This window comes from Carettochelys insculpta, chromosome 1 (assembly GCF_033958435.1).
Source record: "Carettochelys insculpta isolate YL-2023 chromosome 1, ASM3395843v1, whole genome shotgun sequence".
NCBI classification, from domain to species: domain Eukaryota; kingdom Metazoa; phylum Chordata; order Testudines; family Carettochelyidae; genus Carettochelys; species Carettochelys insculpta.
The window spans coordinates 337,748,790-337,820,878 of record NC_134137.1 but is presented as its reverse complement, the minus strand read 5'-3'; the positions used below and the strand labels follow the sequence as shown (position 1 = coordinate 337,820,878).

The window sequence follows — 72,089 nt, the reverse complement described above, 5'->3', positions numbered from 1 at the left end:
TGGATTTTAAATAAAAGCTGAGATTGACTTTGATGTCTGCAGTCTCCAAATGAGAAGGATGAGAGTCTGCAAGCAAGGGCTTCATAGATCTCACCTGCCATCTGAACAGCTAGTTACTGCCTTTGGTCACAATTGGCTTCCGACAGAGTAGAACTAGTTAGAAATAGAATACCTTGGCTATGTCTACACTAGAAGCGTGTGTGTTCAGAAGTTACTGCCGGAAGAGACATTCTGACAAAACTTCTGTCAACAGATCATGTCTACGCATAAAAGCAGATCAATCTTTTGACCCTCTCTGTCAGCAAAAGGGCCCCTGGAGCATCCACATATCTTTTCTGTTGACAGTTTCTGTCAACAAAACTCATTTTGTGTGTAGATGCTCCATGCATTTTGTTAACAAAACCCCAGTTTTGTCTACAAAACTCTCTAGCATAGACACAGCCTGTATGTTTTGTTACCAGTTGCTTGATCCAAGATGTTATTTCATGTTTTAATGGTTTTGGAAGAGCAATTTCAGCCTTTTCATATTCTCTAGTTGAAAAGATTTGATTAACATTTTATTTTTGCCTGACTCTTCTCTCCTGATTTTTGTTGCAACTGGCAATGGAAGAGGCAGATATTTCACAATAACAATACTACTAATACGTATTATATGATTGCTGGCCAAGGGGTCAAGTCATGACAGAGCTGGGAATAGAATCCAGTCCTATTCATTAACCCTCACTGCCTTCATCTTATAAGATTTCCTGCCATTTTACTAAACCAGATTAAGACCTTAGGACAATTTGCTATTTATTAATTAGCAGGAGAAAACAGAAAACATTCTTTGTTCCCTAGATGGAGTCTCTCCAGCTCTTAAATATTCCTGAATTACTAGTTGTGTATTTTCCATTTCAGAACAATGTTGTATCTTCTCTCCCAAAGCCAGAAACTGATCATACTTTGGCACAAATTGTCAAGTTAGGGTGAAATCCAACTGATTTAAGAATTGGTGGGAGTTTTGCCATTGACTTCAGCAAAGCCAGTGTAGGGAATGTGGCAGAAGGAATGCAGTGCTGCTGAAGGCTGGGAGGAATGAGTCTCCCAGAGGTCATCTGCATAAGAATGCAAAAGGTGCGCATGTGTGATACCTTTTCAGGCAAAGCCTAATGGGTATCAAGTAAGTCATGAGATTTGGTCTATTGTAAACATGTAGTTGTAAAATCACAATTTAAGCTGACACTTAATGCGGGAGTTGTGAGATTTCACCAATGCTCTGGGTTGTTGTGGGGGACAGGGCAGTCGCCTTAGCTGTGTAAGACATTGATTACACAGGGCTCCCTGGTTTAAAGCATTGTGAGAGACAGGGGAGGGGTACTGGTTGAGCCAGCTTGCTGAGTGCCTTGGCCCTGCCTATGCCTTGGCCATATAGCTATAAGCCTGGCTTGACTAACCCTCCCCACCTGTTAAAAGGTAGAGCTGGATACTAGGGTGTTTGTGAAACCCCCACACTAGAGATACCAAGAGCTGAAATCACAGAGTGGCAGCTGAGGCCACACAGAGCTGAAATCACTGGGTTCTGCCTTAGGGCAGTCCCAAGCAGTGGGGTTAGGACCGGCGGACAACAGCAGGACCAGTGGGCAGCCGGTAGGAGCGGCGGTAGACGACGGCGGGTGGCGAGTAGGAGCGGCGGCGGCGGTGGAGCGGCGGCGGCGGTAGACGACGGCGGCCAGCGGGCGGCTGGTGACAGCAAGGGGAGGCTACAGACAAGTGGACAGCTAGTATTGCCCTGGTGATGTATCTGTGGACTTTGAGTTTGGGACTGCACCACAGAGGGTACACCCTGTAACTGTGTGTGTGTGGAAAAGGGCCAAGAGCCCCAGCAAGAGACTGGGTTCTACTGCATATGGGGATGGTATCTGGGTAAAAGGGGTTTTGTCTCTTCTGTGCTGAGATATACTGCATCTGTCGCTGTAACCTTGGGGTAGGCTACGGTCATTAAACAAGCCATTTCTATCTCAGACTCTGTGCTTGCGAGGGGCGGGGGAGAACCGCCTTACAGGCACCCAGCACGGGGGTGAAATTGTCCCAGGCCACTGGGTGGGGGCTCGAGCCGGTTGGTTGTATCCTTGATAGGAAAACCCCACAAGAGTTGAACCCGGCCCTTCTGGCAGGCATCTGGCGTTAACAGAAGGGTTACACCAGGATTTCACCTTGTCTAAAAGGTCAGCAGCAGTTACAAAGATTGATTTTCCTCAGCAACAATAAATCTGTTGACGCATTCCAAAAATGAAATCTTTGGACTAGGCAGTAACATATGAGGCAAAGTTCCCTGTAATAGGTGTAGAACATGTTTAGAGCTATACAGAGCTTTGGGGGAATTACACCATGTGTCATTATCTTGTGGAACTCATTGCCACAAGGCTTCAAGAGCTTGGCAGGATTAAAAAGAAAAACTGGACACTGGATAGCAAGATTAAAGAGAGAAAACCTTTTGGAAAGTTATAAACCCTCAAGGGTCAGAGCATAAACTTGCATCTAACTAACGCCAATTTAAAAAGGAACTGTCCTTGGATAGGTTATCCTGTAATTGCCCACTGCTGGCTTTTATTGCACCTTCCCCCAAAAAGGTGTTTCTCAACTTATGGGTCATGACACCTGGGGGACTCAGGAAAGGCAATCAGAAGGATCACAAGATATTGAAAATTTGATTACATTGTGAAGCAACCAAAATCTGCCTGCTTCACAGACTCTTACCCTTCAAGGTCACTTATGCTCAGATAACCTCTCAAAACACAAAAACAAATAGATAACACAGGCTTATTGTCATTGATGAGCTACTTTTCTACTCTTAGAAATAGAGTGGAATTTTTTTGTTGTTGTTTTACTTTCAGTCTGTAAAGGTTGAGACACATTGCTCTAATGCATCTGGAACTTGTCATTGTGAATTACAAACTACAGGATTAGCTGAGTCAGTGCTCTGAGCCACTGTGGTAATTCCTGTGGATCTGAGTTAACATGTCTCCTCCAGAATAGGCGCACTAAACACTGGGGAATTGGGGGTTGGGGGAGAGTGAGAACTTGGAGGCCATTAGCACAGCTCACTGTCCTCTGTTTCTCTAATAAAAGGGCCTTACCTCAGGAGAATTTTAAGAGCAGAGACTGGGGTAGGCTCCTGAGACAGGACGACTTTCAAATGGCTGACTGAGTACAAGTTGTCTGTATTATTTCAATTTATTATTTGTATTACAGGGGCTCCTCATTATAAGTCACTTCGCTGTAAGTCATTTCGTATACGTCATTAATTAATTCAGGAAAGCAGATTCATTATAAATTGCACTGAGCCTCACTCATGTCATTTAGGGGCCAAGGGACCAAAAGCCAGGAACACAGCAGAGCTTTGTGGTGGTGGGGCAGCAGGCATGGTAGTACAGGGGCCTGGAAGTCAGCCCTGAAGTCATGGGGGACTGGCGGGGAGCTGCAAGGAGTCAGGGAGGAGATGGCAAGTAGCCGGGGAAGCTGCAGAAAGCCAGCTGGGACTAGTGGGGTACTTCAGGGAGCTGATGGGGAGCTGTGAGGAGCTGGGAGGAGTCAGTGGGGAGCTGGCAGGTTGCTGGGGGAGCCAGTGAGGAGCTAGCGGAGACAGAGTGGGAGTCAGCAAGTTGTGGGGAGTTGGTGGGGAGTGAGAGTGCTGTAAGGAGTTGGTGAGGAGCCCGCAGGGGGCAGGGAACGGCAGAGAACCAGCAGGGAGCTGGCAGAGAGCTGTCAGGGACAGGTAGGGAGCTGCAGGGACAGGCGGAGAGCTGGCGGGGAGCCAGCAAGCTGTGGGAATCTGGCAGGGAGCTGGTGGGAATTGGCAGGGAGCTGGCTTATCCTTTTCTATTTATTGATATATCTTATTATTTATTGGTATTACTTATTTATTATTATTAATCTATTTATTTATTCTATGTATTTATTTCTATTCAATTTATTGTTTTTGTGGGTTGTATGTATCACAGGTGTGTGATGTTATATGTACCAAAGACGTGTGAATGGTACATGTTGAGAGCATATCTTATGTTAATTACACTATTCCTTATGGATATTAATTCACCTTTGTAAGTCGTTTCACTACAAGTTGCATTATTTAGGAACATAACCTGGACTTACAACAAAGACCCCCTGTGCAGTAGCAGCTATACACTTAGGCCAGGGATTAGACTCCACTGTGCCAGGCCTTGTACAGCCAAATGACAAAGGCAGTCTTTGCCCTAGGGAGTTTACAGTCTGGGTTTCAGATAGTACACTACAGGTGGTCAAACACAGCCAAATGGGGAGAAGGTGGGTGGGACACAGAAATGAGAAAATTAACAGTTCAGCAGAAAAATGAAGCCTTTTCTCAGTTGTTGCCTAGCCAACCTTAGACAAAAGCTTGTTAATTTTAGTGCCTTTTAGCTGGGCATAATATTCACTAGTACTTGGCAAGAGGGAAAATACCCAAGAGCCATTATGTGTATGTAGCTGAAATGTGCTGTACAGTGTTTCAGTAAAAGACCATTCCGGACAGGGATTTCTTCTACTTTGAACTGGTGTAATGTGTTGGTCTCTCAACACCTCTGGCCTCTTGCATTTTCTTATGTCTAAAGAATCTGACTCATCAGTCCGATATCCATTCTGTGAAGTGTTTCTGGAATTAATAAAAGCCTAAACCAAATGTTAGCATATCACTGTCCCACTACAAACAAAGTCAATTGTTATTAGAGTAACTGAATCTCTCTTCACTTGCAAACTTCAGCCCTATCACCTTCCGATGTTCAGGAAAACACTGTTACTTTATGGAGCGCAACAGGGCTGCCAATCAGCATGGGTTTCGGGGCAAGTTGGAGGACATGTGGGAGGGGTGCCTGGCTCTGCACAACTGGAAGAGGGAGGGCCAAGGGTAAAAGGGGTGGGGCCTAGGGCAGTAAACTCATAGCCCTGTTCAAATCACGGTACTGGGCTCCCACCCTCCCCTCAGAGCTGTACAGGGAGGGCCAGCAGTGTTGCTGTGGCACTTCAAAGGGGCCTGAGTTCTGGGCCCCTTTGTAATGCTGGGCCCTGGGGCAACTGCCCCTTGCCCCCATCTCCCACAGCCATTGGTGGGCCTGACAGAGAACACTAAAAAGGTCTCTACTAAGAGTTGTTAAATTCAGTGACTGAGAAATAATCCTTCCCATTTTATTTGGGAGCTGAATGATGTGATGTTAAATGTCCCTAGTTAGGACAAGGTATTCACAAGGAATTCAGTTAGATTTACATGTAATTTCAATAGACGTTAGAAGCCTAAATACCTGTGAGGATCTGGGCCTGAGTTCTAACAGTAGCTATGGAAACTAATTTATAGTCCCCAAAAGAACAGTGAGTAGAAAATAAGGCCTTTTACCTTCATTATATTGATCAAATCATTATTAAGCAGGGAACAGGGCTGCCACTAGCTGAACACAGGGTCCTTAGTGTCTCTCAATTTTAATCACAGAAGAAGTTAAGGGATGGTGGTTTCTGATGCTTACATTTGAGTGGGAGCATGCTGAGAAAGTTTAATGGCAGAAGCTGGTGTATGCAATATCCATCAAATGACAAGGGACTAAGTTTAACCTCCAGTAAATTACCAAACAGAGTAATATAAAGTACAGGAAATCCCACAAATATGTATGGAAAATCGGTGCTTATGTGAGATTTATGTTGTTTTAAATAGATTTATCTTGTTGCAATATCTTAAATTTAACTCAGGATCTTTCATAAGCACAAAGGCAAAGACAAATCCCACTATTAAACTAAAGAAGGAGAAAGATGAAGATAAATCAGACGGTGGCATACAGGACAAATGACTGACTCTGGCCATCCAGTTCATCTTCACTGCACTCAGCCTTTACATCTTGGAAATATATAGATATAACGTATGTCCTCAACTCTGATTTCACAATCAAGAGTTGAGGTTGAAATTTGTTTGACAAAACCATTAAATTTTGGCAGCAAAGTGCAATGTAAATATCTTAGTTTATCTTTCTGCTTCTGTGGATCATGGGGCACATAACACACCACTCACCAGAGCTGGTACAGAATGTTTAACTTGAGGATCACTGGTTTCTGCATATTAAATTATTTCTTTAAAACAATCCAATTTTTGCTATAAAGTAGAAATAAAAATAACAGGGTGGTAAGAAAACTAGAAGCCCATTTGCTTACAAAGCAAATTTCATATAATTAGAGCAAGAGAATTTCCTTTGATCATGTTTGGCTCGCTGTAAATGACCTGAAAGCTGAAGCAAACAAGGAGACCTCCCACTTTAAAGCCCAAAGCTATCTACAAGGTTCTGACTCAGTGATATCCAGTTCACCAGTTTCATACATATTGCACCATCCAAACCTCTTCAACTGTGGGCAAAAGCCAGTGTCTCCAACTGAGTCAAGGCAAACTATCTTGTCTACCAATTGCAATATTTACATACATCAAAAAGGACATTGTTTGTTGGCAAGTCAAGTGGACAATATTAACTATATGCAATTGCCAAATGGAAACCAAACATTTGTAAAAATGGTTTGATCTTGGTTGATGAAATCTATACATATATATCCTTTCAATGACAGATGATAATGATAACATGGTTATACTACATAAGTGAAAAAGGCATGTGCAATAAAGACTCCTGTTTTGGGTTTCTATCTTAGCCCCATATCTTGAAAACTTTAATGGGACTACTTATGCGTAAGGTCTAGAATAAAGCCCTATTAAAAAAATATCAATGCTCTCTTGCAGATAATGATGAATGCTGCCTACTATGTGCATAACACTTTTCTTCTGTAAATCTTAAAGCACTTTTTGAAGTAGGTCAGTAGCATGTACCCCACCGTACAGATGGAGAAACTGAAGCACAGAAAAGTGCAGTGATTTGTCCAAGGTATTTTAGCAGCAACTAACTGAATCCGTGTCTCCTGAGTCCCACAATAATGCTGTATCCACTAGGCATGAGTGCTTCCCTAGTGGCTATTGTTTCCATTCTTAGGGAAACTTGTACATTGGGCTTGCACAGTCAGATGCTTAAGATCTCTTGACTCAGGATCACTAGGCATTTTCAGGGCTGCACAGCTGTGGAATGGCTTGTGGGTTCTGTTCCTAGATTGGAGAAAACATTCATACTGAACGTACTCAGACTGACCTACAGGGACATGCTCGAATGGTGACAAGAAAGTTTGCAGAGTGGTGAATTTCACAAATTCTGTTGAACATTTTTCTTTCATCTGATTGGATACCCTCTTGCGTTCTCCTCAGTTGGGGTCCATCTCCCCCCTCCCCACCAACCTTTGTGCCCAAACAGACCCTGGGGCCCCTGCTATTGCCTTCTTCACAGATACCTGATGGCCCCCCTCACTTTCTCACAGGTCTTTGGAGTGATGGCCCATTATGCTCAGGAAACATCAGACATTGTTCAATTGCCAAATCTCAGTATTATTTCAAGTCTCATGGTATTGGGGAGATGGTTAATCCTCAATATCTATAGTTAAAAGATTGTGTGATAATCTGTTTTCTTTAAAAACAACAAGAAATCCCGTGGCACCTTATAGACCATTAGTTCTCAAACTTTTTGGCATCATGCCCATCCTTTTGATTTCTGAGAAACCTTCATGCCCCACCACCTCTTCTTTACCATCCTCCAACCCGTTTGAACAAAAAAAAAACTCTTCATAGTTTACCATAAACACAAAAATTTGATATAAAAATGTTATTTAAAATTAAAAATAAGCACACATAGTTTTCCTTGGCTCCTTGTGGGTGCCTGGTGCAGCCCCAGTTGGGCAGCTGCCTGAGCCCTGTGCCATCTGCCAGAGCTGCCTGCACCAGCTGCCTGCCCACCTGAGACCTGTGCTGCCAGAGCCACCAGTCTGAGCCCCACACTGCCTGCCCCAGCTGTGGGCCAGCCACCTGAGCCACCCACCCAAGCCCCATGCTATCAGAACCAGCCACCCACCCACCAGCCTGAGATTCCTGAGCCCTGTAATACTGGGGTCAGCCACCCAAGCTCCATGAATTCTGCAAGCTGGATGGCTGCCCAAGTCCCACAAGCCCCTCAAGCCGCCCGCCTGAGCTCCTCCCATCCCACAAAGAAAGGCACCACCAGCTCACCACTCTTGCTCCATCCCCATCCCACTTACCCGAGCCAGGCACCCCCAGCCTATCATCTAACCCCATCCACCTCCTCCTCTCCAGCCCACAACCCACACTCATTCACCTTTGCATGTGGGTCTTCACTGGTTGCCTGATTCTTATAGTGACTGCACCAGATCATCCATGCAAAATGGCAGGGCTGAGAGCCAGAAGCAAAGGCCGGCTCTTTTTTGGGTGGGGGGAGGGGCTGAGTTACTTCATGCCCCCTCTGGCATTTCTTTAGGCCCCCTTGCCTGGTTGGCATGCCCCTCAGCTTGGGAAACCATTTTATAGACTAACAATTATTTTGGAGCATAAGCTTTCGTGGGCAAAGACCCACTTCATCAGATGCATGAGTGGGGGTTTCCAGAGGAGGGTTTAAAGAGGGAGTCTCAGTCAAGAGGAGGACCAGAGCTGACAAGGTCTGTTCAGTCACGGAGGGTGTGGCCTGTTATCAGCAGTTAATGTGGAGTTGTGAACATCCAGAGAGGAGAAATCAAGTCAGTTCAGTCAGAGAGGATGTGGCCCATTATCACTAGCTAATGTGGAGGTGACAGAGAACTAACAGCATATATGCCATCATGTGCCAACAATGCCAACACACCATGTATATAGAACAGACTGCAAACACTCTTCAACAAAGAATGAATGGACACAAAACAGACATCAAAAAACTCCTAACACACAAACCTGTCAGCCAGCACTTTAATGGAGTGGGCCATTCTGTTAATGACCTGAAAGTCTGTGTTTTACTGAAAAGGAACTTTAACAATCATTTACAGAGAGAATGCTCAGAACTCTCATTTATATTCAAATTCAGCACATTAATGTGTGGTTGGAACCAGGACAGCAATTACCTGGCCCGTTACAAGGACTCTTTTACATACTTTATTTTATGAAACTCTTAACTTCCCCACCCCACACCCCCCTCCTGCTGCCCCTCTGCTCTTCTGATTTGCCAGCCTTGCAAACAATTTTTCTGATTTGTCAACCTTGATAACAATTTTTGGACACCTCTGTGCTTTATATATTGAGTCTGTTCTGCTATGACTATGATCTGAAGAAGTGGGTCTGTCCCCTGAAAGCTCATCACCTAATAAATTACTTTGTTAGTCTTTAAAGTGCTACTTGTTTGCTTTTTTGTTTTAATGTGGAGATGAGAACATCAAGAGGGGAGTAAATGCTTTTTTAATGGGCCAGCCACTCCCAGTCTCTGGTCAGTCCTTGATTGAGGGAATCTGGAATCAAACTTGCAAATGAATTGCAGCTCTGCAGTTTCTCTTTGGAGTTCATTTTTGAAGTTTTTTTGTTGTGGGATTGCTACTTTTAAATCTGTTACTGAGTGCTCAGGGAGACTGAAGTGTTCTCCTAGAGGTTTTTGTATGTTACCATTCCTGAAGTCTGATTAGTGTCCATTTATTCTTTTACATAGAGATTGTCCAGTTTAGCCAATGTAAATTGCAGTCAGGCATTGCTGGCACATGATGGCATACATTATATTAGTAGATGTGCAGCTGAAAGAGCCCCAGCTGAAAGAGCCGGTTGATGTTAGGTCCTGTGATGATATTGCTCGTGTAGATATGTGAGCAGAGCTGGCACCGAGGTTTGTTGCAGGGATTGGTTCCAGGTTTAGAGTTACTGTGGTGTGGTCTATAGTTGCTGGTGAGAATTTGTTTAAGGTTGGCAGGCTGTCTGTTTTCTTTATACCTTTCCCTGTGGAGAGAATCCCATTTTTCTCTTTTGTGTAAAAGTACACTCCAAGATGGAGATGGTCACATGAGTGAAATCACTTGTGCCTGTCCTTTTTAGGCAATGAGCCAATGCCTACTAACTGGTTTGAACCTAGACAGCAGAGTTCTTCATATGTGGATTGCCACCCATCAAAGGCCCTTTGTTGCATAAGCACTGCCATCCCCTTACAAGCCACAGTCTCACCATAGGGTAGAGACACCTCCTGTTGACATCTTCACAGTGGCAAACATTTGAAACACAAATATGTAGACAATACTTATAACATCAACTACAAAAATGGCACATGCACAAAAATAGGATTTACAGACACAAAAGGTTATAACATTAAAATGATGGGTCACAAGTCATGTTTTCCTAAAGCATTTCTGAGTTATGCATATTTATATTCCTAACCCATTTTCCATCAAGCATGGGGGGTTGGGAGAGGTGCCTCACAGAGTGATAGGCCCAAAGCATGTGACTGAACTGATAGGAATCACAATGAACTGATGAGAGAGAAGGACTGTTTGTGTTTAAACTTGCAGTGACCCTGGAAACACCAATGTTATCTTATTTAAGGTTTGGACTGAGCAATAGAAATAAAAAGACCTGACTAACTGGGTGGCATGTATAATAAATAATCTTATTACAAATGCTTAGTCCAGTAGTAAAGGGAAAATATGGCGAAGTGAAATTAGGAGAAAAATCTTGAAGAAAGTAAAATGAAGCCCTAAACTTTTTCAGATGATTTTAGCTAAGGTCCAGTAACAAGAAACGACACTGCTTGCATGTTATGGTGCATAAAAACACAAGACTTTCTAGGGATTCTTTGTCAGAGCATTTCCTTGCCCTTCTAGGCTCATGCCATGGTGGTAAGACATCTCTTACACCTGAGCCAGCTGTGAATATTTGGCCAATACCTAAAGTTATGGTGCTGTTAGGCTACAGAATATTCAGTGGTGTATTCTGTACATTGATGTTTTGGATGTAATCCATAACATGTGGCCTTTGCACTAATAAAAGAATGCTTATTTGGAAACTAAGTCATAGTAAACTTTAATAAACTCATTAAGAATTTTTTTCCAGTGTGTCCTCCTTCCTCAGCTATACTTGCACAGTTGCTGCCACAAATGTCAGTGAAAGGCAATAAAAGGGGTCACAAAAACCTGCTGAAATGTCTCTGTCTATTGCAATAGGATTTTCAAATCCTTTCACAGTATTTCCCCAAGTCGCCTCAGCATAATTTTCTACAGCATTCACACTGGTGTCACAAAGTCTTACTTGAATATGTGTCAATGAACGCAATGTTTTAATCAGGAATACTTCTTCAAAAATTAAAAGCAGAGACCAGTATTCGCTCTATGATATTACTTACTTCCCCACATCTAAACAAATACTAGAGTTTTATGCTACAGAAAGGAAGACAGGACCCATTGGTCCAAGAAGCTTGTGCTCTTATTTCAGACAAGATGGAAAGAAGAAAATATCCAGCTAGCACGTAGGGAATGTGGGAGGCTAGACAGAAGATGCTGCAAGAGATCATATAGTTACTCAGCCAAGACTGGAGTGTAATATGGTAGGAAAAAAAATCAAAGCAAAGAAAACTTTCTGTTTAAATGTCTTTACTAAATCATTTTTTATCAGTGACACTGGAGGCAAGCGTTTTTAAAGAGCGTGTAAAGGCCCGATCCAATTTTCATTAATGAGAATCTTACACAAGTTCAAAGGGTGTTGGATCCAACTTTAACTGAGAGACTCACCGCCTAGAAAAGTTGTGGAATTTCCATCTTTCTTATGAGCAGGGTTTGACAAATGCCTGTCAGGGATGGCTGAGGTAATGCTTGGTGCTGCCATGAGTGCAGGGAACTGGAATAGATGACCTTTGAGGTCCTGTCCTGTCCTGTCCTAACATTCTATATTTAGGGCTACTCTGGACTAGTTCAGAGAGAGCAGTCCAAGTTCATGATGATGTGAATGATGTGGAAGGAAATGCAGACAGCTGCAGAAGAAGATGACAAATGTGGCATCATTGGTACAACAGGAAGTATGGGATGAGATAGGGAAGGAGCAGTCACACAAATCTGCATTTCACTCACTTCTCTTTTTTTTAATTTTGTAGAGTTAATTTTTACACAAAGACTTTCCAGGAGTGTTCATTCACTCTTCTTTTGCCATTTGAGTGATAAATCTGAGCCATTGTAGCTGACCTTTAACTCACCTTCCTCAAAAACTGCCATTAGGATGTTTTAGGATTGATCAGTCTATTCCTGTTTTTACATTATCAAAAAGATCATACTGAACATTCTTGGTAAAAAATGTGCCTGATCTACCCCAAAATCTTTACTGCATTAAGAATAGTTGGCAATTATTTAAACCTCCTCAAGTGTTCCACTGTCATGGTCTAAGTACCATTATTAAATATAATTGAAACTAATGATCAATACACTGCTTTGTCCAATCAGAAAATGACTTCTGCTAAGCACTGATCCTTAATCCATAATACAAAAAATATTGATTTGTTAATGTACAGGGTCAGTAAAACTCAGTTTTGATAGCTTTGTTTGCAATCTTTCATTAGATCTCTTCTCTGACTCTTGGTTCTTGAGAAACTGTTCAAATCTACTTTTATTGTAAGCTAAAAAGGAAATTCTTTTCTAGAAGTTACAATTTTATTTTATTACTGCATCTTTTATATTAAATTTAAAATGCGCTGAACTGCAGCTTTTAAACTTTATATTTGGGCCACTTAGACCAGTGTAACAATTCAGCATTTGGACATCTATGAAAAGCCAATAATATAAATCAGTGAGAAAAGCCTCAGGCACACAAAGGTCTGTTGAAGTATAATTCCCCAGGAAGAAAGGACTCAGAACTCTTCATTTTCCCCTGAATTTTCAAAGATATATGACCCCACTTGTGATATATTTCCTGTTGATTACATTCATATATTCAGGCAAAAAATTGTGTTATAATTCTACTATGTTTTTCTTTTTGCTCTAAAAAGTTATTAGAAGGAGCAGTGTAACAAAATTAACTGTAAATGGAGTTAGCTTAACTCTTGGAGTTATTTAGATGATGAAATGAAAGTCACAAGCTTGTTGCAACTTATTTTGACATTACAGTGTGCCAACAAATCTCTGTTACTATTCAAAAGAATGGATTTCGATCTAGTACCAAATACTCTGCTGTCTACTGTCGGTTAAATGTTGCTTTCTTGCAACATTAAGAATTCCATTTTGCCTGTATTCACAAGCTGTGCATCTATGATCTTTGCATAATTGAAACAAATGAGGCATGAAATGTGGCTTTGTCAAGTGTGTGAAAAATAGCTGTAATATTACATGTCACTTGGAGACCTTTCCAGGGATATGGGGAAAGAAGAGCAGGGGGAATGGAACACCTCATGGAAATTTTGAAGTTAAAAGGATTGGAACAGATCACTTAATTTCACTCTTCCATAATGTGAACACATCGAAGGCTACCTTTCTGTAAATTGATGATAAGTATGTTAACTTTTGTCTATTTTACTGTAGGGTCATTTTATAAATAGTAGATAGACTTCAGCTACTAGCAATTGCACAAATGCTACAGAAGGTGACATTTATATGCTGGTATTTGTCTGGAAGAAATACAATGAAGACTCTCAAATTGTAGCTTAATAATTCTACCTTCTCCATATTAATAATTGTAGCTTAGTAATTCTACCTTCTCCACATTTATTTTAGCCTGCATTCAGAGTACACCCCAGGAACAAACCCTGTGTGTATGCTCATGATGCCAGAGGTTTCGGAAATCCTACCACCCTGAGCCATAAAATTAAGGAAACCTTGGCAGGTAAGAAAAACCAAAAGTTTTCTCATTATTTGTAGTCTCGTAGAGCTTTGTATATGGGCAAGCTTTGTGTATGTATGTGGTAAACGTTATACAAGCACAGAATAAAAAGATAGTACTTGCTCCAAACAGCTTACAAGATAAAACAAATGACCAACAATGGATATGGAAGATAGAAGAGTACAAAGAAACAATGAGATAATACTGGTCAGCATGATGGGATATGGTCTTAGAACACACTGCCATGGGCACTAAAGTTATTTAATTACTGCTGAGCTTTTTCTGCAGGCATCCAAACCAAAGAAAATTTTAAAGATGGATTTTAAGTATGAGGAGTTAGTTTTGCACATGTTCACAGGGAGTTTCTCCCAAGTGTGAGAAGCAGCACGGGAGAAAGTTTAAAAATATAACTTGCGAACAGTTTATGTAGCATTGTAAATCTACATTAATTTTTATAGAGAAGACGATCTGGATTTTTCTTCACATGGGACCATATTTCCAAAAAAGGTGGCCTCAGGGCCACCCTTGAACAGCTACCTAAATAGCTGTTTAATGCCAGCCCTATTTAAATAAGCCAGGTGCTCAGCTATCTGTTCATGTTATTACCTTATTTCTACATTCAGGCTCAGTGACCGCACATGGGCTGGGTCTACACAGAGTGGCTTTCCCAGCAGATCCATGCTAATGAGCAGCCTCAAAATTGCAAATGGCTGTTTGTTAGCGTGGTACTGTGGCTCATTAGCATAGCTGAGCGAGAGCTCAGTCTCGGCAGAGAGGGGTGCTGGCAGTAGAGGCCATGTGGACGTGCCCCTGCTGGCAAAAAGCCCCTCTGTCGCCAGGCCCTTATGCCTTATGAATTTTTTCATGGAATAATGTCCTGGTGACAGAGGGGCTTTTTGCCACCAGCAGAATGCCCACATGGCCTTTTTACTGCCAGCACAACTCTCTGCTGAGAGTGACGTCTTACACGGCTATGTTAATGAGTGGCCATTTGCAATTTCGCGGCTGCTTCTTAGCATGGATCTGCCGGGAAAGCCGTGCCATGTGGACCCAGCCATGCAGTGCAGTGTGTGCTTTTGTATGTTGGCCTATAGTATTGAAAATAAATGTACAGGATAAAATACCCAAGGCCCACTTGCTTGCCCCAGATTGCTAAAATTGCACACTATAGCTGTGTCTACACTAGCCGGCTATTTCGAAGTAGCCGTGCCAAATTTGAAATAGCGCCCGCTGCGTCTACACGTGCCGAGCGCTATTTCGAAGTTGAAATCGACGTAAGGCGGCGAGACGTTGAAGTCGCTATGGTCATGAGGAGATGGGAATGGCACTGAATGTTGAAGTAGGGCACGTGTAGACGATCCGCGTCCCGCAACATTAAAATAGCGTGGTCCTCCATGGTGGCCATCAGCTGAGGGGTTGAGAGACGCTCTCTCCAGCCCCTGAGCTCTATGGTCACCGTGTGCAGCAGCCCCTTAAAGCTCCCTATCCTCTTATTTCCTGTGCAGGAAGCTGAGAGCTCGTGCAGGCAGCAGCACTGCCACGTGCACAGCCTGCACAGACCTCAGCAGCCCCAATCCAGCACCCTGCACCTCATGGCATCCAGCCAGCCCCCCAAGCGCCCACAGGGCACCCCCCTCAAGGGGACCCAGGGCTCCCAGCCTGCCAGCCAGAGGCAGCGGGACCCCTCCTGGATGGAGGCCGAGATCCGGGACCTTCTGGGGCTCTGGGGCGAGGAGGAGGTGCTCCAGGTAATAGGGAGCAAGAGGCGGAATGCGGATGCGTTCGCTTGGCTGGCCGAGGGCCTGGCTGCCCGGGGTCACCCTGCCCGCACTCCTGACCACGTCAGGCGTAAGGTGAAGGAGCTGCAGCAGGGTTACGCCCGGGCCTAGGATGCGGCCAGCCGATCTGGGGCCGCCCCCGCCATTTGCCCCTTTTACAGGGAGCTCAGGTCCACCCTGGGCCCCCGGCACACCTCCTCCCCCCGGCCACTCTTGACACATCGGCCAACGAGCCCCAGCAGGCCCCAGAGATGGCGTCCGCCCTGGAGGCAAGCCGTGCACCCCAGGGCCCCCTCCCAGGAGCCCACCCCTGGGACGCCAGAGGAGGAGGAGGGGGAGTCCTCCAGTGACAGGGGGCTCCACATTGCCCTCCCGTCCCGCAGCTCCAGCAGGGCGTCCAATGGGTGTTCCCCCGAAAGTGGGAGCGGACCGTCAGGTATGTACCCCACCCCCCGATGCACACCCCCAGGGTTAAGGGGCAGGGACAAGAGACATGACCAGGGCCCTCCACACGCCCAGATGACCATGGCCCCAAGGACAGCACTGGCATGTCCCTCAGAAGAGTGCATCAGCCCCTGCCCCCCAGCAGGACAGCGCCATGCCCCATCCCTGGAGATGGGGGGAGCAGAACCTAGGGTCCCCCATGGGGGGGGGCGGGACACCCATCAGCAGCAGCAGCATCTCCGGGGGACGGGGATGGGGAACCAGCAGCAGAGGGGTGGGGGGATAAGGGCCACGGGTCAGGGCCCACACTAAAGGCTGTCTCCACTCTTGTTCCCCCGTGTTCCACCGCTGCACCATCGGAGGGCCCGGAGAGCGCCGGCAAGGTGTCCATGGTCCCAGAGAGCCCACCGGGGCCATCCCAGCAGGGCAGCCCCTCGCAGAGCACAGACCAGCCCCAGGACGAGGCCGACAGAGGAGGAGCCACTCGCGGACGGCCACAGACCCACAGCTGCTCGCGACCCTCCACCGTCAGCTGGAGGTGTCAGAGTGGCACCTGCAGGTGGAGGAGCGGCGGCTAGAGCTCCAGGAGTGAGCGCTGGCCTGGCGCCAGGAGGCTTGGGGGGGCTTCATGCGCACATTCCACCAGATTGCGCAGCACCTGGCTCCCCCTGCCGCTCCGCCCACCGCTCTGCCAGCCGTGCCACCCGCCACTCCGCCCGCTGCTCCACCTGCCGTCCCTTCACCGTCTGCCACCCTGGGACCTGCCGCCGAGGGGGACCATGGGCCTGCGGACACTGGCTGGCCCTATTTGCCGGTTCTTCCGGCCCCCACTCAGCCTCAACCCGGGCTCCAGCCAAGACGTGGGTCGCACCCCTCCAACACCAGGCGCTGGACAATAAGGTGCAGGGCCAAGGACGTTGCACCCCCCTTTGTACGTATTCCCCCCAAATTTGTAAATAGTTTTTGTTCTGCCCCCCCATGTACATAGTTCGCCCCTTCCTTCTGTTAATAATAACGTTGCACTGTTTTGTTTCAAACAACATTTCCATTTATTTCAAAGAAAAGTGTGTGGGGGGGGTGTGCTCGCGGGTGCTCTGTGGTGTGGGCGTGGGGGCAGGGAGGGTTGTGGAGGATGGGAAGGTTCAGTGGGTGGCTCACCAGCAGCTGGCCCTGCCAGTGTTCACCCCGCAACCTGGTCAAAATGGGCCTGCAGGGCCTCCCAAACCTGGATCCCCTCAGGGTCAACCTGGCGACAGGGGGCAGCGGGTGGCTGGACGTCGGCCCTACCAGCCTCCACAGCCCAGCCCTGGAAGAAGGCCTCTCCCTTGCTCTCCACCAGGTTGTGGAGTGTGCTGCACGCACCCACAACCTGGGGGATGTTGGTGAGGCCTCCATCCAGGCAGGTGAGGAGACACCTCCAGCGCCCTTTGAGGCAGCCGAAAGTCCGCTCGACCACCTGGCACGCATGGTTCAAGCGCGTGTTGAACCGCTCCTGGCTGGCTGTGACGTGGCCCGTGTAGGGGTGCATGAGCCAGGGCTGGAGCGGGTATGCCGCGTCTGCGACGACGCAGAGGGGCAGGGTGGTGTCCCCCACAGGGATCTCCTACTGGGGGATGTAGGTCCCTGCCTCCAGCCGGTGGCATAGGCCCGAATGTCTGAACACCCGGGCGTCATGTGTGCTGCCAGGCCAGCCGACATAAATGTCCAAGAGGCGGCTCCAGCTGCCCACCAAGGCCTACAGGACCATGGAATGGTATCCCTTCCTATTGAGGAAGCATCCTCCGCTGTGCTCCGGGGCACAGATGGGGATATGGGTCCCATCCAGAGCCCCAGAGCAATATGGGAAGCCCAGGCTGGCAAACCCCACGATGGCGGCATCCAGGTCCCCAAGCCGCATGAGCCTGTGGAGGAGCAGGGCATTGATTGCGCTGACGACCTGCAGGGGAAGGACATGAGACAGCACCAGTGAGGGGTGTGCAGGGTGTGTCCGGCCCTTCCCACAGGGCCCCCCTGTCCCCACAGGGCTCCCCCCCTCCCCACAGGACTCCCCCGCCGCCCCCCCCGGGTCCTCTTACCTTCATGAGGACAGCTCCGACGGTGGCCTTGCCCATGCCGAACTGCTGCCCTACGGATTGGTAGCTGTCTGGAGTGGCCAGCTTCCAGACAGCGATGCTGACCCGTTTCTCTACTGTCAGGGCACTTCGCATGGGGGTGTCCTGGTGCCGTAAGGCAGGGGTGAGCCACTGGCAGAGCTCCAGGAATGTTGGCTCATCCGGAAGTTCTGGAGCCAGCGATCATTGTCCCACTCACCGAACACCAGCCGCTCCCACCAGTCCGTGCTCATGGGGTATCTCCACAGCCAGCAGCGTGTGTGGCTGGGGGGGGGGCGCTGGGAGGGCAGCAAGGTCTGGGGCTGCTTCCTCACCCCCTGGGGGTAGCTCCTCTTCCACAAATAAAAGATGGTCAGGTGCCTCCTGCATAGCACTGAGCAGAGGAGCCACTGTTCCTGCAGGGGCAGGTGTGGGGGCCTCTGGCTGCTGCTGTTGCTGCTGGGGGTCTGTGCTGCTTACACGGGGTGTGCGTGCTTGTGGCTCTGCAGACCGCGTGCTGTGCAGGCTGAGTGTATCTGGGAGGGGCCCTTTAAGGGAGCGGCTTGCCGTTGCCCCGGAAGTGCTAGTCCGCCCTGTGACCCTGTCTGCAGCTGTTCCTGGCACCCTTATTTCAATGTGGGCCGCTTTGGTGTGTAGACGCTCCCCTGCAGCGCCTACTTCAATGTAGTGCTGCCCAACGTCGACGTTGAATGTCGATGGCACCAGCCCTGGAGGATGTGTAGCTGCTATTCATCGAAATAGCTTATTTCGATTTCGCTACATCGAAATAAGCTATTTCAATGTACCGTCCCAGTGTAGACGTAGCTTATGCCAGATAAACATTAAGCTGTATTTCTGTTAATTCTGCTAAGTAGTAGTTAGTTTATCAGTTTGTTCTTAAGAGGTAGGTCTTACTATTGCAAGCCAATACATTAACTGGTATATGTTTGACACATGCCCGTTCATCTCCCTAGTTGGTCTATGACCGAGGAGACAATTAAGCCGTCTGCTAAATTACCTCTTTTATCCTCAAGGAAGACCTCCATACACCAAAGAGAAATTCCACCATAATCACAGCACCATCACCCCTGCAGCAACACACAACTTCAGCGGGGTGGGGAGTGGAAGGAGACTGGGTGCATGGAGGGGATGTATGTCACTCCCCACCCAGTCCAACCCGAGAGATGTTACTGAGAATGAAAGGACAGTAATCCCCCAGTATGCATGATTTTGAGTTGTGCTTAACTCTCATTAATGCGAGTTAAGTGCAAATGGGAAGGGATCCAGCTCTCCAGCTGGGGGAAGCAGGGGAGAAGCCGTGCTGCAGTAGTTGTCTGCCTGCTGAGAGAAACCGTGCCACTGCCTCTGTCTGCCAGCCCAGATCCCTCAGCTGGGGGAAACTGGTGGGGGGGACAGACAGACAAGGTGGAGCTGGGGGAAGCTGGGGAGAAGCCATGCCTGGTCCCCGCCAGCCAGTCTGCCACTTGGTTCCCAGCTCCCCCAGCTTGCAGGATCTGGAAAACCGACCAGCCCATGGCTGCTCGGTTTCCTGGGTCCTGCTAGCAGTGAGGAGCTGCTGCCTGGTTCCCACTCCCTCCCTGCCACTCTGGGAGCCAGGAAACTGACCAGCCCACCAGGCTGCCACCTAGTTCCCGTCTTCCCCGACTTGCGTGAAATTTGAGTTACAAGGGGGTTACATAACTCAGGGGTCTACCGTACAGTTCCAAGAGGCTGCTGAGAATAATCCCTTTTAGAATGACTCTACTAGAGTGGTGTTATCTGGAAACTATGGGAGGAAGTAAGAGTGAGTGGGTGGGGAGGGAGGGCAAAGAGCAGGACTGCTGCACCCATTTCCTGGGATTACTCACACCCCTTTTTCCAGAGGGGAACTGAGACAATCCCCTCCTAGCAACAGTACACAGAAGAAGAGTTTCAATTCTCCAGGGCTGGAGCTGCTGGTCCTCAGCCCCTGGGCTGCCAGGGTTCCTGGGCTGGGCCAGGTCCCTGGGGCTGGAGATGCCAGTGGGGCTGCATGCTCCCGCTGTGGGACTGGTGGGGTCCCTTACCCTCCTCCACCGGGGATCCCGCAGCCGCCTTTCTATTAAGCTGCATATTTGAGTATCTGTCAATCGCTCGGTCCTGGGGTTGCCAAGTTAAAGTTTACTGTGTTCTCTGTCAGCACCAGCATGTAGACGAGTTGGCTGGAGCCTGTGGATCTACAAATGCACAGGCTGACTAGCTGTTCTCTCTTCAGCATCTTGGGATCCACCGGCCATTTCCTCCCTGAAACTGACATAGCACTCAAAGTGGTTCCAGTGCTGCTGGGTGACACTGTAACCAACCAGGCTCGGGTTCCCCAGAAACGAGGCTGCACCCAGAAGGCGAGTGCTATATTTGGCTTATTGAAAGCGCGTGACACCCGCGATGGGAGCCCCGGGGACGCTGCAGTCACCAGTGGGGGAAAACCCGACGCGTCAGAGCTTCGCTTGGGGAGAGGCTCTGTAACAGGCCTCCTAACACGAGCTGATAAAGCTGAACTCATTAACATAAGATTGCCTAAAATTGCCTATGTATTTCTTATCACTATCTCTTGTGGCCTACTGCCAGCGTAGCCTTGAAGTCTTGGCAAGCGCGCCTTATTCTGCAGTAGTTCCCATGGCAGTTATTTTGCAGCTTTTCACCTTGCACAGACTGGTCTGTTTAGATTCTCCTGAGGATTCACAGAGGGGTCGGACTGCACTCTCGACTGTTACAATGTCTTCTCGCACCCTACAGACACATAAGCAGAATATTCTCTCTCTTCCTGGCTCCTTCAAGACTTCCCCTCCCCCTTCTCTCCCCTGCCCAGAAGCCTAGTTATTTAAGCTCTGTCCTGGGATTACGAGTTACTTCAGTGGCAGCAGGCCAAAGAAGCAGTTTGTTGTTTTTGCATTACCATAGGTACCTTCTCATTCTTCAATTCCATACATTAGTGATACTCCCCTGCCCTGTGATGTGTTCCAGTGGAAGCTGTTTTATAGGTACACAAGTCAGTATGATTCTGTTGATGGACCTATAAGGCACAATGAGTAGACCTTCAGAGGTGACCAAGGGATAAATCCTTCCTTTAGACGTTTGCAGGTGCAGCAGGGAGAAAAGCTGGTGGCTTTACCGATCTAACGGTGGCATGCAGACACATGGCTACAGCATTCAATATGAAGTTGTCATAAATTTAAGCACTGCTTAAACACATGTCCATGTATAAACAATGCAAATAGTAATAGTCCGTCATTTTGGATGGAGCTCTAGCGAGTCGCACCTAGTGCCACCCCTGCTGATTCTGTGTTACAATCAGCTGCAGACCTATTTAGGTAGCAGGAGTAAGACGAGGCAGCACACTTACTTTCCGCCTCCACCTTGTGATGGCTGGGTTTCATTTCTTTACTCGGATGGAGAGACTCAGCAGCGTGCCTCTGCATTACGTGCCGCACACGTCTCTTTGCAAGCTGAAGTCAAGGCCCTTTGGAAGGAACGGGCTTGTGTTTGGAGCCAGCTGAATGAATCCCAGAGAGTAGGTGGTGGGAATAGGGATTTGATTATTAAGAATCTCTCATTATACAGCGTATATTGAACTCCTTCCCGTCCCTGCTGACTGTGTGACCCTGTTTCTGAGTCCCAGCCAGCACATTGGTCTTGTTGTCCCCCATTCAGAACACCATGTTCATTTTCTTGTCTTGAGTCCACTCTTAAGTTACCCTTAACTGTAGATGGGCTTTTATTGTCATAAACAATAGCACAGCTAGGGAGGTGCATCTGACTGTATAGATTGGCAGCATCCTATTTCTGAGGTTATACACAAACATACAGGCACACAAAGGCTAGATAATAACACCTAATGGCGCAGAATAAAAAAATTAAAAGGGGTTGCAAATAGCATTTTGAGAGTACCCTATGTACAGGTGGCCACCTCAACCAGCAACAGCTGATGTTAGTGCTATAGAGAGCTCTACTAAACTCACAGTCCTTTTTGGTCAACTTCACAGACGTGGGATACTCAAAATAATAAATTTCATTATTTCAACTAATTAAATCTGAAATTTCACAGTGTTGGAAGAGTCCTGACCACAAAAGGAGTTGAGGGAGGGGTCACGAGTTTACTGTAGGGGTGTTGTGGTACTGCTATCCTTCCATGATGCAGTTGGTGGTGGCGCTGCTGGCTGGGAGCCCAGCTCTGAAGGCAGAGCCACTGCCAGCAGCAGCTCAGAAGTGAGGATGGCATGGTATATTATTGCTATCTTTACTTCTGTGCTGCCTTCAGAAGTGGGTGCTTGGACAACAGCCACCAATCTCCAGCCATCCAACTCTGAAGGCAGTGTAGAAGTACAGGTAGCAATACTGCAACCTTCTCCCCACCTATCCCCCCACAAATAACCTTGGGACTCCCTTGTAACTGACAAAGTGGGCCTTTGCCCATGAAAGCTTATGCTCATACATTTCTGTTAGTCTATAAGGTGCCACAGGACCCCTCGTTGCCCTTGTAACTGAGTCAGGCCCCCAGTTTGAGAAACACTGGTCTCCTCCTCCCTGTGAAATTGGTATAATATATGATAAAAGTGCACCAAATCAAGATTCCGTGGGGAGGGGAGAGCAGATTTCACAGTCTGATGTTTTTTTCATGGCTGTGAATTTGGGATGGCTCTAGTTACGTACAAGCTTGCATCCCCAGCCCCTGGTGTGAGATAGTGTCTTTCAGAGTTAGGTTGCAATGCAGAGCACTCGCTATGTTTACTCACTGTTTCCTGAGCTCACAAGAGACTTACGATGAGTAGCTTACTGAGTTAATATCTTCCGTGCTGTTCCAGCTGATAACAGAGACAGGACAGGGCCCTGAACAGCAAAGCATGCAGGGAGCACATACATGACTTAGGCATATTTGCCCCTCCTTCATCTCTGCTTCAAGTCTCGGAAGGGAGTGAGAGAACTGAGGCCCATGCAGAGCTGCCAGTTGTCACATCTATTTTTCATTTAGTATCTATTGGTTCCTTATTGAAAAGTATCCTTTGTATTGTTTTCATTTTGTTTACAGGTTCGTTTTAATATATACAATCTTAGAATGTAAAATTGTAGTTAAATGGCATGAAAAAAAAATCCAAAGAAAGTCAAGAGCCCACAAAACATCCCTGCACAACTGCTAGGAGAGTGTGACGTAAATAATTTGTTTCTGGACAAGTCATTTTGTAAAATGGTGGTCGTTAGGCAGAATAGTAAACTGAATAGTCTGACTGCATGCTTTAGCACAGGGTGTACTAATCAGCTCTTGGGGTCTTCAGATGAGGTTGGTAGGAAAAGTACTTAGGTTCATGTGCAAGTGGCCAAAGAAATTAACTAACTCCCAAAACAATATAATAAAGGGTAAGCTTTTTCAGTAATGCCAGGGGGCAGTTCCCCAATAAATGGCAGCAAATAAGGCTTATTTTAAGCTGCAGTACGGAAATGTTTTCCTCATTCATAACGTATTCACTTCTTCTCACATAGCATAGCTATGCTATGGTAACCCCATGATAACTGATCTTTTAATGCAATTCAAACAGCTAGAAATGAGAGAGAGATACGTGTGTGATCAGCCAGATAACTGCTGACACCAGAGGCTCTCTAACCACTGAGAACTTCTGCTCTGGATGAATTCATGTTCCAAATGAGGCTTTTGCTGTAATGAGCTGGTGAGAGTCCATCAGTGAAAGTTCACTCTTTCTCTCAATATGCTTAATTATCCCTAGCAGAGACAGTTAATTCCTGGGGCTTGTACATACACCATTGGAAAACATTTTTAGCCATGGGAATGGACCGGATTGCACTAAATGGGATGCAACATCAGAATATGTCCCCAGAAGAACATAACTCATCTCCCTTCCAGTTGCACATACTGAGCATTCTGCTAGGTTAGCAATATACACAGTATACTTTGGGGGAACAAAGTCCAAATATTTACAGTGAAGTGCACTTCTTGGCCAAGCTGTGTTGTCTCACTGCTTTGTTATTGTTACATGCAGGTGATATGGATTGTTTTTACTTAATGGAAAACATGTTAATAAATGATCTGTCCTTTGTCCACTCTATGTGAGACGTGTGCTATTCTAGTATGCCAAGTTCAGTCATTGGTTAAAGGGATAGGAATTATGGGAACGTCTCTTTGACAATATTGGCAGCACACCACTGGATTTTGTGTGGACTGCATTTTAGAGCCATACTGGGCAGAGGGAGTGGCTGTGCAGGATAGTCCAAGCACAAAAGTGATTCTATTCATTGGTTCAGGTTGCTCCCTCCCGCGTCCAAAGACCTATGAGGGGACGTTCTGGGGAGGAAAAATCTACAATCAATCCCCAATTGCATCCCCAGTCCCCAGGGGCAGCCCTAGCTGGGAGAACCTGGGAGCGGAGCCAGCAGGGGATGGTGCCGGTTATTTGAGAGTTGCAGTTGAACAAACACCAGATAAAACAGAGTTTACTGTAGTTGCAAGGATCTAATTAATGTATCTACCACCCTGCAAGAAGTCCTGGCATTCTTTTCCCCCACAAGGTGAAACATTACCACTTTTACTCCATGTCTGCTACAATGGCACGGGGTGGGATTTACCACAAAGTGGAGACTTATTTATTTTTTCAATAAAACAGATAAATTAACACAAGTCTCATTTATATTTGTGATGAAACTGTAATACCAGATTAGAAATATGCAATTTCTTAAAGAGCTCTTTTCCACCTTTGGGTATTCAAACAACTTTTTTCATCTATATAAAAGGAACAATTTGAATATTTGAGATCTCAGTAGTGGCAACTGAAAATAGAAATTAATAGCAACATAATAATCATCTCTGTAATACGCATCACAATAAGACACATCAGTTTCCATTGTGCAGTTTATTTAGCTTCATATTAAAAAAAATTACTAAACAGTTGACAATTCACATGCATGAACTCAAAACATTCCAGCTCCGAAAAACTATTGATTTTTTTCAGTTTTATATTAAGGCTTTTAGGACAGACAGACAGACATTCTAGATGTATGTATGTTTGTTTTTAAAGGCCATAATTGACTGAAATTTTACATTTGTTAACAAATCTAGTGAAAGTGAGTCCTGGTAGTATTTTGTTTCATTCCTTATCTTCCAGTAGCGTATAGTAGATGGGGGAGAGTGTGATTAGGAATGAAAAGTTATCTTCAGTAAGTTTTCTTCAACAATGCCTTGATTTGGAATGCTGAATAAGCCACTGTAATGTTATGTCTGTAAGGACAGATAAAAACAATCTATGAAGGGACATAAGAATGCTAGCAGGTTGTTACAATTAAAAAAAAACAAAACAAAACCAAGCTTCACATTTTATTTTATATCCATTTCAAAATGCAGTTTGGTTCATGGCTGGGGGGTTGTTTGTTTTGGTTTTGTTTTAATTAAATGCATTTAGTATTTGTGAAAGGTGAACTGATAACCTTGGAGATGGAAAGCCTTAAAAGTGGATGTCTACACTTCAGTTAGTCAGTTGCCGCGGATTCAGGCTCATGAGGCTCACTGCGATGGAGCTGTTTCATTCACGTGGAAAATTCAGGGTTCTTAGCTATAGTTCAAGCCTGGAAGTCTACATTATCATAAAACTGCCCACAGCCAGAGTAAGCAGCCATAGGCCAGCAGCAGGTTTTTATCTGCAGTGTAGGTATATCTTAAGCCACAGAGTGGTACACCAGTTGAAAGAATAAAACTTTAAGATGATCATAAAAGAGAATTACGAAGTCCACAAAGGAATTAAATAAAGCACAGATTTCAACAGATGCTGCAATCCAGGATTAAAGTTAAGGAATATGTCATTAAACAACACAATAATAGGTAGGGCCCTACAGAGAAATCTCTATCTGCTGGGCTCTGCTACCACGAGACAATGTGGTCAAAAGAAAAGAATTTGTTGCCACCACTCCCAGGATCCAGAGCCCAACACAAGCAGCTCCTCCTGGCTGTGCAGCTGTACCAGCCACAGCTGTGCCACCAGCAGGGCTGTATGACCTCAGACAGGAGACAGCTAGCAGAGATACAGCTAGGTTGCTGGGACAACTTGTCAGTGTGGGACGCTGGTTCCTGGCAGTGGTAGCACCATGTTCCTTTCCTTTGGCCATAGTGTCTCTTGGGAGTAGAGCCCTGTGGATCAGTGGATACTGATTTCTATCTGCGGATAGCTGCATCCATGGGTAGGAATTTGTATCTGCGCAGGGCTCTAAAAACAGACCCAGTACTGCGAGTAAGCTGAAAGCCACACTGGAAGTAATTAAAAAGGTTGTACTGCTAGAGAACAAAACCTGACTGAAGAAACAGACTGGGAATGAGTCAACAAATAAGGAAGGCTTTGTTTAACAGAGTGTTACAGGGTGAGTTGGTGGTACTGTGCAAGACAGGAAGAGACCTGATGGAAATGAAGCAACTAACATACATACATGCAGAGCAGGACCAGTTGGCTAGAAAAGACAACTTAGGATCAATGGAGGGCACAATGAGGAGGTGGTTCATTCCTCAAAGACACGAGGTACTGTAATTAAGTGTCTTTATGGAGATGCTGGAGGTGCATTGGGACTATAATTAACCAGGCAAGCGCCTGAATTGTAGATAGAAATGGCACTTGCCTCAGTCCACCTAGTGTGTTAGTGGAGATGAGAGATTCTATAGCATGTGCTCTGCTGGGCTTGTGATCTAAGAAGAGTGTTTCCAGGGCTGTCATTTTTCTACATGACCAGCTTCCCAGGTGAGCTTTCAGCCCTCATTGCTTTCCATACCTAATATGATTTGCAATGCTCAAACCTTTCCAATCTGATCTTGCTGCCACACGTCTCTTCACATGCAGGAGGCTCATTCTCTGGGATCTAACAGCATCAGCACCACAGGTATGACACCCTGGTGAGTGGTTTATAGGGCTGCTCTCCAAAAAGAGTTGGGTTGAGTAAAGTAATAACTTGTATTGGACCAACTTCTGCTGGTGAGAGAGACAAGCATTGTTGGACAAAAGAAGTTGATCCAATAAAAGATATGACCTCACTCACCTTGCCTAAGATCCTGTGACCAACATGGCTATTATACTGCATACAACAAAGGAAAAAAGAGTTGTGATTTTACTCTCCTTTGACTAAAACACTAAGGTGCTATTTGTTCCCCTGTGCAGAGCAAAAATGGCAGGAGTGGGAAGAGAAGAACATTGCCGCAGTCTGCCTTAATTTGAGAATGTGCATGGCTCATTTCAGCCTCATGAACCCACTCTCAGCAAGCTTTTGGGCCGTTACTGGGATATGTTTCAAGGCCAAGATCTTCACAGCTAGCTTGCACTCTTAGACACTTTACAACTGACCTGTTCCCAGCTGTGATATGGTCAAGGTGGGAATTCCCCAGTTTATTGTTTAATCAGGCTCCAGGGTGTGTGGGAGGTCAGGGAGTACTGGCTTAGCACGTGATAATGATTTAAATTGCTTTGCCAACGACAAGTGATTACTTCTTTTTGCCCTGCTCTGCTCCAGCTTTTTATACAACAGAAGAGTCAAGCAGAGCTCCTTGTCTAGTGTCAATAAATACAATTTCACTGGAGTCAGTGGAGCCCACTGATTTACACTGGCTGAGGATCTGGTACTATTTTGATAAATAATGGAAAAACATCCAATACTTGAATAACTAGTCTGGAGAAGTGGTCTGGGAACTAGGGAACTATTTAACACAAAAAGCAGCCCAGAAGCACTTCAAAGACTAACGAAATAATTTATTAGATGGTGAGCTTTTGTGGGACAGACCCACTTCTTCAGACCATAGCCATACCAGAACAGAAGTGGGTCTGTCCCACAAAAGCTCACCATCTAATAAATTATTTTGTTAAAGTGCTACCGGACTGCTTTTTTGTTTTGACAGAATATAGATTAACACAGCTCTCTCTCTCTGTTACTATGAACCATTTAAGATATCTGAAATCATGGGCATTCCAGAACAGCTGACTTAAAACCTACAGGCTGCAACACCAGGTAGCATCTACTTGACAGCTGCCTACTGAGATTGGTATCCATCACAAGTTTATTTCACGTTATTTTTCTATTCAGGTAATAACAGTCAAAGTACCACAAGTTATGAAATATATTTAGTTTATATTTAAGATACATCTTCAAGGATTCAGTTAAACTAATCTAATTACTTTCCTGAAGAACTAAGTACCTTTTCAGATGACTAGTCTATTCAGTTCCAAAAATTTTTAGACCATTTGGAAGAATATACTTTAATACCAGGCTTGAGTCTAAAGCTCTCCAACTATAAAAGTAAACAGTTTTACAAAGCTGCCTAACGGAGTGGGATATTCACTCTCCATTAACATCACAATTATAATGCAAACAGTATACAGAAAGTATTGTCAAAATAACATGCTTACCTATGTTATCCTGTTCTTTACAGGAAATAGAATAGCAGCAGATTTCTCGGTCTTGAATAGCTGAAAGATTTCTATAAAAAGAAGATTCCATTAAGTTATTTTTTATGACCGTTTACCCAAGCATTTTCTACACAATCCAATAAATTGCATATTGCAATTTACTATGCAAAGGGCCAAAACTCTTAACCCCTGACATGCAACTTTAAAACTCACAATTCCTTCCAATAGGGCTGTCAAGAGACTAAATAATTACTAGGGATTTACTGTGTGATTAACTGCATGGTTAAATAATAATACCATATATTTAAATATTTTTGGATGTCTTCTACATTTTCAATCACACTTATTTCAAGTACAACACAGAATACAAGACGTATAGGGCTCATTATATTTCTGATAAAAGTACAGGTCAAACCTCTCTGATCTGGAACGCTCTTCTCTCAACATCCTTAAGCAGGCATGATTTTAGTTAGCCAGACAACCACTTACCATGGGTGTGGCCAAGCTTCCCATTGTCCCATAAAGTTTGTTTACAGCCACTAGTCCTGACTCTCAGTGTTTTGTGCTGTTATTTAGCTGTAATTTACCCCTAAATGTCTTCTAAGAGTCCAGTAAGCAGTGGAAATGTTCATAACGCTGCCTGACAATATTGACCTGCTGTGGTCTGGCAAATCTCTCCTTTGTTACTCATCACATCCTCAGGGTGCCAGACAGAGAGGTTCAAACTGTATTTGCATTTTAAAAAAAAGTATTTTACAATTCACCTAATGAAAATACTGTAGTCCAAAATGCAGAATTATATTTTAAAAAATCCTATATTCAAAAATAAAACAATGTAAATCTTTGGCACTTACAAATCCACACAGTCCTATTTCTTGTCCACTCAGACAAACAAGTATGTTTACATTTTTAGGAAATAATACTGCCCAATTCTTGTTTACCATGTAACCAGTAAGCAAAAAAATGTATTGCTATGGCAGCCAGCATTGCAAAATATTTACAGGCAGATGAGCAAGATTCATATGTCCCTTCATGCTTCAACTATGACTCCAGAGAGCATGTATCTATATGATTCTGTTTGATAACAATCCAAATAATTGGTAAAATGCTGTAGCTATTTTTAGAAACCTCACATTGGCACCTTCCTTAAATTTTTTTAAATCTGCAGTGAGAGGTCATCATCCAAGGCTTCTAGAACCTGAAATATATGACAGATTGTGGTTACAACTTAATGTAGGAAACATACAAGTCTCTCCCAAGGAGTTGAGTCAAACTTAATTTTTAACAAGCGTGATCAGCATGGAAGCATGTCCTATGGAATGGAGGCTGAAACAGAAAAGGCCTATTAATGTTTAGTGTATCTTGCATATAAATACCCTACAATGCCTGCTACAAAAGTGCCATGTGAACACCTGTTCTCACTTTCAGGTGACACTATATATAAGAAGGAGATAGCATTATCTCCTGCAAATATAAAACAATTTGTTTCTCTTACTGATTGGCTGAACAAGAAATAGGACTGAGTGGACATGCGGGCTCTGAAATTTTACACTGGTTTGAACGCAATTATATCTCAATTTACATTTTTAAATTGTACCTTCATGATAAAGAAATCACATTAAAATACTTACTTGACTGAAACTGAAAACCACCATTCCTTTTACCATATTTACAGTTTAAGTATTTCTAATAAAAACAATATAACATGAGATCTGTACACTTTGTATTCTGTGTTGTAACAGAACATGAAGAAAAAAAAACCCACCACACATGCCAACTGATATTTTTAACTGAGAGAGTAAAACTGTGATTTATCACAATTTTTTGAGTTAATTGCATATGTTAACTGTGATTAAACCACAGTTCTACTTAAACATGCATTTTTTAAAAACATTAAGTATTTTAAGGGTTTCAAAGCCTTTCTGATCACGCCAGGTTTAACACAAAGATAGAAAAAAAAAACATATGCATGTGTCTGAGATAATATTTCCTAGTAGTAAACAGGAAAGAGTGCTTTGTCTTAAAGGCCAAAGTTGACCTTTTTAGTATGAGAAATCAGAAGTTTTTATGAGTTTATTACATTTTGCAGCAGTATTCAGAGGAACTCAACAGTAATCTTTGGGTGGTTCACACCACCATGGCCTTGTCTACACTGGCACAAAACTTTGAAATGGTCTTCCATTTGCATGATTATTAATGAGGAACTGAAATGCATATTCAGCGCCTCATTAGCATGCCGCCGGCCATGGCACTTTGGAATTGCTGCTTTTCGTTGCTGCGTGGCTCATCCAGACTGGGATCCTTTTCGAAAGGACCCCGCCAACTTCGAAATCCTCTTATTCCTATTAGCTCATAGGAATAAGGGAATTTCGAAGTTGGCGGGGTCCTTTCGAAAAGGACCCCCATCTGGACAAGCCGTGTGGGAGTGAAAAGCAGCAATTTTGAAGAGCCATGGCCACCGGCCTGCTAATGAGGAGCTGAATATGCATTTCAGCGCCTCATTAGTAATCTTCAATTTGGCCATTTGCATGGCCATTTTGAAGTTTTGTGCCAGTGTAGACATAGCCTATATGAAGTTTACTAAGTTAAGAACTAAGGTAGACAAGATTCTTATAAAAAGGTTGATGGTGCCTGTGGAAAAACTGTATTTTAAGTAATATTTTTACTCTCTTTTAGGGACTTATATGGCTCCACTATTTCACGTCAGAGTGTCTCACAGTTTATAATACGAAAACAACAAGAAGTCCTGTGGCACCTTATAGACTAACAGATATTTTGGAGCATAAGCTTTCATGGGCAAAGACCCGTTTCATCAGATGCATGAGTGGGGGGGGGTCAGAGGGGTATTTAAAGACCCCACTCTTTAAATACCCCTCTGAAACCACCCCCCCCCACTCATGCATCTGATGAAGCGGGTCTTTGCCCATGAAAGCTTATGCTCCACAATATCTGTTAGTCCATAAGGTTCCACAGGACTTCTTGTTCTCAAAGATACAGACTAACATGGCTACCTCTTAATGTACTTATTCTCACAATGTCCCCATGAGGTTGGGAATTCCCATTATGCCCCTTTTAAAGATGTGGTACTGAGGCACAGAGAGTTGCCCAGAGTCACACAGGAAGTCCTTGACAGAGTAGCGAATTCAACATAAATCTCTTGGGTCCCATCTTAGGACACCAACCACTGGACCATCCTCTCTGAATTCTTTTTCAGAAGGAGTACATCCCGCTAATGAAAAATGTGGTTTGATACACAGGAATGTATTTAAACAAAATTAGTGCTGTATTGGCAGGGCCCTTAAAATTCATAGTCCATTTTGGTCACTTTCATGGCCATGGGCTTTTAAAAGTAGTCAGTTTCACAAGTGTTTACATATGACATTTCACAGTGCTGTAAGTAAGGGGATTCCAAACCAAAAGGGGATTGTGGATGGCCACCCTCACTTGTCCACTGCCAGCTGGGCTCAAAAAGCATCAACTGTGGAGCTTCTGGCAGCCAGAATAGGTTTCCAGAGGTTGGTCTGATCTCCCTCATGTTGTTTGGTGCGTCTCAGTCAGGGGCTACTAGCTGCTAATCCTGGTAGGGCTGGGGAGGGACAGAACTTCATCTTCCCATGCATGACTATCCTTGGGAGGAGATCAGATGCACCTCTGGGTATCTCCTCCAACTGCAGGAAGCTTACTGCAGTTTCTTCAGCTGGGGATCATGCCTGGAGGTAGGTCTGATCTTTCTCTGAGAGCAGGCATGCATAAGAAGAGAAAGTCCTATCCCTACTCAGTCCAAGGGACTAGCGGCCCCAGCACTGCCCTGCCCCCTTCCTTCAAATAGCTAGATTTCACTGAGGAGATCTGATTTCATGGTCCAGGGTGCGTTTTTCATGGCCACCAATTTGGTAGGTCTCTATATACTGGACTTCTTTGTATAAAAGTAGATTTCTCTTACACAGCGTATCAATTTAAGCAAGTTTCAATAATTAAAAAATATGTGCACTTTGGTTGTATGCCAAAAATACTGAGCTGCTTATGTTTACGTTTAACAATTTCAAATTACTCTATTCTCATGCTAGCCAAGCATAAAACTCTCACTATAATGCACTGTGGATAGTGTAAAAAGGAATATTACTGTTTACATTAATTCCATCTCCAGAGAGGGGGAAATAAAAAGATATCTGAAGCAACTTTATATAAATGAAATGATCAGAAGGCAGAAGGGAAGATTCAATATTGGTTTCCTCAGTCATCAACCATTGCTGCTTTAGATCCAAGTACTACTAAAATGGAGCATCTGATAATGTAAAATAGAATGCATCACCACTGGTCAGTGCAACACATTTTGGATGGTTTTGCCTTTATACAATAGCTTTCAGAATGCCACAGCTATTTAGACAGGCCAGCTACTTACAATTTCTCAATTAGCTGTTTTTCATCCAGTGCACCAGGAAGGTCTCTTTTATTTCCAAGGACTAGCACCTGTGAAATAATTTACATTCAAACTAATGCAAATAATTTCCCATAAAATTTGTTTTATCATTGAAATTGTGATAGTAAATCATTCTATTAGCTTGAACACCTAAATATTTAAGCAATTATGGCCCACGCTCTCAAAAGTGACAAGTGATTTTTTGGGTGCCAGACTGGGGGACACATTAACAGGGCCTGTTTTTCACAAAGGTCTGAGCACTCACATTCTGAAAATCACATCCCCTTACCATTACGATGATTCCAGACAGGCACACAAAAGCAGCAAATGTCACATCCTTTCATAACCCTTCCACTCAGAAAACTTCATAGGCACCTCCATTTAGGAGGCAGGTATGAGAAATAAGGGGAAAAAAACCCAAACAGATGCTTGTGCTCGTAGAATTGCATAATGAATACAAAGTGCACCATGTATAGCTTAATACTGGATACATTTCTCATGTATTTTATGGAAGACGAAATACAAGTTGGGTGATGATAAAATCATGGTTGCATTACTGTTTTTAATGTGCATGACAACTGCAAGCAAAAGTCCAGATTAAAATTAAATTACACATTAAAATTTGTTCCTTGACATTCTCAAGTTAATAAAACATTACAATATTATGTTGAGGAACAGCTACCCTAAATAAAGAAAGAATATTTCCATATTAGCTGCTTTCAACAAAATAATAAGTAAAAACGACATATTACTGCAACCTGAAAATCAGCCTACCTAAAAATCTGTACTGACCTTTACACAGGATGATATACACACACTGCAGCAGTGATATCATGCAATAGCATCCAGACCTCTGAGGAAAAACTGTCAAAAATTCCAACAAAAGCAGGCCTTTTCAACATTCATGAAACGCCTTATTTCACTGACACCATAGCAGAACAAATACATAAATACAAAAATTAAAAGCACTTACTGGAATTCCATGCAACTGTGGCTTGTCTATTAAGCTGTGTAGTTCATTTTTTGAAGCTTCTACTTTTTCTAAATCTGCTGCATCCACCATGTAACTAAAATGAGAAAATTATCTCTTTGCTTTTGTCCACTATACAGAGATTATTAAAAATATCCAGAATGTGTCATGTACCCACTCCTTCCCCACTGAGCATATTATTTTGTAAATATCTGTTTTTCCTATTTCACCTTAATAAAGAAAAGAGTAATTATTACAGGATCTGGGAAGAAAAACACTTCTGGAAAATGTAACTGATTACATACAAAGGATGCTGGATGTGCAAAATATACTGTACATATGTTCCAGGTCTCTTTCTGAATAATTTATAACTGAATAACCAAACATTTTCCTGTCTTCTCTTTCTTCAAGCTTTTCAGGGATATTTCACTGCCATCACCCATGTAGTGAAGAGAAAAGTCAAAAATCTTTTTTCCTAGACTTTTTGATTTTCTTTCTTCTAACTTTAAGAATACAGTCCAGGTCTCTGTAGTCTTTTAGGTATCGGATGCAATCATGGGAGAGGGGATACTCAGTGGATGACCACTTGAGAATTAGGCTACAGAAGAAAAACATTTCTGCAGACACTTGCCGATTTGATATTTCTGCTGTAAAATCTTTTTATCAATATTTCCTACATGTCTTCTTACTTTGACCCCCTCAGAAATATCTAGTTGAGATTTCTGCAAGCCTTTTTTGCCATCTCTCTGGACGACCTACTTTTTCTTCCTTCCAATGGGAAACAAGGACACTGCTTACTCACAGGAGGGGAATGAGGAAAATGCAATCTGGGAAGATGATGTCGAAGACTAGCGAGCATACCCAGAATGCTACAGGGATGAGAGAACTGTGGGATAGGTTCCCACAATGCATTGCTCCAACAGTCAAAGTTTGCCAAGTGACTGTGGCAGCAATAGGTCGACTTTGTGAGGAGCACATTGGAGGTGAGGATGGTCAAATTTAAACTCAAAAATTCCAGAATTACAAAATCGATATTAATAAAATTGAATTTGTCTCGTAGCGTAGAATCATGTCTGCATGGCACTGAACATAGGACTCTGACAACTCTATGCCTCTTCAATTCCTTTCTGCAAATTTAATCTGACATGGGGGGTGGCAAGTAAGTCTGGCATGGACACCAGCAACACACCACGAAGAATTGTTGCAAGAATTAGCAAACAGTTTTCCTTTGAGTACTTGCTCGTGTTGATTCTATGTAAGTGACTCACATGCCTTAGCTGGGAGAGCGAGTTCACAGAATCATTGACTGAAGCATAACTCTGCCGAGCTCTGCATCATTGGGTAATGGCATAAAGAGAAGTGAAAATTTGAACTGAGGTCCTGAGTCAGGAGTACCATAGAGGACGCTTGTACTCTTGTAGAATATGCTGTTAGCATGAGGGCAGGTATCTGTCAAATCATAACATGCACAGGACATGATCCATAATAAAATCTTTTGACAGGCCACTGGGCGGCCCTTCTTTCTAATCTGCTATCACAGCAAACAGCTGGTTTGATTTCTGAAATGGCTTTGTCTGCTCAATGTAAAAAGCCAATGCCAACCTCCAGGGAGTGGAGACTGTTAGAGTGTGGCTTACAAAAAAAAAAAGACTTAAAAAAATGGTTTTGATTGGCATGAAAGTGAGAAATGACTTCAGGAAGAAATGCCAGGTGAGGTCAAAGCTGCACCTTGTCCTTGTGAAAAGTAAGGTGGGTTGGATGAGAGAGCCTTGAGCTTGGACACTCTCCTAGTTGAAGTTACTGACTCCAAGAAGGTGACCTTCTGTAACACAGTAATGAGCACGTGACTAAGGGCTCAAAGAGTCCTCCATCAGACCACCAGAATGAGGGCTCAAAAGGGGATCATTGCTAAACTTGTGTATGACCTGTCCAGGCCTTTAAGGCAACAACCCATCACCACGTCAGGGGAAACTGACTGGCTTGTCACTTCTGGCCAGAATGACTAAATATTGGAGAGATTTATTGATGAGACTGACAAATCCTTTTGCTTTAAACTTAGCATATGGTCCACGATGAAGGGTTCTGATGATTGCACTGAAAAGGTGTGATTCTGAATACCAAATCAAGAACTCTTCATCCACCTAGCTACGTAAGCTGCCCTGGTGAAGGGCTTCCTACTGCCAAGTAGAACCTCCCTCACAGGTCCTGAGCCCGTTAACTCTAATGGGCTCAACCATGCAGCTTCCAGGTTGTAAGATGGAAAGAGTCACAATTGGGATGTCGCAACCAACTGTAGTACTAGGTGAAAAGGTCTGTAATTAAAGGCAGGGTGACCCGGATGTCAATGGACAGCTCTGGTGCTACCAGCATTGCTGAGACTCCTTCCCTCCAGATTTTAAGAAGTTCTCTCAACTCTCTGACACTGATGTTAAATGAAAGCTCTGCTTGGGCCTTGTGTCCACAGCCCTGCCAGGTGTGTTTCTCATCCAGCTGCCAACATGTCAGTGACCAGACAAAGTGTGGGATGCAGTATGGAGATAATAGATATGGCTCCTTTTCATCTCGAGACACAGTGGTTAGCAGTGGCAGTGAGGATCTGTGGGCAGTGTTTGAGTCTGCAGCTTCTTTCATGGCTCATCTGTCCAAAATTGAATATGCACGGTCAATTGCAATAACCACGTCAGTCCTTCTGAATTCTTGAGTCTGAGAGCTTTTCCTTCTAAGACGAAGTTCTTTTGTGTAGCTTGCACATATACTATCAAAGGATGATGTGCCCTCTTGTGGCATTCATCGCCAGGTATTTCGACCTGATGATTGAGATTCCCAGGATTTTGGATCGATGTTGAATTTTTTCCATAGTGTTTTTGCATGTATCCTTGAATCTTAGCTTTGGTCTTCCTCTTGTTCTCAACCTACATGACAGTTCACCGAAGAGGATTTCTTTGGGAAGATGTTCTTCAACTATTCTTCTCACATCGCCAAGCCAACACAGACTTCTGCTGTTGAGGATCACTATGGAGATGGGGCAGACAGTAAACTGGTAGTGAGTGCACCCCGCTGAACCTCAGAAACCTTCTGTGGGACAGGACTAGGAAAATGTATATGTATGCGTCCTTCAAGTTGAACATGGCATGCCAATCCAATTGATCCAGGGATGGGATGATGGAGGCCAAAGAAACCATAGAAAACTCTAGTTTCTTTTTGAATCTGTAGAGGTGGCACAGATCAAGAATGGGTCTAAGACCTCTTTGGCTTTTGGTACTGGGAGTAAAATCCCCTACCCTTCAGTTCCTGTGGAACCTTTTCTACTGCCCCTGCCAATAGGCATGTTTTTGCCTCCTGCATTGAGTTGCTTGGGGAGGGGGGAGGTGTCCTTGAAGAGGAGCAGGGAAGGGAGATGAAAGGGAGGGGGGAACTGAATTGGAGGGACTATGCCAGTTCTGCCCTGCGTAGTGTGCAGCGGTCTGTGGTACTATGGGACCATGTATAGTAGAAAGAGGATAAATGGGCCAAAAAGGTAATAACAGATCCAAGATTTGGGTTAACATGTCGCCCCGTTGGACCACCTTGAAAAGATCTGGTTAGTACCAAAAGTTTGTGGGGGGAGTTGTCCTGAAAACCCTGAGCCTTCATTGGAAGAGGCATTGAGATAGGTGATGCTGATTATTTGTGCCACATTTTCTACTAATGTCCTGCCTAGGATGCCATTGATAGGGGCATAGCATAGGCTTTGGCTTAAAGGGCATGCACTGTGTGGCAGGTGAATTCAGTCTCAAAGATTTTAAGGTAACTCAAGAATCTTTTAAACTATGTAACTCTGAGTCAGTTCTCTCTGAAAATAAGGTGTAGCCATAAAATGGAAGGTTCTGAATTGTCTGTTAGACCTTCCCAGGAGGCCTGAAGCCAGGAGCAACAACATATAGCAACTGCCAAAGACATGGTGCAGATTGTTAAATCTGCCAAATCCGGAGAGAACTGCAATGAGGCCCTTGCCTTCATCTATTCGGGCCAAACACTCTCAGTTGTAATCTGTTGGTACAAATCACCAGAGTTTTGACGTTGTGTCTCAGGAATTTAAGTGATACCGACTGAGGATTGCCTGCTGGTTGGCAATGCAAAAATGCAGCCTTCCAGTGAAACATATTTTTCTGCCAAAGAAATCTACCTTCTTTGCACCCTTTGCCTGTGGAGTGTTCCCCTGTTGTCCCTGTTTTTCCCACTCGCTGAAAACCACTGATACCACCCAGTGCAGTGAGGTGAGGGGTGAACAGGTATTCATATCTTTTTGATGGCACAAAGTATTTTTGTTTAACCTCTAGAGTAAAAGAGATTGGAGAGGCTGGTGTCTGCCACAGGGCCTTAGAGGTCTCTGGAATTCTTTTAATGGCAGGAGGAGGTGCTATCCCAGTTGATCCCAAGGAGATAGAACGTCCAATATGGTCTGTCTGCTCACTGACCTCCATCTGGAACCCCAGATTCTGGGCTACCCTCCTGAGGAGTTCCTTGTGTGCTCAAATTGTCAGGGCAGGCACCAAGGATGTTCCCACTACTGCCTCATTGGGTGAAGAACATGAAGAGGCTCGGGCCAGTATGGGACCTGTCTGTCTGTTCTGGCTCCCCAAGCCCAGTGTTCATTCAGTTATATGTGTGTGCTTATCTCAGTACCGACTGTAGTGACAATAGCAGTACCAACCGTGGTGTCAGTAGGAGTGCTAGTCTTGGCACCATGATACTTGCTCTCTGGCCCCGGAAGGGGCTTGCCCATTTGAGGAAACAGAGGAACTGTCATGAAAAGAACCCCTGGGATTGGTGGTATATTCATAAAGTCCAAAAAGGCCCCTGCACTGGCCACAGCACAGGTGGGAAGGATTGTGTCATCTCTGCCTTCTGGCAATACCACCCCAGTCAGTGCCAGCTCCTCCTAGATGTACGATTCCATCTCTGAATCTGATGCTGAGGGTTCCAAGTATGGTGACTATGGTAGTACAGGGCTGGAGAGTGCCAAGGACCGATGCCAGGGTGAGGACTAATGGTGCCGTGTCACCACTGGCTTGTCCCTGGGTGACACTGGAGATCTTTGCGGAACCATAAGTTTCAGGGACAATGACCTCTCATATTTTTTTCGGAAAGTAAGGAGCTGCTACAAGGTCCCTGGCTACCTCAAAGGTCCAGCATGAAGGGAAATCTAAGTCTTCCACCTGTCCTTCTTCTACTGGTGCTGGACTCAACAGAACCCTCTGTGGAGCCAGAGTAGACAGCACTGATTCAGGCATGGAAGAGATGGACAGACTCCTCCTGGGTTGCGCTCCACTAGCAGGGTCACACTCAGCCATACAAATGGGAGCACACCCTCTAGCTGACTTCCTTTATTTCTGCATGTGAGGAAGTCTTTGGTGACTGGGAGTCCTTCCTTGGTGCCACAATCTCCCTGACTGAAGCAGCTGCACTGAGCACTGACACTGAAGTACCAGGTGCTGGGTCCAGGAGGCTGGATTCCATCTGTGGATGAAGAGCTGCCTCCACGAGCAGAAGTTCCAGCCTGTAGTCCCTTTCCTTCTTGAGCCTGAGGTGAAATCCTCTGCAGGATTTGGCACTTGTCACTCTGGGGAGGTTCCCAGGGCACCTCAAGCAGGATGTGTGCCTGTCACCCTTTGGCAGGGGTTTATGACAGGCTATATTACCTTATATTATTTACAGGTGGGAAGTAAGAGATCACTCAGGGATCACTGAAAAGAGAGGGAAATGGCGGGGGTGGGAGGAATACTCCAATGACCATCCTGATGGTAAGAAGGAACTAGAGAGGTGGCAGACCAGCAAAGTCTTATATGCAGCGCCATGAATGAATGAATCTAGGGGGCACCAGATCCAACATGTACCATTTAAGGAAAAAAAAAGTATAGCAACTTTGCATGCAACATGCACAAGTATACTTGGCAGAATGGTAGGACTTTCTGCTCTCTCTTTATAAACACACAGACCCATGCTTTTCTGCCAAGGCAGTCGGTGAAAGCATGTTTTAAAGCCACAACTAGCTCATTTACTTTCAAAAGAATCTTCCTCCTCAAATTTGTCCACAAACTTAAGCAAAATGTGCCGTGCTAGTAAGACGTACAGTATTTAAAAACAAAGGTGTAAATCTCAAGCCCAGGCTTTCCCCATGTAGTGGCAATACCGGTCACAAACTTAGTGATGGAATCCAAAGGTATTGTGAACCTTCCAACAATTTCCCATGTTGCTTTATTGACTAGTTTAATAGCAACTGCTTCCAAAACTTCACAACATTAAACAAAAAAAAAATCCAGCAAGTGTCCTCTTAGATCTGAAGTATCTGCTTTTCTCATAAAATCAACTAGTACACAGCACAGCATACAAAACAATCTTCCTCCAATTTCACTGGATGTTTTAGGGTACTGCTGATTGTGGTTAGTGCTTAATGTTGCTACTTTACTAATTATTTGTTTGCTGTTCTCATAGTCTTACTTCCAATTCATCTCCATAACCTCTTCTTTTACAAGATGTATGACTTTTACTTGTGAAATTTGATGAAGACCTCATGATGCAACATTCTTAGTTACTGTTGCTAGGAGACTGACTGTAAACAAAGTGAGCGATAATGAATGCAAAAAAAGAATGAGTTTATCTGATTCCTTTTTAAACCTATTTCTAGTGCTTGTACATTAAAAATAAAAATTAGTTTTATAAGGATGGAATGGTGTATTTTAAAGATTTTTTACAGAGTCAAACTGAAACAAATGGCAAAATTCACAGATTCTAATGATAGAGGTGACCACTATAAACAATCATATCCCATAAATATGGTTAATTTGATTTTGGGAGCCGGAGAATAAATATTGAAAAAGTTAATTCATGGTTTAAAGAGTTTTGTTTGTTTTAAAGACGAATCCATTAAACATACAACCATGATGTAAAGCACGCATACATACAAAAGAGGTAAAATGCTAGACAAATATCTATAGGTAGAGGAGCCAGTGAAAACTGGCACTATTACAAGAGATATTTAAATCACTGATTTGCAAAAGATATAAAAAGAAGCTTACACAACTGCATTGACTCCTCTGCAATAGCGCTCCCACATGCTTCGAAACCTTGGCTGTCCCCCAATGTCCCATACCTACAGGAAAAAAAAAAGCTTCCTTTGTTATTCTGAATATAACATTAGTATAAACAGAAATTTAGAAATTAAAATATACATTTTAAGTTAAATTTAAATCTCTGCCAGATGAAGTTGCTCAATCACATCAACAATATTATCTGTGGGGTAAGGAGACCAGAAGAAAGACTACATTAATCTTCCAATCACATGAAGAACACACAATAAAAAGTTGGTTGGGGAGGAGAATCAGCCAAAGTAAGGGTGAACTCATCTGGTTAATTCTACTATCTCAAGAGCTTTCACATTTGATCATTGAAGAGGCTTTTAAAGATATGATGTCAAAATTAACAAGGCAAGAAAGAAAAACAATAGTTAATCTCAAAAGTTGTAGAACCACTCAGTGATGAAACATGATTAATCAGTACTCCACAGAAAAAGCTCAAATATACATGCATTCTATTAAAAGTGTTTAATACGTGGAAACTAATCCATCAGGCCCCAATCCTGCAAAGTCTTAGGTACATTAACCATTAGCATATGAGCAGCTCCAATTACTTCAGTGGAAGCACAGACCACTGGAGCTCTTTTTTGTTTTGTAACTGTGGGTGCTTCAACTTCAGGTGACAAAAAAAGTGCATGGAGGCACTTTATCCCATCAAAATACCATACGGGATGGATCCTCCACAAGGGCTCTCAACTCCACTACTCTCTTATGAGCTATGAGAAAGGTTCTGAAGGAGGAATGCAGGAAAAGTGACTGTCTTTAAGGGCTATAGGGATGGCCTCTGTAAGACACTGAGAATGAAATCGAGTTCCCAAGATAACATAGTGTCTCTGATGGGTGGGAAGGGGTTAGTGAAGTCCTTAATGAATGTAGGCATCATGGGATAAACACTGAAACCTCATCAACAGGTAAGTGAAAAGCTACAACAACTGCTGGGTGGACTTTGATGAACTTCAGGTTTTTAACAAGGAGTCGAATACGTCTGAGATGTTACTTGAAGGAGAAAATGATGGCACGGTTGTCCAGGAGTGGAATCACTTCCATTTTTGTGAGTAATTCTCTCTCAGACAATGGAAGTACATCCACACATAGAAAGATCAGTTTCTATCCCCAAGAACCTCCAGGAGACAGACCTTGAGATGTTGTGTGGGAGATTGTGGTGCTTCAGTCTCCCTGATTCTTGAGTCTGTAAGTCTGTTGTCAGAAATATAAGTGGTCATAATGACATACGAATCAGGTCTGGGAATCATGTCTACCTTGCTCAGACTGATGCTATGAAGAGATCAGCATTTTCATTTTATCTTGTTCAGGACTTTTAAAAAGCAACAGTGAGGGGAGCAAAAAGGACAAACATATGGCAAAGTTTGTGGCAAAGGGATGAGGACAGCATCTCTGTTATAGTAATTTGCCCCTCCCTGGAACTGAAATGGGGAGCTGAGGTCATGGCTGAGTGGCACTCCATTGCCCCCGGGGGGGCTGGCTTTAGCTCCTCCTCATACCCCGAAACGCTCCCCTGTGCCCTTAACAAGACCATTGTATTAGGCAACTGTGGCTTTGTCCTCCCCTTGAGCAAAATTTGTAACATATCTATCCCTGAGAATCCCTAGGCAAAGAGTATTTCCTGTAGGATTGGATTATTTGGCTCCTATTCATGGTCTTGGCAAAAATGTGCATGTTATAGTTCTGCAGACCCGACATCTCAACAGCATGTCTACTTGGTGATTTATGCACCAGTTCCTCACTTTTACTGCATGTGTGCACAAGGATAGATACTTTGCTCCCCTTTAGTAGCTTACAGAATACATGGCTACTCTGTTGTCTGTCAGGATCCCCAACAAATTGTCCTTAATTGCAGAAAGTGACTGCACACATGAAGGACTGCTCTGAGAAAGAGTATACTGATGTTAATGGCAAATTCCTAAAGAGTCTATGTGCCCTGAACTTTTAGGTCCTGGATGTGAGCTGCCACCAGAACAGAGAGACATCTGTGGTTATAATATTTTATTGGTGTAGGAGGTAAGAGTGGGACAAACTTTGTAGGGATCACTGCACCAGTTGAGAGTGTTGAAAACTCTGAGGATCATGCACTTGGAAAAAGTAGTATTTGTTTGATATACTGTCAGTCCTGAACAAGGCTGGAAGGCAACATGTATGGCATCTGGCATGATGTGTTATGAATGTACAGGCTACCATACATCCTAGTAGTTGCAGACAGGTGCTCACTATGGCTTGGGAGCTGAGATGGAACCTGGAGATGAGGCTGGACATAGTAATGGACCTCTCCATAGATAAGCAAGCCCTGGAAGTCATGGAATCTAGGATGGCACCATGAACTCAATGCACTGAAGGGGTGTTAGAATGGGTTTCTCCATGCTAAGCCTCAGCACCAGTGAGAAGAAAACAGCATAGTCCTTGTTGATTGTAAAGCGAACCTCAAAACAAGGGAAGACCATTATACCCAAATGTCACAGATGGGTTGCCACTACCGAGAAGACCTTCAAAAAGGCTCTTGGCAAATAGAGACGCCAAAAGGAAGCACTCACAGCTAACAAGTGCTCATTGCTGATGACAAACTTCAAGAAGTAGTAACAGAGAGGAAGCCGTGCTAGTCTATACACTATCAAAACAAAAAGCAGTCAAGTAGCACTTTAAAGACTAGCAAAATGGTTTATTAGGTGAGCTTTCGTGGGACAGACCCACTTCTTCAGACCACTGGTCTGGCTATGGTCTGAAGAAGTGGGTCTGTCCCACGAAAGCTCACCTAACAAACCATTTTGCTAGTCTTTAAAGTGCTACTTGACTGCTTTTTGTTTTGCAAGAAGTAGTTGTGAGTTAGATGCATGAACACATAAAGATACATATCGTGAAGATGGAGGGCCTCAAACCATTCCCCTGGATCGAGCAATGATATGAGTTGGTGTGAAGGTAAACAATGAAAGCTGACAAAACATTTCTTATTTGTATGAACTAAAATGTTTTTACTGATTTGTAAAATAAAATTACTTGTCACCCAGCAATTTAAAACAACTGCTTTCCACTCTGCATAAGGCAGGAAAAACAGTCCCCTCTGCTTTTGGGAGTGATCAAATGAGTTCCACTTCCTTCATTTGGAAATGGTTCACTCCAGATACTTTCTGGTAGCCAGAATTAGAGGAGTATGGAGACCAGTCCTGGGTCTCAGAATACTGAACATATTCATCTAAAAGCAGAGATTCAAGACAGAGGGGAGTCAGTTTCCCAAATACTCAGAGGTCTGTAGCTGTGCAGAAGTTTTAAACTTGGGGTTTAGGGCTTACACTGTTAAAAAAATTAAAAAGAGGAAGAGAGAGAGAGGGGGTCTCAGACAAAGGGAGAAAGAAGTTGAGAGTGAGTTTGATGACGTGCGAGGAGGGCATCAGGAGATAAGGTGGTGGCAAAATGCTCACGAGGTTTGATGGGGGAAAAATAAATCATACGAAATAATGAATAAAAGACAGCGCAGACTAGCTAAACTTGAAAAGCTAACTGATGGACATCACAGAGATCCATCACAGGCCACACACAGCAGGGAAGAAACTGGACTTGTGGCATATCTACCTTCCTCTAAAGGTGCCACGATCAGAGCACATGGATATGAAGGGCGCAGGCGTGGGCCATTACAGACACCGCTACAAAAAAATTCTGATCAGACACACGAGCGCACACCTGAAGTGGAGAACCCACAAGGATAACTACTCAAAGAATAATTAAATTTATTCATACATTTATAAAACTGAGATTTTAACTTCCTATCTAAAACCTATTTATTCTGGTTTTATATAGTGGTAAATGTCATCCAAAAGACTAGATCCAAATGCTCACAATCATTAAGTCGGTTGGAGCTAAACTTGTATCTAAGAAACTATCATTGTACCGATTCAGAAATACATGGTTACATTCAGGGAAGATGGAGTTGCATGGGAGGAGAAGTTATAAGACACCCACCTATTAAAACAGTGATGACCACTGAAAAATAAAACCATATGAATATATTTTCTTAAGACAGGAACCAAAAAAAAAAAAAAAGTCTTTTCTTAACAGATTTAGTTATCAAAGTGGTAAGATCTGTACCTAAACTAGAAGGCGCACATACTACAGCTCAATTTGAATTTTAAACAACATATTGGGCAAAAAAGGCTAATAATTTGTTAATTTTCTTAGTAATTGTTCTCAAGTTTATTCTTCCCAAATCCACTCATGTTAGAGGCTAAGGTATTACAGACTTGCATGAAAGAGTCAGACTTCAATAGATTTCTGAAATGAAGTATTTTACAATGATAATAAACCTCACTTTTCATTCCGTAGTCCATATATCATATCCATATTGCCATTTCCAATACTTTAGGCTTATGCTTTAGATAAAAATACTTCTTAATTCACAATAAAAAATTCTGGATTGGAATCTTATTACTCTCTCTGAAAACATATTAATATATCACATGACTACAGACTTCTTTTGATCTCCAATTAAAAATATACACCTTAAGCTCAGCAAAATGACCATGTGTGCCACCCTGATAACAGTTACCACACTCCCTGACCTTTTGGATGATATTTCACATAAGCATAACAGAATCAACCATTTATTTATAAAGGATAAAAAAAGCACACTATTGCAAACCTTCCACCAGTGCCAATATCCCACTAGGCCATGAGGCACACATATGTTTGAGTGGATGGAAAAACCAAGTCATTTTCCGAAAAGAAAAAGGAGTTAGGGAGAGAGAAACCAGTGTTAAGAAAAAGCTTTAGGAAGCTATAACCAGTGTTTGTTTGTTTGTTTGTTTTTTTGATGGTATGTGCCAAAACAGTGTACAATCTCAGAGCAGGTCTGGGAGCCAGGCCCCTGCTGGCCCTAGGGCAGCCCCAGCCAAGGGAACCCAGCAGTGGGAGGGAGGCACAGTATGGTTCCTCCTTTTTTTAAAAACAAACAAAACCAAACCAGTAAAAGCACTGACTATAACGAATCATTGTTCTTGAAAACTGAAAGGAGTAAAAATGAGATAATCTGAGATACAAAAATACTGGTTATAGCCAGTCCAGTCATGCAGCATACCTGATCTGTGCAATATTTCTTCAGATTTATGAGCATTAATCTAGTCAGCAGAATCATCCTGAAACACTCCAAAGACAAGTTATCTCCAACTGAGTATGAATCAGTTTTCTCAATAAACCTGTTGGCAATCCATTAGAAAACAACATACAGGATGCGAACTACAACATATGTACTTGATAGGATTTGAAAACCCTATAATCCCTATCTAGAAACCATGAAGTTCTCTCTCAGAGAAAGAAAACAGACAAAATGGATTAACCAGAAAGATGTGTAGTGTCCAAACTGCCACCTGCACTTCTTTAACCTAGCCAAATAAAAATGATTACATACCTATTGTTCATACTAGTACAATCCTGATGCCTATTTCACATTTTACAGAACTCACAACTGTGTTAGGTACTCCACAGAAAACACAATTCCTGCATCAAACAGCTCCATAATCCAAATGGCAGAAGTGACAGACAAATGAGGATATAACATACACCAAGAGAAGGAAAAGAAAAGTCAAACACAGGCTTAAACATGGTTAGATGGTAAAATTTAAGACACACAGTTGATTGGGTCATAAAAATGTGTTCTTGTGCATGCCCTGTATGCTCAATATATAACACATTTTTGCATCGCAGTATTCAATAGTCCTCAGTTCTTCTTCTATTGAGCCTCCCCCTGTCCCCTGCAATGGGGCCTGTTCTCCTCCTCCCCTAGGAGTCATGGAAGCAGCAGCAGTCAGCACTGGGGCTGGAAGCCAGGTCTGCAGACCTGAGCTGAAGAAAAAAAACACTGTGGTCAGGAACGAGGGCTACAGTTGGGATCATGAGCCATGAGTCAGGGCTGGAATCTGGAGACACCATGAAAAGCCAAGGTTGGGACTAGGGCCTGAGCAGTAGCTAGGGGCTGGAGTGGAGTTGGGGGTAGAGTGAGGCTGTGTAGTGATCCCTCCCCACCCCAATGGAGGCTGACTCAGGACCTTCTGCACTGCCGAATGTCCCTCTATGCATGGCAGGACCACATGCAGGAGTTTGGGGGCCACTCATATAGGGAAAACGTATATAGTGGATACATACTGGTAAAGTAGGGAAATCATGACTTAACCCACAACGCAGTTCAAAATGTCTGTGGCTATGTCTACACGAGCAAGTTCTTTGAAAAGATTTTTTTGAAAGAAGGGCACTCTTTCAAAAGATCCAGAAGAGCATCTACACACAGAAATCATCCTTTCAACAGTAAATCAAAAGAATGAGGCACTGCTTTCAAAATCAGTCTTCCTTCTCCACTTCAGGAAGAGCACCGCCTTTCACAATCATCATTAGAAAGAAAATGTGTGTAGATGCTCTGCAGCCACTCTTCCCCCCCCCCCCCCCACAAAAGAGAAGTCCATATGGGGCCTGATTTTTCAAACTTTGGTCAGTTCTTTAAAAAGAGCGGTGGCTGTGTGGATGGTCTCTTTTGAAAGAGCATATTGCTCTTTTGATCCACTTTTCTGTACGCGGACACACACTTTCAAAAGAAGTTATTTTGGAAGAGATCTTCCAGAAGAGCTTCTTTCAAAAGATCTCTGTAGTGTAGATGTAACCTACGTAATACTGAACGTATATTAGACTTTTGGTCTTCTTTGGTCCCTCATGGTTAGAATGTCCACAATTTATAAGCAGTTTTATCCTAAGTTGATCAATATATCTGAAGAATTGGACTACAGCCCAGAAGATGCTGTGATGAAGTGCTCAACTGCCCTTTAAGAGTTCTGTGCTTCCAGGCAGCTCCTTGTGTGCCTCAGAGACTCACAGAGGCCCCTTTCACTGCCCTGGGACTTCCTGAATGCAAGGGTCTCCCTTTACCAGGCCATTTCATCACAGGCCAGTCTGAATTTGGGGTAGAGCAGATCCTTCTCCATCAGCCTCAAGCTGCTCAGGCTCTGCCCCAGTTGGTCTGCCCTCCAGGGGAAGTGGTGGAGGGAGTCTAATCACACCCAATGCCCTGGAATCGGGCCCAGGGACCCTGGGGAAAAAGGGAACTGGGGGGGACTTTTTGCCCCTGCCCCATGGCAGCGACCTCTTCCTGGGCCTCTTTGCCACCACTACCCTCTGGGGTCTTTTCCTCTCCCTGTACTGTGTGGCTGGGGTACCTAGTCGTGCTCTGCTCAGCTCTGGTCTGACCTGGTCCACTCTTCTCCTTCAGCCTCCTCCTCTCTGGACACCACTCCCCTCTCTTCTTGCTGCCTGGGGAAAGCCTTTTATAGAAAGCGTGGAGGCCTTAATTGGCCCTACGTGCTTTAACTATGGCCTGTTGCTGACTCCTGATACACCCCATCTGCCTATCCAGCCTGCAGGACTACAACCCCTGTGAACCTACGAAGGGAACAAAAACGGGTTCCTCCTGCACCCAAACTGTTCCCCCTCCATCAGGCGCTGGTCAGCTGCAGTTTGTAATCTGCCACAACACCCAAAATGAATAAGGAAAAAGCTCCTCTGCTAGATGGATGCATTGCTAAAGAAGGAATTTAAATCACATTAGGCAGATGATGATCAGACAAAATCTCAAAGGCAGTTCATATTCCCACACAGTTGTATATATACTATTCATTCCTGTTTCTCTGCACATAATCTCTAGCATATAGGAAGCTTTCATATTCTCAGAGGGGTTGTTCAGTACGAATAACTAGTTTTAATTCATAATTTAGGGTACCCAGAATGCTTTTAGATTCACCATTCCTTTTACTCTCTTTACATTGATCTGTTAAATCAAGTTTTTCAAAAACAGGAACCTCTCTTGTTCAATTTCCATTCTCTATTTGGGCACAAGACTCTTTCAAAAGATTGCCCTTCTCAGACTGCGTAATTGGTTTAAATGGCAAATATTTCTGTTTTCTCCACTGTAAAGTTTTAGCCACAGAGTAGGGAAGCAGCTGGAGGAGTTTGGTAAAATAGAGTGGACACTCAGTGCATTGGCTGGTTTTCGGTAAGTGTTTACCATTGAAAGATTTGATAGTGAGAAGCTTGCAGGGGGAAAAGATAGTACTGCCTCAGGTTGTTCTTTCAATGTATGACAGTGCAAACATCACATTTACCTTCTACTCACATTATCTTTGCAACCAGACAAGACAAATAAATATCAAAAGTGTTACAAGAAAAAAATTTAAATCTTGTAGAAACAGAGATGGAAACCAAACTCCACACCACAATACTAAATCCTTGAATAGTGCAAAAATCATATAGATTTTTTGTGTGCTGCTCACATGGCACTAGAAACCAGCAATATTGACATTACCATACTGTACATTGCCAAGCATGGAAAAGATGCTTCTACAGAATTAGTAGGTGCACCTATAACATTTAATCCCAATTCCCAAAGTCACAGTATAAAGGCAGTAGCAACAGAGAGGGAGCTGTTCTAGTCTGTATACTATCAAAACAAAAAAACAGTCAAGTAGCACTTTAAAGACTAGCAAAATAATTTATTAGGTGAGCTTTCGTGGGACAGACCCACTTCTTCAGACCATAGCCAGACCAGAACAGACTCAATATTTAAGGCACAGAGAACCAAAAACAGTAATCAAGGAGGGCAAATCAGAAAAAAATGATCAAGATGAGCAAATCACAGACTGGAGGGGAGGGTGGGGGGGGAAGGTCAAGAATTAGATTAAGCCAAGTATGCAGACGAGCCACCATAGTGACTCAGAAAATTCCCATCCTGGTTCAAACCACGTGTTAATGTGCCAAATTTGAATATAAAAGCCAGCTCGGCTGTTTATCTTTGAATAGCGGTGCGAAATTTTTTTTTCAGTAACACGCATACTCAAGTCATGAGCAGAATGCCCCATTCCATTAAAATGTTGACTAACTGGTTTGTGGATCTGGAGTGTTTTGAGGTCTGTTTTGTGCCCATTAACCCTTTGTCTAAGGGAGTTAGAAGTCTGTCCAATATACAAAGCATCTGGGCGCTGTTGGCACATGATGGCATATATGATGTTAGTAGAAGAGCATGAGAAAGTGCCCATGATTCTGTGAGTAACCTGGTTAGGTCCAGTGATGGTATTTCCAGAGAAGATATGTGGACAAAGCTGGCAGCGGGCTTTATTGCAAGGAAAGGTTCCAGGACTGGTATTCCTGGGGTATAGACTGTGGCAAAGGGCACAGTAAAGGCAGTAATTATCAGTAACTGTTCATTTAGCACAGTGGGAAAACAGTACATCAGGAAATACTCCACTGTAAAGGAAATGGGAACAAGCAATTCAAGTGAGAATGGAAATATGCTTTGAATCCTACCTATTGATAGATGTACAGAATATCTAACATGAGAGGCCTTCTCTACTAGCCAGATTAGAGACGGGGAAAGTTACATTCTTCTGCTGAATGCAATGATAGAGCAATAAGTAGTACATTTAACACATCATCTCACCTTTTGCACTGTAGATTCCTTTTATGATTCTCTTTTATGATCTCTGTATACACTGAAATAAAATATTTCACCTGACTATATTTCTAAGAAGCAACATACCAGAAAACACTACACTGTTTGAAATAATTACTGGCTTTTTAAAGAAAGCATTTCTAGAGGTGGATGAAGCCCTACCTGTTCAACATTCTTCCAGTGAGGCAATAAAAGTAGTACTACTGGTTTATGTCAGAGAGAAAAAAAAGATATTTTCTCAGGCACATACTTTATTCAGTATATTAAATTTAACCATGACACTTCTCCAATAATCAAATGGAAATGTATTTGGGCCTGAATCTTAAAACAGCTGAGCACACAGAGCTCCTGAAAACAAGGCCAGGAGTACATTAACAGAAAGGGATATTATGGCAATGAAGATCTTAGCGCTTCATCACAGACATGTATAGTGGCCAGAAGAATGGCCTGGTGCCAGAATTTTCAAAAACTGGACTCTCGTCCGGGGGCGGGGGAGGGGCCGGGGGGGAACTCTACTCCCCCTGAACAAAACTGACATAATGGTGCTTCCACCCACACTGTGATGGCTGGGAGCAATACAGAACCACTTTTGCCATGACTCATGAAACCACTCCTAATTTATACAATCTCAGGGAGATGCTGATACAGCTACACATTTCAGCAGGTGCAGGATGCAACTGGATTATGTACTTGGGAATAGAGCTGTGTGAAATATTTTTATCCAGCAGTAAATTTGCTGAAAGATACATTTTGATCGCACCAAAACACTTTGGAAACAAGTCAAATTCAGCTAATAGTTACACATGGTGGAAAAAAATTAAAATAAAAAATGTCAGAAATACCAACAGTTTGTTTTTAAAAAACTATGAGATGAGGTCTGTATTATTCAATAATAGTGAGAAGGCAGCAGGCACACAGTGGTTCATTGTGTCTTGCTGATGGGCCATCAGCACTGCCTGTTCTTTCACTGTCGTAACTGAAGTGTCAGCAGAGGGTGTGACCAAAAGCAGCAAATACAAAATTACAGATACCCAGGTCAATACTCCTAAATTAATCTATACAAATGGAATAATCATATTCAGTAAATCACAACCTTTCCAATTATATGTTACATGAGACCTTTGGCATAAGTTATGACATGCACGTGACATGAATATTTCCGTGAAGCATATGGAATATTCCATCACAAAACACACAAGAGTTATTGAAATGTTACAAGAATTAGCAAAAAGATGCAGTGGCAGATGTAGAAAATAGATTTTAACTTTCTTTTTTAAATACACTAAACTTCAAGTTTGCTTGATTAATGTGTTATTCACTAAGCTGGTCTGTTTTCATTAACGTGAACACACTACTTCAGTTTCTTGAAATAACTGACCACAGGGCTTACTTAAAAGAAGTCTTGATAAAGATTACTTAAAAGAATAGTCCATCCTATTATTCCACAAGACGAAAAGGACAGTTGTCATCAATTATACATACATACATACATACATACATATATATACACACACACACACACACACACACGTACACACACACATATATACAAGTGCAGCCATTTTCACAATGATCAGTAAAAATAACACCCTCTCATTCCATGCTTTTTACATATGTAGGTTTTAATAGTTATTTCATCTTTAGTGTAATTCAAGCAAGACCACTTACCTTTATGGTAACACTTCCTTTTGTTATTTTTCTCATATTGAAGCCTACTGTAGGAATCATATCTTCTGTGAACTGCCCTGACTTTAAAAAAAAAAAAAAAAGGTTATAATTAATATAACTAAGAATTTACACATTCATCATTTGTAATCTAAATAATCTCTCATTTTCACAATATAAACTAAGAATTACATAAATAATTTAAAATAATATGGACCGATGTTTTAATTAACACGCTGTCCTGGCACTGTGAGAAAACTGACTTGTGTCTAACCTCTTGTTCCTAGACTGATTATCCTGAGTAATTAAAGAAACTCATCATTTTTCATCTGGTTCCTTTAGCTAATCTGGTGGCAGCACTGTTCGATTACGATGAGGTCCTGGCAACAGCAAAACATTTCTCCTGAAGTTCCTCCCTGTTGCTAACCCAGGGTTCAACTCCATCAAAGGCGGCAATGCTGAGAATGCTAGTGTGGCTGGTGCTGCAGGGAATAACTGGTATTTTGAATAGCTTTGTGCTGGAAGCAGTACCTTCCTTCAAGTTCTTACTATTACTACCAAAAATGGAGCTCTGACTTGGGAAATTTTAGGAAAATACTCTAAGGGCTTGTCTATACTAGCCCCCTTCTTTGACGGGGGCACATAAACGAGGCTGACCAGAGAATAGCAATGAGGTGCTGCACTGCATATGCAGCACCTCATTAGCATAATTTCTGCTGTGTGAACTTCAAAGTTGGGCAAAAGGGAGCTTTGAAGTAGCAAGGGTATGTCAAAGCGCCCGTGGCTACACTGCTTGCCACTGCTTCGAAGTTAGCAACTTCAAAGTTCGCATGGGGGGAATTATGCTAATGAGGTGCTGCATATGCAGTGCAGCACCTCATTGGTATTCTGCGATTAGCCTTATTCACATGCCCACTTCAAAGGAGGGGCTAGTATAGATGAGCCCCATCATACTTAGAAGTCCAAAGGAAGTCCTTTCTGGTGCCTCACAGCTGAAAATTGATAAAAGAACACATCTTTTTAATCCCTGAAGCACTCTTTTCCATAGCACCTAAGCACTAAAACAGACAGAGCATGAGAGAGGAGGAGGTGAATAATGAGAACCTAAGCAGTCAATACACTACATCCTCTCCATCCACCACCTGCAAAAAAAATAAGAGCACCACCTCTAATAAATATGGCTTTATATTCTCACTAACAACATCACACCGTGTCTATTTTCTAAGCCACTTAGCCTCCTGATTCCTAATGCTATTACTGGCCCCAACAGCCTAGTTTCATCTTCCTCTTTATTAACTGGGGTTGAGAGGAAACAGTAAGAGTGATGGAGTTATCAACCAACTGCGGTAAACCAGTTCTAGTCTAGGGCAGAGGTTCTCAAACTACAGCAATCCAAGGACCTCTATGTTCATTTAACATGTTTAAGGACTCTCAAGCTCCCAACTCAGCCCCAAGCCTCACTCCCACTTCTTCTCACCCAACGCCAGCTTTCCTCTTCCCCACCTCTTTCCAACCCCACCGAGTGCACTCCACCCCCACTCCTACTGCACTCTCCAAGCACCTCCTGCACAAAACTAAACAACTGTTTCCTGGTGTGCAGGAGGGACTGTGAGAGCAGGAAAGGAGTTGACCATGGGTCCACAGACTCCAATTTGAGGAACTGTGCTCAGAGAATGAAAGTTGCATAACTTTAAATAAAGAACAGTTATTCTTACTTATTTTTTTTAAATGATCCCTATCTTTCAGGGTAAAACTTGTCCTCCCAGTTAGTTATAGAATCGTAGAACTGGAAGTAAGCTCAAGAGGTCAAGTCTAGACTCCTGCACTCATGGTGAGACCAAGCACAATCTAGAATAGATTGTCCCTGACAGGTGTATGTCTAAACAGCTCTTTAAAACCTCCAACAATGGAGATGATACAACATCCTTGGCAATTTATTTCAGCACTCAACAATCCTCACAGTCAAAGTTTTTCCTAATGTCCAGCCTAAACTTCCCTTGCTGAAATTTAAGGCCGTGTCTTATTGTCCGACCATCAGAGGGCTAAGGAGAACAATTTTTCTCCCTGCTTGTTTTAACACATTTTGAGTATCTCAAAAACTGTTATGTACCCTCTCTGTCTCCTCTTTTACAGACTAAATAATCCCAGTTCTTTTCAATCTTCCCTCATAGGTCATGTTTTCTAGAGCTTTAATCATTTTTGTTGCTCTTCTCTGGAGGTTTCCAAATATATCTTCATCTTTCCTCAACTTGTGGCTTCCAGAACTGTACATAGTACTCCAGCTGAGCCCTAATCTGTGCAAAGTAGAGCGCATTACTTTGCACGTCTGGTTTACAACACTCCTGCTAATGCAACCCAAAACGATATTTGCTTTCTCTGCAACAGTCTTACTCTGTGGATTCAAATTTAGCTTTTACAGGTTTCACCTCCCTGGTCTCGCCCGGCTGGAACTTGCTGGGTCCCAAACAAGAGAAATTGCTGGACCAGGGAGGTCTGCCACCAGGTGGCCCTGCACTCCTGGGAGCTGCTGCCACCTACCCTGAGCTCCACAGGGCTCCAGCATGAGCCCCCTGTTCTCCAGGGCTCCAGTCCCACCCCTCGCAGCCATTGGACAGGCAGGAGACTCTGGATCGAGCTCCCACCCTGCCGCCGGGTGGTCTCTAGAAGCTGTGAAGCTCCATTCCTGCAGATGCTCAGGTAAACAAACCGTCTAGCAGCCTGCCAGTGGCTCACCCTAGTGAACAACTTGCAGGCTGCTAGCTGTAGGTTTCCCACCCCTGCTATAAACAGTCATGGATAAATTTTCTCTTATTCTTTGCCCCCATCGTTATTTTATGTCTCTTTTTCTTTGTTTTGGATACTTTTTATGAATGATTCCAACAACAGGAGAAAAATTATCACTGAACAGGATTGTATCTGTGCTTCTACATAAAAAAAAAAAAAAAAAGAAAAATCACATACCTAGCAACAATGGTATCAGAAATTTGGAACTGAACATAATCAGGCAAAGCCTACTTAGTTTCAATCTTCTGATAAAGACATTGGTCTGATTTATTCAATATGTATTTTATGCTGAACTGACTTTCAGCATGAGAAACTGGAAGCAATGCAAATATTATTTGAATACTAGAATTTTCAGGGAAAAACTAGGAAGTTATAACAGGAATCTATTAAAAGCCATTATTTTGGTAAATCCTAAGAAAGTACCAGTAAGCCTTCTGTTTTGATTAGCTAACTATACATCAGATATATAATGTATAGAAATGCACATTTCATAGAACTGGAAGGGACCTTAAAAGGTCATTTGAGTCCAGTCCCCTGTCCTCTTAGCACCACTAAGCACCATCCCCTTCTTTTTTTTTTAACCTATTTGCCCCAGATCTCTAAATGGCCCCCTCAAGGATTGAACTCAACTCGGGGTTTAGTAGACCAGTGCTCAAAACACTGAGCTACCCCTTCCTCCCTCCTAAAATTGGAAGACATATGTAATAACAACGTCATCACTGGTACTGGAAATACAATGGTTATATCAAGGTCCTCAAAATTCCTCTCAATATAGTTGGTCTTATTTTTCTGAGATGTTTCTATTATGGCAGAAAGGAGTTGCAAACAAGATGATATTATTTTTATAGTTTTCGTCTCCATAGACAATCTTGAACATTCTCACTAAAAGACAAGTATGTGTGTGTGTTTGGGAAGGGGGGGTAGTAATTACTAATCTTTGACCAATTAATCTATAGTTACTTTTCAAGGAATCTGTTGTGATAAGATTGTTTCCATATGCAGGAGCCCTGGCGCCTGCACACAGGAATTTTCCTGACCGGGGGTGGGGTTGTGGGGGAAGAGAGGAGTGAGGGGGACTAGCTTCATCAAAGTGCCTCTGTGCATTCCTCTCTTCTCTCTCTCTCTCTCTCTCTCTCTCTCTCACACACACACACACACACACACACACACACACACACAGTGTGTTCCCCAGCCCCTCCCCGCTGATTAAAATGCCCCAAGGACCCCCACCCCACTTTATCCTGGACTGTTTACTTTGGAACTTGTTACCAACCCTTCTCTAACATGACACCGTATCTCCAATGTGAAGGACATAGTGCATGAGCTTTTCCCTAACTGCAATCTGTGCCCTTCCCCAAATCAGAAAACACTGGTCAAAAGGGATTCATCCCCTAACATTCTTCATAGACTGCATCTGTACTGTCAAAAATCAGACATGTAATTCTTCACCAGTGCATCTCCATGGATTTTTAGCAATGGCCGAACCAGTAGTATACACAGTGCAAAATTTTGTACCATCAAATTATCTAACCTATTCTGAGTAGAATTAAAAAAACATGACAACAAAAAAGTTGTCTATGCACCACTTCCAACACTGCTACTGGTTGGGCTGTGAAGCGTCAATCTGAGGAAGTGGATTCGCCCCATGAAAGCTCACCACCTAAAAAATTATTTTGTTAGTCTTTAAAGTGCTACACAACTGCTGGTTTGTTTTGTTAATGTGAATGCAGCCAACGAACGAAAGGCGCTATTTCTCAACTAACTTGCTCTCCTCTAATCTACAGCGGAAGGTTGTAGACACAGGAGTGGCCAATCCTTAAAATGGACCTTCTGCTTGGAACCATGTGCCTGGACTGCTCAGTGCCATTCTGTGCACGCACCCCAGCACCCGAAGGGAGAAACGCATGGCTGCGGCAGCAGCTCTGGTGAAACCCAGACATTGGGAGGAGAGCTGGGGATGCATGTCTGGGTGAGGTGTGGAGTGGGTCCACTGGGTTAGAGCAGGGGATGCCTGGCTCTGGGGAAGGAGGAGGAGGATTGGGTTAGGGTGGAGGGAGGGGTCTGAGAGTGCCTGGCTCTGGGGAAGGGGGAGGGCATTGGGTTAGAGATAGGGTTAGAACATAGATATATAATATGGGGTTCAATATCCTTCACCTCACTCAGAGCCAGGCACTCCCACCCACAACCCTCCACACTGGCTCTAACCTAATATAGATAATAAAAATAAATATATGTGGCTCTTTGTATTCTATCTATAGCTGTTTAGACTCTTAGTCTCTAAATTGGTGGCAAGCCCCTAGTTTAGTTCCAGTCCCAGTGTACCAGCACAAAGCGCCATAAACATGCTGCTAGTGGGGAGCCAACTCCTTATAAATAATTAACCAGTAACACCAACTTATAATTAAATTGGTGCTGTCATCTTATTACAACACTACTTCCTTTTTGCACTGGTTGCAAGTGGCAAGATGATTTATTGTTTGCCAAGCAAGAAATCCCCAGGGCAGAGCAAGCCCTTGAGAGCCCAAGCTGTGGTCTAGACAGCAACAACACTGAGGCCCACATCATCAGATCACCCAAACGCTAAAAATCTCAGCAAACTAGCTTTTACAATATGAGCGGACAATATCCATTTCTGTTTGCCGACTGAGGTCTCCCCACCACATAGGGCTTGTCTACACTTGCCCCCAACTTCGAAGGGGGCATGGTAATCAGGGTGATGGGAGATTACCAATGAAGTGCTGTGGTGAATACGCAGAACTTCATTAGGCTAATTCTCCCCGGCGACAACTTCAAAGTGTTAAACTTCTAAGTGCCGGCATGCATGTAGCCGTGGGCACTTCAAAGTGCCGGACTACTTCAAAGTGCCTTTACTCCTCAAAATTTACACACATAGCAGCTCTTCAAAGTTTGACACTTTGAAGTAGCTGCAGAGGAGAATTAGCCTAATGAAGTGTTGCATATTCACCACAGCACTTCATTAGTGATCTCCCATTACCCTGATTAACATATCCCCTTCAGAGTTGTGGGCAAGTGTAGACCCAGCCATACCCTCCCAGTGGCCCTGCTGCTAGTGTCACTCTTCCATTCCTCTACACTTCTCTTCATCCTTCCATCTGTTTCCCTTCTACCCTGCTTCCTTATTCTTCTCTCACCCTTCTCACCGTCCCTGCCATGTCCCTTCACTGCACATTGGTCCACAAATTATAAAGGAAATAAAAAAAATCCCAACATGAGACGAACATTGTGTGTGTAATCCCCTGAGGCCAGCTACAAGGGTACCTGAGGTCACTGCTCTACAGCCTTGGCTGAGAGCCAGCTGGCCTTTAGTTTATGTGGAAGAGAACAGGGCTTTAGCCCCTGTGGTTGCAGGGGCTTGTCTGGGATGAACTGCTGGAAGATCTCAGAAGCTTGGGACATGCTTCCTCAGGCCAGGGAAGCATGTAATCCCCAGAGGCACTGAGACCATCCACTACAGTGAGTGAAGTCACTGCTCTAGAGCTTTAACTGAGAGCCACTGGCCTTCAGCTCACGTGGTAGAGCACAAGACTTTAGACCCTAACGTTACAGGTTCAATCCCTTCTGCTGACAACCTAGGGTCTGTCAGGATTGCACATGCTTATCACCGGCCCAATCATTTGCTTATGTGTTGTGTCATTTTCTCCCATGCTTCCTCTGAGTTTTGTCTTCTTAAATTGCCATCTTTTCAGGATAGGGACTGACTCTTACAGTGCCTGGCAAATTATGAGTGATTGTAGGCATCCTTCAGTGAGTGATTGTGCAACACAAATTAGCAGCAACAGAGAAAACTGAGACTATAGGATGGACTGGGAAGCACAAAGGAAAGCTTAGTATGTACTGACAAGCAGCACTGGTCAAAAGATTTATGCCAGTACAATTTTCCACAAGAAAACACTGATTTGATTGAATCAAAATATTGCATGGGGATGTGTCAATGCCACTGAAACTTTTCATAGAAGTCAAGCAGTATGGCAGCTCAGCTGCACTCCACTTGCTGGCCAGCTTGCCACTACCCAGCTCCCTGGCTGCCATGACACCATATAATAGTCAAAACCTTTCAACATTTACATGACACTACAATCAACGAGACATTTATATAATGTTTTAAAGTTAAAAGTCAATGGACTGATCTTATCAAACCCAAATGTTCAGAGACAGTCAAAATAGAATGGTATTTGGATTCTTCCCAAATAAAATTACTGAATTTTGCTCCTTTGACCATTTTGAAAAAGTATTGTTTCATTCCTAGTCTAAATAAAATTTATGAATAAAGCGGTCACTCCAAGGCTATTTCAAACAGCTCTAACATTCAGTTTGTATCTTCTAGGCATCAGGGAAGAAAACCTTTAGAACAGACAATGTGAAGAGTGATGGCTTGACACACTGGCTTGCCACTGGATTGGTGGGCAATGATCAGTCCAACAGGGGATCCATTTATTACATCTAGTTAAATTGACCACTCTCTCCCCTCATCTCTGGTTCTCCACCAGAAACAAGATACATAGGTGCAGTCCACAGGAAAGCATCAACTGCCAACTTTCTATTGCGAAGATACTGTGATAAGTAGATCTAAGTATGTCAACTTCAGCTACATTGTTCATGTAGAAATGTTGCACTACTCATACGGCTCGCGCATGGTAGCACAGATTAGGTCTGAGATGGAGAGAGCAATGGAAGAGAATGGAATAATGGGAATGGAAGAAAGATGAACAGGATACACTCATTCCTCGCTATATGAGCACAACTGGTTCCCAATTTTCTGCTTGTAGGCGAAAACTCATAAGAGGGACATTAAATTACCATTAAAACACATGTAAAAGTCTCTGATTGGTTCCAAGTGCTTGGAGTGTCAGCATGTTGCGCTGCTTTTGAAATGTAAGTGAACCTGGGTTGGGGGCGGGGGGGAGATGGCGGAGAGTTAAAGGCTGGGGGCAGTTTGGGGCCATGAGTGGGACAGAGGGTTAAAACCTGCAGGCCACTCTGGTGGAGGAGGCGGTGGCTTGTTCCTCTGGGCTGCAGCAGAGGTACCGGGGGGGCACAGGGGGCAGGGGGTTCAGAAGGGGATGGGGTGGGTGTGGGAAGCAGGCTGGGGTTATGTGGGGAGCTGGGGTAAAGTTGGGACTGGACTGGACTGGGTGGGGATTGTGTGTAGGGAGTTGCCACGGGGGAGCTGAGCCGGCCGCAGGGCTGTGGGTGTCTCCGCGACCCGGCCAGGGACCGGCTCATATGAGCGGGGGAAGTTCACCTGCCTAGTGAACAATGGTAAATATATGTGTCCCTCGTTTTAGCATGTACTCATAAGTAAAGTACTTGTTAAACGAGGGATGAATGTATTGAAATCAGCTTCTTGTGGGGAGGACACATAATACAGTGGATACAACACAAAAGCTGGTGTAAACCTGAAGGAGAAAAAAAAATAAAACTCAATGTGATGGATAAGTGTGAGTCACTGAAGGGATTCAGTGAAGATGGCAATAGTCTCAATGATAGATGAGAAAATTATTTTAATAGGGTGGTTTTGGCTACATAGGTGTTTTTGATGTGAGGCTTTAGATAAACACACTATTTATTGTAGGAAAAGTGACTATGTATAATAGACAAACATTCTTTTCCTGAGGATTCGCACTGAGATGAATGAACCTGATCATTAAAAAGCTGGTTTTTTATCTCTATCTTAGTGTAAACTCATGTGTTACTAGTGTGATATTAAGGCAGTTGCAAAACGGTCACAGTCCCAGAATTCTCCCCAGCCCCCATTCGCTACAGAGATCTTATGACAGGATGAGGACTTCACCACAGGCAATTACCCTCTCATGTGAGGGGGTGGGGAGGTGAGCAGGAAAGGAGATAGGTGGCTGGCTTTCTGCTACAAGACACCATTAATCCTCACACAGTTCCTAGCAACAATCTCCTCCTCACCCCCAAACATGAACCACACTCCCCTCTACATACTACTACACACTGCCCCAAGGGCTCACTCCCAAGCAGGAAATCAACCCCACAAAGGGCTCATCCCACAGAGTTGGGGGCCTGCTGCACCCAAACCCAGGGCCTCCAGACCCCAAAGCGAAACAGCCTCTGGCAGCACAGACAAGACCTCCCTACCCCCTTAAAAAGACGTAGCAGCCCCACTTCAGAGACAGGGTCCCTGCATCCCTTAAAGAGATATAGCAGCCCCACCCCATAGGCACTGACCCTCCCTGATCCCAGACACAGGCCTCCCCACCCCACCCCCGACACCCTCCTGTTTCATTACAGGAACAACCCCACCCCCCACTGCCCCAAAACAAGACCCCCACCACCTCAGTAGAGACACAGGCTGCCCCCCATTCATCCCAAACACAGAGTACCCCCAAGTCGAGCCAGGGTCCACCCACCTCATTAGCCACAGCTCATAGTGAGGATCTCACCCCAGAGCCATGGCCTGTCCAGCTCATTGGAGAGGCAGCCCCATCCATCTGCTCCAAAGCCAGGGCTCCCCACCCCACCTCAGAACCCCTCATCTATCATAGATGGCAATAGTCTCAATCACTGAATCCCTTCGGTGACTCACACTTATCCATCACATTAAGGTTTTTTTTTTTTCTCCTTCAGGTTTACACCAGTTTTTGTGTTGGATCCCCTGTATTATGTGTCCTCCCCACATAATGCTGATTTCAATCCACAGCCAGGGCCCCCAGCCCAGAGCCCCCCCATCTGCTCCACAGCCAAGACCCCCGCCCCAGAGCCCCCCCCCCATCTGCTCCATAGCCACGGCTCCACCCCAGAGCCAGGGACCACCCGCCTCACTGGAGACAGAGCCCCCCGCCACCTGCCTAGCCAGAGCCAGCCTGCCCGCCCGCCTCACTGGAGAGGCCAGGCCGCGGTCCCGCATACCGCCAGCACGGTGAGCAGGGTGGTCTTGCCCGAGTACTGCAGCCCCACCAGGGTGAGCTCCATCTCCTCCTTCCAGAACAGCGAGCGCAGCCACTCCAGCAGCCGGCCCACCAGCGCCAGCATCCCGGCCAGCGCCGCCGAGCCGAGCCGAGCAGAGCCGCAGCCCCCCGGCTCTATCGACACCGCGGGCTCCGTCGGCCGGCGAGAGGAGGCGGCTGCCCTGGGACTGCGCCGAAGCAGCTGAGCGAGGAGACGCACGTGATCCCGGCCGCCGCCCTTCTCCCCAGGCTGCCGCTGCTCGAGTCGCCGCAGACTGGGAGGGGCTCGGAACGGAGCGACCGGGCGGCTCTCAGCGGCACGTGGGCTGCGGGGGATGAGCCGGGGGGCGGGGTCAGGCTGGATACTCGCGGGGGTGTCACCGAGGGACGGAAGGTCACGTGGCGGTAATAGCCCTTGGGGTGGCACTGAGAGGCAGGGCCTTGGAGTCACGTGAGGAGCGAGGGGGGGCTGTCACTGAGGGGTGGAATGAGGTGAGAGGTGGCAGATGGGTCCCGTGGGGGTATCATTGCGTGACTGGGGGGTTGTTCCTTCATGGGGGTTGATACTGAAGGGCAGAGGTCACACATGGAGCAAGTGTGCTTCTTCGCGGGTGGGGGGCCTTCACTGAGGGGTGGTAGCTCATGTGGGGGGGCAATAGGGTGGGTCCTCACAGGGGCGCAGTGAGGGAAGGGAATCGTGGGTGGTGACAAAGTGAGTCTTCATGGATGGGTTGCTGAGGGTGTGTCAGGCACTGGCTCTGTACAGAGGTGTTGTGAAGGGACACAGGGCCTAGTGGTTGTAGTCTTGAGGCACTTGCCTAAATCATGGGAGAATCAAGAGTCAGTTCCTCACTTTGCCCCTGATTTTCTGTGTGACCTTAAGCAGGTCACTTAGCCCATCTGTGCAGAGCAGGGAGGGAAATTGCAGTGGGGGTTGCAGGTCTGCCAAGCCTCACAAAATAGTGGGAGAGTCAATACATTAATACAGTGTTTCCCAACCTTATTTTTATAAGGTACCCCCTTTTTAAAAAAAAAGTATACGTACCCCCCAGACTTCTCTCATGTTACCCTTAGGAGTACAGGTGCCACCAGTTGAGAAGCATGGTCCTAAGGTAATCTGAGGTCTTGAAACAATCTGTCCACATTACTGTACCCTTTTCACGAGTCAGGTTTGTTTTGCGTACCACCAAGTTATACCTCATTTAAAAACTACTTACAAACAAAAAACATGCAAGACTCCTGAAAACTTATTGACATCTACCATCTTGTTAACAAATAAATGAATTGGAATATAAATATTGTACTTACAGTTCAGCGTAAGGTGTATGAAGCAGTAGAAACAGGTCATTGCCTGAATGAACTTTTAGATTGCACTGATTTTACAGTAAACCCTTGAGTTATGTGGGGGATTGCGTTCTTGCAGACCCTGTATAACTCAAATTTTTGCACAGGTCAAGGAGGAGAGGGAACCAAGCTGCATCCTGGTTCCCGTCTCCCCTGGGCTTACAGGAGCCAGGAACCAGGGGGCAGCCTGGTTCCTGTCTCCCTGCTACTTGCAGGACCCTGGAAACTGACCAGCTCATGGCTGGTCAGTTTCCTGGTTCCACCAGCACAGGGCAGCTGGGAATCAGGCTGTTGCTTGGTTCCCACCTCCCCTCAGCTTGTGGGACTGGGAAACTAATCACCCCATCAGGGCTGGTCAGTTTCCTGGCTGCTTCCCTCTGCCTTCCCCCAGCCATAGGGCTGTCAGCCTGACAGCCCTGTGGCTGGGGGAAGGCAGAGAGAAGGTGATTTTAGATTGCAGCTGCTTGATAGCCGTGCAGCTGAGAGCAAGCAGGGGAGAGGGCCACAGAGCAGCTTCAGGGTGTGCTTAACTCGCGTTAAAGTGAGTTATACACAACTTGAAGCCACATATTTGGAGGGTTTAATGTACTAGGGTTTTTAAGTAGCCTGTTGTAAAACTTTCTAAATATCTAGATGAGTTGATGTACCCCCCCAGAAGACCTCAGTGTACCCCAAGGGTACTCATACCTCTGGTTGAGAAACACAGCATTACTATATGAAGCACTTAGATATTAGAATGATTGAGGCCAGAGAAGTACCTAAGAGAGATAGACTTGGGGCCAGCAAAGTGTCCAAGACTGCTTCTACACTCTCCTGTCAGAGGTGGGATTGTAATGAAGCAGTTCAAAGCAGGTTAATGAGGTGCTAACATGCATATTCGGCTCCTCATTAGCATAATAGCAGATGCACAAATTTCAAAGTGCAGACTTCGAATTGCAGATTGACAGTGTAGATGGGGGCAGCTTCAAAGTAAGTGCCCCACTTCCACATTCCCTTACTCCAGTCTAGTTCTGTGGGAGTAAAGGAATGTCAAAGTGGGGCACTTATTTCAAAGCTGCCCCCATCTACACTGTCAATCTGCAATTTGAAGACTGCACTTTGAAATTTGCACTGCTGCCATTATGCTAATGAGGCACTGAATATGCATGTTAGCATCTCATTAGCCTGCTTCAAATTGCCTCATTACTATGCCACCTCCGACAGGAGAGTGAGAGTGTAGAAGCTGCCTAAAATAGGTTGATGCAGTGTGGGGTGTGGGTTATGTGCTGTGACGGGCCTGTAGTTTATGAAGTGGGGTCAGTCTACGTTTGTAATACTCCTCCCCTCTCTCAGTAATGCCAGACTCCACAGTTGCTTCATCCTCCTTTCCTATAGCCCTCTGTGTGCCTTTTTCCAAACTACTGCTTATGTAAGGAGCAGTTGCCCAATTCTGGTCATCAGGCTCCATTCTCTCTTCATTCAGATTCTTTTTCTGAGACTCACTCGTTGGTGGTACCTATTTGTAGTGACATGCTAACCTGTGATTAACTAGATGTGAACTCCTATAGGGTGGATTTTCACTACCGCAAGAAACCTCCTTTTGTTTGCAACTTATAAGGAATACATTATTTTGATTCATAGTATAACACAAAACCTTATATTTCCCCTAGATATAACATATACCACACACTGAATCTGGGTGAATATGACAGCCTGAAGTTATTTTTTCAATGTTGCTGAAGTTATAATTAAAGTCCTGCATTATACAGAGGGAGATTACAGAGTTGTGTCATTTCTCACTTGTTAAAAGCAGAAGAAAATTCTTTTTGACAGCACATCCGTTACTGTAAGTAGACTCATGCTGTGTAGCATTATGTTATGATAAATGTGTCCCATAATTTAGAATTTCGTGGCTTTTTTTTAGTGTTTGGAGATATGTTACACATTCCTGATTATGTTTATTACCATGATGCCGTAGTGGACAACAAAAAAAAAAAGGTGCACGGTGTCAGGCACAATGGGAAACAGGGCAGGTCTACACTAGAGCAGAAGGCCAAATTAAGATATGCAATTTTAGCTACATTAATTACATAGCTGGAGTCCAGGTACCTTAATTTGGGCTTCCACACCATCTCCCCTAAGGGAGGTCCCATTGACTTTCCTTACTCCTAACGAGGGGCAGGAGGATTGGCATCAATTCAGGTGCCCTGTAAGTTCAATTTCATGGTTGTCTTGGGGAAGAGGCAGAGCAGGGTGGGAAGTTTTGAGTGTGTAGCTATAGAAACTGGGCCACCAAAAGAGAATATATTCTGCCTTTGGCATCTAACTCAGATGATAAAAGCGAACATGCATCGGTCCATCCTGTTTCAGGGTGTTATCAAGCAGAACCCATCATCAACATGGACACGTCCTCTAGAATGGTGGTTGAAGCAGGAAGAGACACATGGATCTTTAGCACATCTGGCATGTAACTATCTTGCAATGCTGGCTGCAACAGTGTGTGTGAATACATGCTTTCACTTTCCAATGACATGGTAGACAAGGGCTACGTCTACACATGAAGCCAACATCGAAATAGCTTATTTCGATGTAGCGACATCGAAATAGGCTATTTTGATGAATAACGTCTACACGTCCTCCAGGGCTGGCAACGTCGATGTTCAACTTCGACGTTGCGCAGCCCAACATCGAAATAGGCGCAGCGAGGGAACGTCTACACGCCAAAGTAGCACACATTGAAATAGGGATGCCAGGCACAGCTGCAGACAGGGTCACAGGGCGGACTAGCGCTTCCGGGGCAACAGCTAGCCGCTCCCTTAAAGGGCCCCTCCCAGACACACTCAGCCTGCACAGCACGCGATCTGAGGAGCCATAGGCACACAGACCCCGGGCGACGCAGTCGTGGACCCCCAGCAGCAGCAGCAGCAGCAGCAGCCGCCAGAGGTCCACCCAGCCCTCCCAGCAGGAGCAGGGCTTGCCCTGCTCTATGCCATGAGGGAGGCAGCTGAGCACCTCCTTGCTACACCGGAGGAGGAGCTGCCCCCAGGGCAGCAGGGCTCAACCCCCAACCCTGCAGCACCCCGCCCCCACCCCCGCCTCACACGCCGGCGGCTGTGGAGCTACCCCACCAGCACTGACTGGTGGGAGCGGCTGGTGCTTGGGGAGTGGGACGATGACCGCTGGCTCAGGAACTTCAGAATGAGCCGGCAGACATTTATGGAGCTGTGCCAGTGGCTCACCCCCGCCCTCAGGCACCAGGACACTGCCATGCGGCGTGCCCTCACAGTGGAGAAACGGGTCGGCATCGCTGTCTGGAAGCTGGCCACTCCTGACAGCTACCGATCCGTGGGACAGCAGTTTGGTGTCAGAAAGGCCACCGTCGGGGCTGTCCTCATGGAGGTAAGAGAACCCATGGGGGGAGGGCAGGGCAGGGGAGGGGGGCCCGGGCAGAGGAGGGGAGGGGAGGCCAGGGCAGGGCAGGGGAGGGCAAGGCAGGGCAGAGGAGGGCGGGGCAGGGCCACGCACACCCTGCTCACCCCTCATTGGTGCTGTCCCATGTGCTTTCTCTGCAGGTTGTTCATGCCATCAACGCCATGCTCCTGCACAGGCTCATGAGGCTAGGGGACCCAGATGCCACCATTGCGGCCTTTGCCACCCTGGGCTTCCCCAACTGCTTCGGGGCTCTGGATGGGACTCACATCCCCATCCGCGCCCCGCATCACAGTGGAGCACGATACCTAAATCGCAAGGGCTACCATTCTGTGGTCTTCCAGGCCTTGGTGGACAGCCGGGGACGTTTCCAGGACATTTATGTGGGCTGGCCTGGCAGCACCCACGACGCCCGGGTTTTCCGGAACTCGGGCCTGTGCCGCTGGCTGGAGGCGGGGACCTACATCCCCCAGCGGGAGATCCCTCTGGGGGACACCACCATGCCCCTCTGCGTCATCGCAGATGCGGCATACCCCCTCCGGCCCTGGCTCATGCACCCGTACACGGGCCATCTCTCCGCTAGCCAGGAGCGCTTCAACCAGCGCCTGAACCACGCGCGCCAGGTGGTGGAGCGCTCATTTGGCCGCCTGAAAGGACGCTGGAGATGTCTCCTGACCCGCCTGGATGCGGGCCCCAACAACATCCCCCTGATTGTGGGTGCCTGCTGCGCCCTGCACAATTTGGTGGAGAGCAAGGGGGAGGCCTTTTTTCAGGGCTGGGCTGTGGAGGCCAGCAGGGCCGACGTGCAGCCACCCGCTGCCCCCAGTCGGCAGGTGGACCCCAAAGGGACCCGGGTCCGGGAGGCCCTGCGGGCCCACTTCGATGATGAGGCCGCGGGGTGAACTCTGCCAGGCCCCCCACTGCCCGCCCCTTCCTCCACCACACTCCTGCCCCAACGCCCACACCATGGAGCACCCAACCGCACCCCCCTCCCACTTTTCCTGGACAAATGACAGCACGCACTTGTGGCTGAACTTAAACTGCTTTTTCTTTGAGAACTTTTTTTTTTAACTATAAATATATAAAACAAGAACAAACTATATACAACATGTGGAACCAAAGTAATATGTACAAATAAAACAATAGTAAGAAAAAAGTGTCCTCATTAATAAAAAGAAAAGCAGGGAGGACAAAGGGGAGAACTATTTACATGGGGGGGCCGGGGCAAACGGGGGGCACAAAATAATAAATTCAAACTATATACAAGGGGGGGGCCACGTCCCGGGCCCCTCGCCCCTACAGTCCAGCACTGGGCGTGGGCGGCCGGGAGCCCCGCCGCGGCCGCAGCCCTGGCTGGGGCTGGCTGGGGGCGGGCCGGACCGGAAGATCTGCCCAGCGAGTCTCAGCTGGCTCCAGGGGTCCCTCGGCGCTCCGGCCCTTGGCGGTTGGTGGCGGGGCGACGGCGGACGGGACGGCGACGGGCAGAGCAGCTGGTGGTGCGGCTGGTGGAGCAGGCATGGTAGGCGCTGCGGCAGCCGGCGCGGTATGGGGGGCCAGGTAGTCCACCAGGCGGTTGAAAGTCTCCATGTAGGCCCCCCATGCCTCTTGGCACCAGGCCAGCGCCCGCTCCTGCAGCTGGAGGTGCTGCTCCGCGACCTCCAGCTGCTGACGGTGGATGGCCAGCAGCTGGGGGTCCGTCGCCGTCGGCTGTTGGTTGCGCGGGGTCCGCCGTCTAGCCTGCCGTGGGGCCGGTCGGTCCTCGGCTGAGGGGCTGGCCTGGAGCGATGGTCCCGGAGCGCTCTCCGGGACCACTGATGCCTCGCTGGCCCTCTCTTCCGGTCCTTCTGATGGTGCAGGTGCGGGACACAGGAGAGGAGGGGGGGAAGAAGAATGGAGACAGGCGTTAGTGTGGGCCCCGAGCCGTGGCCTTTGTCCCCCCAGCCCTGTGCTGCAGGTTCCCCATCCCCGTCCCCAGGAGATGCTGCTGTGATGGATGGAGTTCAGGGGTCCCCCTGCCCTGCACCCCGTCCCCTGGTGGGAGCGACTCTCACTTCACTCCGCAGGGTCTGACAGCAGGAGAGGTTTCTTAGGCCACAGATGCCCAGTTTCTCCCAGGAGTGACAGCACCAGCTGTCAGAAGAGACAGTCCTTCCAACCCGTCCTGGGGAGAAGACCCCAAGGGGGGCCCCTCTGGGATGCAGCTTTCCCCCTCCTCAGGCTGGCTGCCTTCCAGCTCTCCCTTCCCCTAGCCTTTACCTGTGGCCCCCGCCCTCCCCCCCCAGTTCCAAGCCAGCTCGGCTCCTCCCTCCTCTTTGTTCAGGGCAGAGGTGTCACCAGCCAGCTGTAGCCCCAGGATCCTCCTTTGCCCCTGTGAGCTATTCGGCTCTTGTTGCTCATATGTAGCCTGAGTCTCCCTTTTGCACTCCCCCCACTCCGTCACATGCTGCTGCTGCTGCTGCTGCTGCTGCTGCTGCTGCTGCTGCGGGGTGTCCCACCCCCTCCTCCCGGGGGCCCCTCGAGGTTCCGCTCCCCCCTGCCCCGGGGATGGGGCATGGTACTGTCGTGCGGGGTGGTGGGGGGGCAGGGGCTGATGCACTGCTGTGAGGGCCATGGCCCTGCTGTCCTTGGGGCCATGGCCATGTGAGCATGTGGGGGGCCCTGGACACATATCTATTACCCCCCGCCCCTCAAGCCCAGGGGTGTACACCAGAGGGGGGTACATACCTGTCGGTCCACTCCCACGGTCTGGAGATCCCCGGGGGGCGGAGGCCTGGCTGCTGTTCCGGGATGGCAGGAGGAGGATCTGCAGCCCGGATTCTGCGGAGGAGGAGCCCCCCTCCTCCTCCTCCTCCTCCTTCTGCCGCGATGTCCCGGGGGTGGGCTCCGGGGGGGGCCCCCGGGGTGTAGGGCTTACCTCCGGGGCAGACTCCGGCTGCAGGGCCTGCTGGGGTTCGTCGGCCGAAGTATCAAGGGTGGCCGGAGGGGAGGAGGTGTGCCGGGGGCCCAGGATGTCCCTGAGCTCCCTGTAAAAGGGGCAAGTGACGGGGTCGGCCCCAGATTGGCTGGCCGCATCCCGGGCCCGGGAGTAACCCTGCCGCAGCTCCTTCACCTTACTCCTGACGTGATCAGGAGTGCGGGCAGGGTGACCCCGGGCAGCCAGGCCGTCGGCCAGCCGAGCGAACGCATCCGCGTTCCACCTCTTGCTCCCCATTACCTGGAGCACCTCCTCCTCGCTCCAGAGCCCCAGCAGGTCCCGCAGCTCGGCCTCCGTCCAGGTGGGGCCCCGCTGCCGCTTGCCAGCCTGGCTGCCCGCCTGGCTGGGCTGGCTGCCCTGGCTCCCCTTGGGGGGGGTCCCCTGGGGGCCCTGGGGGGGGCTGCCGGGCAGCCATCGCAGCTGGGTGGGTGGCTGTGCTGGCTGAGGGACGTGCAGGCTGTCCGCGTGTCTGGGCTGCCGCCTGCACATTCCCTCAGCTTCCTGCACAGGAAGGGAGGGGGAGGGGACCTTTAAGGGGCCGCTCCATGCGGCCACCATTGAGCTGAGGGGCTGGAGAGAGCGTCTCTCAACCCCTCAGCTGATGACCGCCATGGAGGACCCCGCAATTTTGACGTTGCGGGACACGCAACGACTACACGGTCCCTACTTCGACGTTGAACGTCGAAGTAGGGCACTATTCCTATGACCTCATGGGGTTAGCGACTTCGACGTCTCGCCGCCTAACATCGAAGTTCACTTCGAAATAGCGCCCGACGCGTGTAGCCATGACGGGCGCTATTTCGAAGTTCGTGCCGCTACTTCGAACTAGCGTGCACGTGTAGACACGGCTAAGAAGTGAGTAGCATTATCTCATGCAAGTGTAAACGTATTTGTCAGAGCATTTGGCTAAATAAAAAGAGTGGACTTGTAGGTGCTAAAGCTCTACGTTGTTTTATTTTGAATGCCATTATTTTTTGTACATATTTGTACATTTCTAAGTTCAACTTTCGTGATAAAGAGATTGCCATACAGTACTTGTAGTGGGTAGATTTAAAAATACTATTTCTTTTGTTTTTTTTACCATGCAAATAGTTGTAATAAAAATAAAGTGAGCACGCTACATGCTGTATTGTCATTGAAATCAATATCACTGAAAATGTAGAAGACATCCAAAATATTTAAATAAATCGTGTTCTATTGTAGTTTAACAGTGTTATTCCTTGTATGATTAATCATGATTAATTTTTTAAATTACTTAACAGCCCTAATGTTAACTGCATATCAGACTGCGAGAAACTCAATGATGTATGTATGTCTTCTGTTATGGAGCACAAAGGGATCATAGTGTGATGTGTAACTAATGTCTTTTGCAAAGCTTAGCCATGATTTGTCTAAATTCTTAAATTTGCTAAAAAGTCCTAATACTGAGACAATCTTTCTTACTATAAAAGCCAAATTCTTTAGCTTCTAGTTTGCAGACACTTTAACAAACTATTGCATGTAATGCTGGGACAATATATCTCTCTATTGTGCAAAATAACCTGGTGACCCCTAAGTGACTGGCCACGCTTGAGTATGTTAGGGTGAATTACATGGGCACTTGAACAACGCGGTGAGACACATGGGATGGAGGCAGGGTCCAGAGACCCTTTTAAAATACTATAAAGAAATGTGCCTCAGCACAAAATGGCTAAAACATTAACCCCAGGACAAGAACTGAGGAACTGAGTAAATTGGACAAATCTAAACCAGTTAGCACCGGGATTTACTGGATTGCATACAGCCTGCATTAACAGCAGTATGTAACTTCAGCAGCATCCACATCCTCTGGGCCTGAATTGAAAAACAGGAAAGACCATGGCCTGTGACCCATCAGCCCAGAGGAGCCAGCTGTGTACCTTAAAAAGGGAAAAAATAAGTATGAGATATATAGTTGTGTAAAATGGGGAGGGGGGCTGCAAGCGAAGAGAAGCAGAAGGAACCAGGCTGTGATGTGTCAGGCCTCAGGTGGAGCCAGCAAATGGCAGGATTATAAAGGGGCACTACAACGTAAGGAGGAGAAGGAACTCCCGAATCCTGGAGAGACCGGACGCTGTCTGCGACAAGGCCTGATCACCCTTCGCCGCACCTCCCACCTGCTCACGCGTTAGATAGAGGAGGGTGTGAATACCTAAAGGTACCACGAAAATCTGTATTAGTAGTATAGCTAGCTGAAGTAACATGATGCAACGGTGCATCTTATTCCTGTATCTGCTTAACTATGTAAGTATATGGTCTCAGTAAATGCTTTCATTAACTCTATTTGTATTCTGTCTGTTTGTATCCTGTCCTGTGGCAAGTCTGTCTATATGTTGATGTGTTTATATTTTAGTTTCATGAGCCTGTAAGGCTCACGTGTAAGGCTGAGGCAAAGATGCCCCAGACTGCCCGAAAGGGCTTTGACCCAATGACTGGGAAGTTCTGAAAGCAAGCTGCCTAGCTGGGAAGCATGATCCGCTGAGCCTCCGTGCTCTACAGGACAGAGTGTCATTTGTGTCTGTCTGTCATACCCTCCTATTAAC

At 45.5% G+C, this 72,089-nt stretch overlaps 1 protein-coding gene across 2 annotated transcripts; it reads right to left on the bottom strand.

The window, feature by feature from the left end:
- Window positions 1–25,061: 25,061 nt before the first annotated feature.
- LOC142007464 (ADP-ribosylation factor-like protein 8B) lies at window positions 25,062–62,089 on the bottom strand. Of its 2 annotated transcripts, XM_074984115.1 has the most exons (7): window positions 61,765–62,086; window positions 52,090–52,170; window positions 40,881–40,954; window positions 33,826–33,919; window positions 32,835–32,902; window positions 28,433–28,503; window positions 25,062–25,278 (listed from the first exon to the last, which is right to left on the bottom strand). In XM_074984115.1, exons 1-7 carry the CDS (start codon window positions 61,885–61,887, stop codon window positions 25,229–25,231), a joined length of 561 nt encoding a protein of 186 aa, XP_074840216.1. In that variant the 5' UTR covers window positions 61,888–62,086; the 3' UTR covers window positions 25,062–25,228. The 2 variants fall into 2 exon arrangements, with proteins under 2 accessions (XP_074840216.1, XP_074840217.1); XM_074984116.1 differs by lacking the exon at window positions 28,433–28,503 and having other exon boundaries at window positions 61,765–62,089.
- Window positions 62,090–72,089: the final 10,000 nt, after the last annotated feature.

What these genes read in the sequence shown, in the direction of transcription:
- LOC142007464 (XM_074984115.1), bottom strand. Translation starts at nt 61,887, where the DNA reads ATGCTGGCGCTGGTGGGCCGGCTGCTGGAGTGGCTGCGCTCGCTGTTC. An exon ending in CACAGTTGCATGGAATTCCA is followed by an intron (nt 32,903 to 33,825) that starts GTAAGTGCTTTT and finishes ATTATTTCACAG; the next exon opens with GTGCTAGTCCTTGGAAATAA. An exon ending in TAAAGAACAGGATAACATAG is followed by an intron (nt 25,279 to 28,432) that starts GTAAGCATGTTA and finishes CTGTCCTTACAG; the next exon opens with ACATAACATTACAGTGGCTT.